Source organism: Rhinolophus sinicus, chromosome 15 (assembly GCF_057876585.1).
Source record: "Rhinolophus sinicus isolate RSI-liver-muscle chromosome 15, RSI-T2T, whole genome shotgun sequence".
NCBI classification, from domain to species: Eukaryota; Metazoa; Chordata; class Mammalia; order Chiroptera; family Rhinolophidae; genus Rhinolophus; species Rhinolophus sinicus.
The window spans coordinates 64,002,950-64,075,038 of NC_142515.1; the positions used below are offsets into that span (position 1 = coordinate 64,002,950).

General features: G+C 45.6%; 1 protein-coding gene across 7 annotated transcripts; it reads left to right on the forward strand.

Moving 5' to 3' along the window:
• The first annotated feature begins 15,944 nt into the window (after positions 1-15,944).
• C15H10orf71 (chromosome 15 C10orf71 homolog) lies at positions 15,945-45,874 on the forward strand. Of its 7 annotated transcripts, none has more exons than XM_019730121.3 (5): positions 15,945-16,082; positions 18,189-18,305; positions 26,346-26,538; positions 32,545-32,647; positions 40,796-45,874. In XM_019730121.3, exon 5 carries the CDS (start codon positions 40,940-40,942, stop codon positions 45,206-45,208), a length of 4,269 nt encoding a protein of 1,422 aa, XP_019585680.2. In that variant the 5' UTR covers positions 15,945-16,082; positions 18,189-18,305; positions 26,346-26,538; positions 32,545-32,647; positions 40,796-40,939; the 3' UTR covers positions 45,209-45,874. The 7 variants fall into 7 exon arrangements, 6 of the variants coding, with proteins under 6 accessions (XP_019585680.2, XP_074193357.1, XP_019585679.2 ...); XM_019730120.3 differs by lacking the exon at positions 15,945-16,082 and adding an exon at positions 17,958-18,060; XM_074337256.2 differs by lacking the exon at positions 26,346-26,538.
• Positions 45,875-72,089: the final 26,215 nt, after the last annotated feature.

A 72,089-nucleotide genomic window follows, 5' to 3' on the forward strand; every position in this document is an offset into this window, starting at 1 on the left:
TCCTCTTTTTCTCTCCTCCGTGCCCCAAGGAATTTTCTGTTTTTTAATATTATGGAACATTTCAAATGTATACAAAAGTTCAGAAGATAGTATCATAAATACTCAACTTCAAAAATCTTGTGTCATACACTCCGACTCTTTTCCCCATATACTGCATTACTTAAAAGTTGAGTCCCTGATATAATTTCATTCATAAATAGTAGTGTAAGTCTTGCTAAATAACAAAGCTTATTTTTTCAACATACTGTTATCACACCTAAAACATAAGCAGTAATTCCTGAATATCATCAAATACCCAGGCGGCATGCAAATTTCCTAAGTGTCTTATAAATGTTTGCCATAGATGGTTTGTTGGAATTAGGATGCAAAGAGAGTCTGTAAGCGGCCTTTAATTGATGTGCCTCTTTAGTGTCTTTAAATTAATAGATTCCACCTGCTTCAATTTCAACAGCTTATTTGTTAAAGAAATTGGTTGCTTGTCCTGTAGTTTTCCACCCCCCAGATTTTGCTGATTGCTTCCTTATGGTGTCATTATCAGTTCCCTCTGTCCCTGTTATTCCTATAATCTGGTAGTTAAATCCAGGCTTAGAAGCTTGTTCTGATTTAGGTTTGGTTTTTCGGCAAGAATACTTCATGGGCGATGGGCATTTTCACAGGAGGCCCATTGACGATCATTGTCTTGAACCATTATTTTGCCAGGGGGTTGAAAAATGATAATATTCTAGTTTTACCCTTCCTTCTTTATTAGATAAACTCTCCTTCATCCATCACTTGGTTCCTTGGACTGTTTGGTCCAGCTCATACAGGGAAGTCAGGTGAGACTTGCCCCTACTCCACTTTCAGAAGAAGAAGCTGCTCACTGCATCCTCCAAGGGGAACATGGAGGGCGGTTTCAGTTATTTTTTTATTTTTTAGCATCATTATGGACTCATGAGCTCAAATGTATTCAATGTGTTTCAATCCATCGTAGATTTCGCTCTTACTGATGTACATAGGGCTCCATTTTTCTCTGGTGGGAACCTCTTCAAGTTGGTTTCTCAGTTCTTTGGTTTCATTCCAGGAATTTTTCTTAGTCTGACTGCCTTTTGGTGTGACAAGGGGTTCCAAACTCTCTTACACATTTTCTGCTCCAGATCAAGAAATGCTTGTTCTTTTTAATGAGAAATTGTATTTAGAGGCAAAAATCAAGATACAAAGGTGATTCATTGCTTTTATGTTGGTTGTTTCGAGACCTTTTCAGTAAGAAATACTTTTCTTTATTTTAAAGGAAATATAGAAAAAGTATATCTTAGATTTGTTTTTATATTTGATCTTTTCATATTTGATTTTATAGAATCTCTTCACTGTATATTGATATTGAAATATACAAGTACCAGGTTTTACTTACCATTTTGGTTTTATATTTTCATCTCTTCTCTAACACTAAACAAAGTTTTGCTTTCTAATAAGATTAATATACTAATTTGCTTTATCTATATCTATTTCTGAGAACAGTTTAAGGTTTTACTTTACAGTTAATTTTGTGCTAGGGAATATTCTTCTTATGGATATTAAGTCAAATTAATGAATTTTAAAATCATTTGAAATAATCCCCTCTGTGAAATTATGGTACCTACACATTAAGTTCATTTGTTTCATTTTGCTCTTAAGTTTTAGGGACTGCCTTTAAAATATTTTTTTATTTAATTTAGTTTTATAATTCTTTTGGGTACTTACATGGCTCCACATCAACTCTACCAACCCAGGTAGACTCAGAGAAATCAAGCTCCTACTTTCATCCCCACACCTGTGCCCTCCTAGCCCCACAGGTCATTGTTTCTGTTATTTGGTTTATTCTCCTATTGCTGTCCTTTAACATAAGCAAATACATATGAACACACACACACACATTGGCATCTTCTCCTTCTTGAGTTAATGGTAGCATATGATACCCACGTTTCTCCCCCGTGTCCTGGTATTGCCTCCCTGCAAGAACTGAGAGCTGCCCCTCATCTGACAGCTGTGTAGTACTCCACCACGAGGAGGAACTCAGCTTCCTGGTCCTCCGCTTACCACCTCCTCACTGCAGATTTTGCAATCACTGCACACCTGCTGTTGCCCTCCTCCTCAACCCTGATACAGCCAAGGCAACCAGAGTTATGACAAAATAGCTTCATTGGCCTCTTGTACCTATCTATGTGGAGGTACTGTGCTAAGTGCTTGCATCATGTCATTTAACATTGGTTACAGGCATATGAATGAAGGGAATACCAAACTGAAGTTTGGAGAAAACAAGTCGTATGACGAAGGTCACACAGCTGGTGTGGTACGTCTGGGAAGGGAACCCTTACATCTCTGAGGCCAAAATCTAAAATCTTAGCCACTCAGCTAAACAGACTCTCCTGGCTGCGCTTTCTCAAATTCTGTGCAGATCTGCCTAGCCTCACACAGATAAGAAGGGACCAGACAGCTGGGTCTAACTGGCACCCATGACCCATGCCCAAAGTCTTCTGAGAGGCAAGACCTCAGAGAGGCAGCAGGCTAGGATGCGAACATACCTCCTGCCTGAGCTAAGCGCCAGTGCCCCTGAATTCAAACCCCAGCCTCGTCTTCTCCTAGTTCCTTGATCTTGGGCCATTTATTAAACTCATTCCTCAGCTCTCTTACTTGTAAATCTACCTCAGAGACACAGTGAGTACTCAGTAATATTTGTTGATTCAACTTGAGTAGGAAGCACTCTTGAGCAGCATCTCCCAGTAAATACTCTGTAGCAACAGTGGGAGGGTGGAATTCGCCCAGCTTGTCCAGTCACAGATTTTTCCTCTCCAAGTGAGGTCCTTGGACCACCAGTGGAAGCATCACCTGGGAACATGTTGGAAATGCACATTCTGAGGGAAGGCCCCAGCCATCTGTGTTTTCACCCATCCTCCAGGGACTTTAGAACCACTGCTCTGAGATGAGCCCAACACTCTGAGTCCATAATGGGAAGGAGTAATGCAAGGCAGTAAGGAAGCCCTCTCACCTCCAGTACTGCCCCATTCATTCACTAATATATATTAGATGCAGGGGAGAACAAGGCAGACAAAGTAAAAGCCCCTTGGAGCTTGCGTTCCGGGAGGGTATACATATACAGAGCATAAACCTATGACTAAAGAAGTGAGATGGTTCCTCTTAGTGATCAGTGCCATGAAGGATATAAACAGGGTAGCAACTTAGAGGGTGACTGGATTGTGGGGTGAGGGTCTTTAGATGTGATGGTCAGAAAAAGTCTGAGGAAGTATCACTTGAGCTAACATTTGAATGGGGAAAAGGAAGGAGCCGAGTAAAGATCAGGGCAGAGTGCTCTGAGCAAACAGCCAGCATGTGCAAAGGCCCTGAGGCAGGAAAGAGCTGATATATGAAAAGGAGCAAGCAGGCCAGTGCAGCTGGAGTCAGTGTAAGACAAGTGATTGTTACCCTGGCCCATCTCTAAGTTCAAAACAACCCTGCTAGCCCTGTGCCAGAGGTGGCTGTAGAAGAGTTAAAGAATGGCCTTCCTCTCCAGCTGCTGCTAGGTTTGCAGAGCAGCAAGAGGGCTCACTTGGGCTTTGCACTTCAGCCTTGCATCAAGATCCTCTTCCACCACAATAAGGCTGCTCTGTGTGGTCCACCCACCACCTCTTTGCACTGTAAGTAAAAGCAATTCTTCCAGGAAGACCCTGTTTCTGTGGACATCTTAGTGATTGTGGTATAAGGAAGACCTATTCTGGGAATTCAGGGAGACCTGACTTTGAGAGAAACTTTGCTGCCAATTACATGATTTGGGGCAAGAGATATCACCCCTTTGACCTTGTTCTACATCTGGAAATGGAGATAGGAATGTCTCCCTCCCAGGGTGGTTGTGAGGATCAAAAATCTACACGGTGTATAAGACAGCTGGTAACTGTCACCTTATTTTTATTTCATTAGCAGAAAGTTTAATTTCTTAGGTCCAATATTTTACAGATAATGGTAGAATCACGTAGGAACATCAACACTACTGATCTAGGAATAAAAAGTTCCTGCTTAATATTTGAACTCAGAGTAGTTATCAGTGGAGAAGCTGAGACATTTTCACCATGAGGACATCAGCCCTGATCCCAGGAACCGACTGGCCTCATGGACACAGTGGGTAATGAGGTAGGGTCCTTGTCTGGGAGAACAGCCAGCCCAGTGCTGTCCAATAGAAACACAGCTAGAGCCATGTATCATTTTAAATCTGCCAGTAGCCACATTAAAAATGTAAAAAGAAACATGTTAAAACAACCTTAATAATATATTTTATTAAATCCAAAATATCCAAAGTATTATCATGTTAACACAGATTCAATAAAATATTCTATACAGAATATTACTAAGGAGATATTTTACATTCTTTTTTGTTCGTTTGTACTGTCTTCAAAATCCAGTGTGCATTTTACACTTACCCCACATTTCAAATCAGACTAGCCAGGTATCAAGTGCTCATTATCCATGCGTGGTTGGTGGTGACTGAAGTGGACAGAGTGGCTTAGGTGTGGGCACATTCTGCCCCATGAGCCCATTCACATTGCCCCTGTTTTTGCACAGCCTCCTGAGCTAAGAATGGTTTTTACATATTTAAATAGTTGTGGGGAAATCAAAACGAGACTATTTTGTGATATGTGAAAATTATACAAAATTTAAATGTGTCCATAAATAAAGTTTTATTGGAACACAGCCATGCCAATTTGCTTACAGATCCTCTCTGGCCACTTTCCATGGCCAAGCTGAGAAGTTATGACATAGACTATCTTGACTACAAGGCTGAAAACATTTATTCTCTAGTCTTTTACAGAAAAAGTTTGTTGACCCATGCTCTAGAGAATAGCTCCTTCTGACTCTGGACTTCCAGATTTCTCCCCAGAGAGATGACTTATGTAGACTCCAGATGTGCTGGTGGCCAACCTCCCATATGGCCACAATGATTTTGTTAATGTTTGGCAGGATTTTAATAAATTGGATTTACTTCATTTCACTGTACAGGTTCTATTTCTTTCATTTAAATTTTTCATTGTAGAAGCAGAAGGATCCAACATTGTGGAGTACATAAAGGCTGTGCTTGCCGCTTCCTAAGACCACATTAAAATTACAACTAGATTATAGAATAATGAACCTGGAGAACCATCTGAAGTCTACTGAATACAACTTTTATAAGTAAGGATATAAATAAGAAGCGACGTCAAGACTGGTAGGAGGGGTAGAGATGCAGAACAGGCCAGCCTCACACCTGTGTATGGAGGTTGAGAATCACAAGGGATATCTCAGCCACTGAAGACTGCTCCACATGAGTGAGAGACCTCAACCCCACACTGGGGTCCCCAGCCCACAGTACCGATGCCAGGAAGAGAAGCCCCCACTACATCTGATTGTGAAAATCAGTGGGTATTCCTACCATCCTGGTGGGAAACCCAGACATCCTCAGAAAGGGCCCTTGCACAGACTCACATGATCACAGGCACTCACCCTGGGCTCCAGTGGTGGGACAGTGACTCAGGAGGTGTTAGAGACATATGGAGAGAGACTGAGTTGTGTGGCTTCAAAGCAAGGACTGGAGGGACAGTCGCCATTTTTCCAGTGTAGAGTCCTCCTCCCATGCACCCAGCAGGCTGCTACCATCTTTCCTGTGTTGAGCCCTCCCCCACATGGCCAAATCTGAATCTGCATTGGCCTGGTGAGTTCCACTTGCTCCACCCTGGTGACTCCTTGGAACCCTGCCCCACCCCATTCACATAACACCAGAGGCACTTTCTCAGCAAGCAGCCAGCCCACCCAAGCAGTATTCTTTATTGGACAACTCTCAGGCATCCATGGGCCCTAGGCAGGTGGTGGCTGACCTCAGTGTGTTCTGAGACTTTTGCTGAGTAGCTCCAGGCTCAGCACTGGCACCAAACCAGAATCTACATTAACCTAGTGAACACCACTCATCCCACCCTGATGATTCCCTGAGACCATCCCTCACCCAACTGATGTACTACACAAGGCTTAATCAACAGGTAAACATTACAGGAATCGGCAAGCAGCAGCAGCAGAACTTGGGGTGTCCTAGGCTTTTTGTAGAGCTACACCAGGCCAACTACTGGTGGCAGTCATCCTCAATTCACAACAAGGTCTCTCCCACAGGCAGTGGCCAACTACAGATTGCTTTGTAGCTCCTACCAGGTAGTACACAGCCAGTCACAGGCAGTGGCTGACCTAGGCCTACATCAGAGCCCCTCCCAAGAGGCCTCAGAACCAATATACCCGGAGGTCGGCTTCAGACCACAGTAGAGCACTACCCATTAGCCCCACAAGTGCCACAACCAAAGGGTGGTCTCAACAGGCACCAGAGCCCACTGGGGAGAATCCAACACCATGGGGTAAGCCCCCCTCCCAGCAGCTCATAGGCTATGGATGTGGCCAGACCCCAAAGCCAATCAGCCTAAGGGTAAATCCCACCCACTGATGTACCAATAGCAATCAAGTTTCAATTATAATAGGAGGGCACACACAACCCACAGAAGAGACACTCCTGGAGCACCCAGTGCAAGTGACCAGGGAGACTGTGCCACTGGGCACCACAGGGCGTTTACTACATAAGGCCACCTGGCAAGACTGAGAGACATAGCAGATCTACCTTATACATAGAAATAAACACAAGAGGCAGCCAAAATGAGGAAACAAAGAAATACATCACAAATGAAAGAACAGGAGGAAACACCAGCAAAAGAACTAAAAGAAATGGAGGTAAGCAACCTACCAGTTACAGAGTTAAAAATAAGGATCATAAGGGTTCTCAATGAACTTAAGAATAGATGAATTCAATGAAAATTTCAACAAAGAGATAGTAAGCATATGAAAGGATGTAGAAATCATAAAAAAACAGCCAGTCAGAAATGAAGGATACAATAAATGAAATGAAGAATGCACTAAAAGGAGTTACCAGCAGACTGTATGAAACAGAGGATCGAATCAGTGATTTGGAAGACAAGATAGCAGAAAAAAACAAATCAGAATAGCAAAGAGAACAAAGACAAAAACATAAATAAATAAGGGTCATTTGAGAAACCTCTGGGACAACATCAAGTGTAACAACATTTGCATCATAGGGGTACCAGAAGATGAGAGAGAGCAAGAGATTGAAAACCTATTTGAAGAAATAATGACGGAAAACTTTCCTATCCTGTGAAGGAAATAGAGATATAAGTCCAGGAAGCCCAGAGTCCCAAACAAAATGAACCCAAATTAAAATGCCAAAGGTTAAAGAGAAAGACAGATTCCTAAAAGCAGCAAGAGAAAGGCAACGACTTACTTACAAGGGAGATCTCATAAGATTGTCAACTGATTTACCAACAGAAACTTTGCTGGCAAGAAGGGATTGGCACAAAATATTCAAAGTTATGAAAAGCCAGGACCTACAACAAAGACTACTCTACCTAGCAGGCTATCATTCAAAACTGAAGGAGAGATAAACAGCTTCACAGACAGGAAAAAGCTAAAGGAGTTTATCACCACCAAATCAGTATTATAAGAAATGTTACAGAGACTTCATTAATTAGAAGAAAAAAGGGGGGGGTGGTGAAAGAACATGAAACTGAATAATAAAATGGCAATAACTATGTACCTATCAATAATGACTTTAAATGGAAATGGATTAAATGCTCCAATCAAAAGACATAGGGTAGATGAATGGATAAGAAAACAAGACTCACACATATGCTCTCTACAAGAAACCCACCTCAGATCAAAAGACACACGTAGTCTAAATGTAAAGGGATGGAAAAGAAATTTCATGCAAATGGAAATGGAAAAAGAAAACTGGAGTAGCAATTCTTATATTAGACAAAATAGATTTCAAAATAAAAGCTACAATAAAAGACAAAGAGGGACATTAAATAATGATAAAGGGATCAATCCAACAAGAGGATATAATCCTTGTAAACATTTATGCACCCAACACAGTGGCACTAAAATATATAGAGCAAATATTGACTGGCATAAAGGGAGAGATCAACAGTAATACAATGATAGTAGGGAACTTTAACACCCCACTGACACAAATGGACAGATTTACCAGACATAAAATGAACAGGAAACAACGACTTTAAATGACACACTAGACCAGATGTATTTAATTGATATTTTTAGAGTATTTCACCCTGAAGCAACAGAATATACATTTTTTTCAATTGTACATGAACATTTTCCAAGATAGACCATATGTTAAGCTACAAAACAAATCTCAGTAAATTTAAGAAGATTGAAGTCATACCAAGCATCTTCTCTGATCACAATGGTATGAAACTAGAAATCAATCACAAGAAAAAAACTGAAAAACACACCCACACATGGAAACTAAATAACTATATAATGAATGCATCAACAATGAGATCAAAGAAGAAATCAAAGATATCTTCACACAAATGAAAATGAAAACACAGTGACCCAAAATTACGGGACACAGCAAAAGCAGTCCTAAGAAGGGAATTCATAGCAATATAGGCCTACATCAAGAAACAAGAAAAATTTCAAACAATCTAACCTTACACTTAAAGGAACTAAAAAACAAACAAACAAAAAACCAAGCAAACAAACCCAAAAGTGAGTAGAAGGAAGGAAATAATAAAGATCAGAGCAGCACTACACAAAATAGAGTCTAAAAAAAAATAAAATAAATACATAAGATCAATGAAACAGAGCTAGTTCTTTGAAAAGATAAACAAAATTGACAAACCTTTAACCAGACTCAACAAGAAAAAAAAAGAGATGACCCAAATAAATAATATCAGAAATGAAAGAGGAGAGTGACACAAATACAAGGAATTATAATAAAATATTATGAAAAATTATATGCCAACAAATCTAAAATTCTGGAAGAAATAGATAAAATCCTAGAAGCATACTATCTCCCAAGATTAAATCAAGACAAAACAGAAAATCTGAACAGACAGATTACTACCAATGAAATCAAATCAGCAATCAAAACCAGCCAACAAACAAAAGTCCTGGACCAGATGGCTTCATAGATGAATTTTACCAAATATTCAAAGAAGGATTACACCTATCCTTCTCAGACTATTCAAAAAGAGAGAGAGCTCTCAAACTCATTTTACAAGGCTAACATTATCATGATTACAAAACCAGACAAAGACATTATAAAAAATGAAAATTATAGGTCAATATCCCTGATAGATGAAAAATCCTCAACAGAATATTAGCAAACTAAATCCAGCAATACATTGAAAAGATCATACACCATGGTTAAGTGGGATTTATTCCTGGGGTGCAAATTTGGTTCAATATCTGCAAATCAATTAACATGATACACTACAAAAAAAAAGAAAGAAAGAAAGATTAAAGTCATATGAGCATATCAATAGATACAGAAAAAGCATTTGACAAAATCCAGCACCCTATTATGATAAAAATTCCCAGCAAAGTGGGCACAGAGGGAACATACCTCAGCATAATAAAGGCCGTATATGACAAACAAACAGCTAACATCATACTCAACAGAGAAAAGCTAAAAGTGTTTTTCTTTGAGATCAGGAACAAGACAAGCATGCGACTTTCACCACTTTTACTCGACGTAGTATTGGAAGTCCTAGCCACAGCAATCAGACAAATAAAAGAAATAAAAGGCATCCAAATTGGAAAGAAAGAACTAAAACAGTCATTATTATTTGCAGATGACACGATACCATATATAGAGAACCCCAAAGATTTCACCAAAAGACTATTAGAACTGATAAATGAGTTCAGTAAAGTAACAGTATACAAAACTAATATTCAGGAATTGGTTGCATATTATACACCAATAACAAATTATCAGAAAGAGAAATTAAGAAAACAATCCTACTTACAATTGTGCATATATATATATATATATATATATATATATATATATATGAATAAATTTAACCAAGGAGGTAAAAGACCTGTACTCAGAAAACTGTAAGACACTGAAGAAAGAAATTGAAGGAGATACAAATAATATACCACGTTCATGGACAGGAAGAATTAACATTGTTAAAATGTCCATACAACCCAAAGCAATCTATAGCTTTAGTGCAATCCCCATCAAATTACCAATGGCATTTTTCCCAGAATAGAACAAATAATCTTAAAATTTGTAATGAACCACAAAAGACCTCAAATAGTCACAGCAATCTTGAGAAAAAAAACACAAAACTGGAGGTATCCTGCTACTTGACATCAAACTATACTACAGTCTATAGTAATCAAAGCAGCATTGTACTGGCAAAAAAAAAAAAAAAAAAAAAAAAAAAAAAAAAAAAAAAGACACATAGATCAATGGAACAGAATAGCGAGCCCAAAAATAAAGCCACACCTATATGGTCATTTAATCTATGAGGCAAGGGCATACAGTGGAGTAAAGACAGTCTATTCAATAAATGGTGTTGGGAAAACTGAACAGATACATGGAAAAAATGCAACTGGACCACCTTCTTATACCATATACAAGAATAAACTCAAAATGGATTAAAGATTTAAATGTAAAACTCAAAACCATAAAACTCCTAGAAGAAAACATAGGCAGTAAACTCTCAGACAGTACCCTTAGTGATATTTTTTCTGATCTATCTCCTCGGGAAAGGAAAACAAAAGAAAAAATAAACAAATGGGACTACATCAAATTAAAAATTGTTTGTACAGCAAAGGAAACCACCAACAAAATGAAAACACAGCCAGGTATAGAGATCCAAGGTAGTGGAGTAGATAAATACTGTGCCTGCTTCCTTCCATGAACAAATAAATTACAACTAAATTGTAGAACAATCAACCTGGAGAACCATCTGAAGTCTGGCTGAACAGAAGTTTTATAACTAAGGATATAAAGAAGAAGCCAAATCGAAACTGTAGGAGGGATGGAGATAGAAAACAGGCTGACCCCAAGCCTCCATGTGGTGGTTGAGAATCAGGAGGGATATCTCTGCAACAAAGGTTCCCCTCTCCCCCCAAGAAGCAAGAGACCCTAGCTCCACACCAGCCTCCCCAGCCCAGAGTACTGGGAAGAGGAGCCCCCACAACATCTGGCTGTGAAAAACAGTGGAAATTCCAACCATCTGGGTGGGTTCCTCCTCCCATGCAGCCAGGAGGTGAGCACCATCTTTCCTGTGTTGACCCCTCCCCCACAGGCCAAATCTGAATCTGACTGGCCTGGTGAGCTCCACTCCCTCCATCCAGCTGATTCCCTGACACCCCACCCCACCCAACTTGCCCAACACCAGAGGCACTTTCTCCAAGAGCAGCCAGCCCCATCCAAGAAAAATTGCACTTTCTTGGAAAACTATCAGAGTCTGCAGGACTCAGGTAGGTGGCAGCTGGCCTCAGTGTGCTCTGAGACTTTTGCTGAGTAGCTCCAAGCTCAGTACTGATACCAAACCAGAATCTACATTAACCTGTTGACCACAATTCTTTCCACACTAGTGACTCTCTGAGACCCTGCCCTCTTCAACTCATGTACCGCACAAGGCTTTATCAGGGGCTCAAGCTTAACAGAGCAGGCAGGTGGCAACAAGCCTCAGGGTGCCCTGACTTTTTGCAGAGCTACACCAGGCCTAGTATGGTTGCAGCTGTCCTCAGTTCCTAGTGTGGCCTCAACCACATGCCTCCAGGGTTAATACAGACAGCAAAAACTGCAGATCACTGTATAGCACCTACCAGGTAGTCCCAGGCTGGTCACAGGCCAGAGGGACCTGAGCCTGCACCAGAGCCCCTCGCAAAAGGCCCCAGAACCAACATGCTTAGAGGTTGGCTTCAGACCACAGCAGAAAACCACCCAATTAGGCCCACAAGTGACACACCCAAAGGGCCCAGAGCCCACTGGGGAAAATCCCACTCAGTGGGGTAAGTCCCTCCACAGCAGCCTGTAAGTTGTGGACATGGCCAAACCCAACAGCCAATCAGGCTGAGGGTCAATCCCACCCTCTGACATGCCAATAGCAATCAAAACTCAACTATAACAGGTGGGCACACAACGCACACAAGGGACACTCCTGGAACACCCAGAGCAGGTGATTAGGGAGACTGTGCCAGGGCCCTATAGGGCAGCTACTACGTAAGGCTGCCTGGCCAAGAGTGGGAGACATAGCAGACCTACCTAATACATAGAAACAAAAAGAGAGACAGTGAAAATGAGATACAAAGAAATACATCTCAAATAAAAGACCAGGAGGAAACTCCAGAAAAAGAACTAAACAAAATGAAAGCAAGCAGCCTACCAGATACAGAGTTCAAAACACTGGTTGTAAGGATGCTCAAGGAACTTAGTGAGAACTTCCACAAGGCGATAGCAAGCATTAAAAAAAGACATAGAAACCAGTACAGCAGGCCTCGGGTTTCCCTGGCTTTTTGTGGAGCTTCCCAAACAAGATGAACTCAAACAGGCCCACATCAAGACACATTATAATTAGAATGGCAAAAGTTAAAGACAAAAAGAGAATCCTAAAATCATCAAAAGAAAGGCAACTAGTAGGTTATAAGGGAGCTCCCATAAGATTGTCAGCTGATTTCTCAACAGAAACTTTGCAGGCCAGAAGGGATTGGCATAAAATATTCAACGTGATAAAAAGCAAAGACCTACAACCAAACTGACTCTCCCCAGCAAAGCTATCACTTAGAATTGAAGGACAGATAAGGAGCTTCCCAGACAAGAAAGAGCTAAAGAAGTTCATCACCACCAAACCAGTATTACAAGGACTCTTAGAGGGACTTCTTTAAGATGGGGGACAAAAAGATCAAAATTATGAATAATAAAATGAAAGTAACTACATATTTATCAACAATTACTTTCAATGTAAATGGATTAACTGCTCCAATCAAGTGACATAGGAGGGCTGAATGAATAAGAAAACAAAACCCTTACATATGTTACCTACAAGAGACTCACTTCAGTTTGAAAGACTAACAGACTGAAAGTAAAGGGATGGAAAAAGATATTTCATGAAAATGGAAACAAACAAACAAAAAAAGCTGGGGTAACGATATTTATATGAGACAAAATAGACTTTAGAACAAAGGCTATATATAATAAGAGACAAAGAAGGACCCAGTAATCCCACTTCAGGGTATTTATCTGAAGAAACCCAAACGTTACTTTGAGGGGACATGCTCATCTCTATGATTATTGCAGCATTGTTTACAATGGCCAAGATGTGGAGGCAGCCTGGGTGTCTGTCGATGGAAAAACTGATAAAAAGAATGTGGTACATATATACAATGGAATATTGCTCAACCAGGAAAGGGATTGGGTTCTTGCCATCTGCAGTGGCACAAATAGACCTGGGGGGTATTGTGCTGAGTGGAGTGTCAGACAGAGAAAGACAAATGCAATGTGATTTCACTTATATGTGGAATCTAAAGAAGAAAATTAACAAACAAAACAGAAAGAAACTCATAGATACGGAGAACATATTGATAGTTGTCAGATGGAAGGGAGTTTGGGGGTGAGCATAAAAGGAGAAGGAATTAAAAAGAACAGATTGGTTGTTACACAGTAATCATGGGGGTGTAGGGTACAGCATAAGTAATATAGTCAATAATATTGTAATAATTATGTATAGTATCAGATGGGTACTAGATCTGTTGGTTGATAGATGAGAGGGGTGTTGAAGGACAGGGAGAAAAAGGTGAAGGAATTAAGAAGTACAACTGGTATTTACAAAATAGTCATGGAAATGTCAAGTAAAGCACAGGGAATATAGTCGATAATATGGTAATAACTATGTATGGTGCCAGGTGGGTTCTAGACTAGTCAGGGAATCATATCTTAAATTCTATAAATGTCTAATCACTATATTGTATACCTGAAATTAATATAAAATAATATTGAATGTCAACTGTAACTGAAAAAATAAGTTAATTAAAAAAGAGTAATTAGTATGTTGGCTGTTAATTGTGGAAATGTTTTAACTTTAAATAAAGAGAATAAATAAATAAATAAATAAATAGATCTTTCATTGTAAAGTTCTAATCAAAGAATCCTGAAGAAAAACCTTCAGGAGAGCCCCCTGGCACCAGGTGGGTGAGTTGGGAAGACAGCAGCCAGGGAAAGGGCCTCAGTGACCTAGGCTGGTAGGTTGTTTTTTAGCATGAGCTGCAAACAGAGAGGCCCGCTACCCCCACAAATGCAGCACCTCTGAGCTAGGCACTTGATATGCGTTATCATGCAACCAAGGGACCAACCCAGAGTTGCTAGTAAGAAAATCCATCTGAAAGAGTGTTCTGAGCAGATGAGCAGCCCAGTGGGGCCTGAGCTCCAGAAGCACCATCCTGTAGTGACGACCCATCCTACCATCAGCCCTGAGGACACACTTTTACTGTGTGATGACCCATCCTGCCATCAGCCCTGAGGACACACTTTTACTGTTCCAAATCTAACATACAGAATCCACTCAGTTCCCATAACAAATCAGTAGCTAAGGAGGCACCCTTGTCTGACTCCACTCTCTCACCAGAGAGAGGCAAAGAGAACAGGTGGGTGAAAGGAGGCCGTGTTGCTGGACTTGGGCTGGAAGAGCGGTTAGCTGGGGGTGCAACAGAGACGTGCCAGCTGGACAGGCAGGCAGACTGAACCCTTGTCCACATCCTCAGTGCCACTGCTAGCTGTGTGGCATCCAGAAGTCACACAACTGAGCCTGTGTGACTTCTACAAGCCTCAGTTTACTCATCTGTAAGAGGGGGCATGCATAGCCATCACACAGGGACATTGTGAGGATGGAGTGACAGAGCACAGATGGAGCCTGGCACACAATAGGAGCTTGGGAAATACCGGTTCCCTACCTCATCTTTTCCTGGCTCCCTGACAGGTAGGCAGTGATCTGTAGGGATGGAACAAAATGGTGCCAGGCCCAAGATAAAGAGTGTACAGTGTGTAGGTTAATTCACATAAAGGCTGAGAACAGTGCAGGGTGCAGCGTAGAGTTCCATGTGTTAGCTAGCTTTATTATTATGTTATTACTATTATCGTTGTTATTATTATTATTAAGCTAGGGAAATGCACCAACGTCCTGAATAAGTTTATGGAAAAGACTCCTAAAGAAGGCTGAGCACTAGTGAAGAAAAGTCTCCTGAAGCCTCCTGACAAGTAAGCCTCCTGTGCAAGTAACCACATCACAAGGTGGAAGAATCAGAGAGATGCCTCATGGTTTTTGCGGACATGTGAGCATTAAACACCCAGAACCAGAAACTGGCCTGATGGACCCATTCCACATTGCCTTCATTACCAGCTTTTGAACTTTTCTATCTAACACAGATGCAGAACAGAGTAAATTTGCTGCAAAATTAAGTTAGCAAGCATCATGCACGTCCAGGCAAGAGCTGGGCTATTTTCACCCACACAGACAGGTGGGCAGCTCCCACAACGTTCCAGAGGTTCTGCTGGGAGTCGGGGCCAGAGAAGTCACTGCAAGGCTGGGACGCTGTAGCCTGCCTTCTGAGGACAGCTTTATTTACGCTCTTGCAGAATGTACAAGCGGGTCTTGTTTTTCTGGACGATTAGAGAGGCGGCTCACATAGCGTCCGTGATTCTACATTTAGAATTGTGTCTTCATTCACATTCTTTCCACGCAGCTCATGGCTCCTGGACTGGAAGAGAGTGGTCACTTTGCCTGGGCCGGTCCCCTGGAAAGATGTCAACTCCGGCTCATGCAGATCCTAAGCTCCTGGTCTAGAGCTTGGGCTGTGCTTGGTGCTGGGGTAATAGGCACTAGTGTGCCCACCATGACCAAACCAGAGGTGGGGCCCAGGGCACGAGGGAGGAGGAAGCACATTCTGCAGATTCTGCAGCAGCCAGCTGTGGTCAGGCTAGCTAGATGGGGCCCCAGGCTGCACTCTGAGGTCTCCTGCTCCCAGGACAGACCTCTTGCCTTGTCGACTATGTTTATTGTTTTCTCTCCGATCTCTCCTGTTGACAACCTGCTGGCCACTGCCCCGCCCTCTGAAGTTTACCCGGGTCATCCTCATGGTTCTTTTCTCCATCAGCTCCTGCAGCACAGCAAAGCTCACCACTTCTAGGATCCGAAACCAGACATGAGGTCATGTTCTCCACCTGTGAAGAATGAAAAGTAAGCTGGGAAGAAATGTACTGAGGGGTGGGAGGAAAGCAAGTCAGGAAAATCCAGGGCCTGCTGAATCAGTTCAGCTGACGTTATTTGAGCCCCAAAGCAAACTGCTCCACAAAGATGAGATTTAGTGATGCAATCTTTCCTAAAATCTGGAACAAAAGGACTGAGTCAAACACAGATAAGATATGTACTGGCTATAAATTTGTTTCCACGTGTAAAACGGAAAAAAATTAACTAGAACATCAAATCCACGATTTCAGAGGTATTGTTGTTTATCATAAAGCTCTATTTTTAAGATCTCTTTAAGGAAATATAGTAAGTAAGCAATGGTACAGAGAGTTGAAGATGTGGCAAAAATCATGAAAACCATAGCAAAGACTGAGATTTGAGAAGCTTTGCAATATACAAGCATATCCGTGTACATGAACTCTGCTCTTCAACCCCACGGAGCATAGGCAATCTGTCCATCTTAGAGATGAGTACACTGAGGCACAGAGAGCTTAAATGATTTGGCTGGTGTCAAATAGCTGAAAAGTACAATGGGCCAAGGCTCCAAATCCTATGCTTTGTTTTGTTTTTTTCATGCTGGTTCATATCTCAAGTTGATTCTTTTCATCTGCTAGGTTGGCTAACATTAGTTTTGACAAGCAGAGGAGGAGGATGGGGTCGGTAAAATCAAAGTGTTCACTTTGGGCCCCCCTCAAACCATCTCTGAGTGCTGATCAGTGAGCAGGTGTCCCCACAACCAGGTCCTAAGTTCTCAGGGCAAACGGCAAGGTACGAGGCCCCAGGAGAAGGAGGGCTGGATGCTCCTGCTTGTTGGAATCTGACCCCTCCAGCTGTGGGGTGCCGAGGACCTAGCTCCTCTTTCTGACTCAGTTCTAACTGATGTGCCACCAGCGGGTTCAAGGCTGGAAGTGGTGCCAGGCCCCGCTTTGGGACTGGGACAGAGGTTGCTGGTCATGAGGAGCCATGAGGGGGCAGGAGGGGTAGTCTGCAAACAGATACAGAGATACAGTGCGATGCAGATTTCCCTGGGTGTTGAGGACCACACAGAGCAAGGCAACCAGCGGGGAGTGGGCACCTCAGCTTTTCCAGGCTATGGGGCAAGGAGTGTGAGAAAAGCTCTTGGAAAGAAAGAAAACAAGTTCTGGCTTTAAATCCTGGCAGTGAGTGGACTCTCACGGGACCAACTTGGGAGGGTGAGGTCACCCAGGAGCTGGCACCACATGAGAAAAGGCATAGGGGTTGGAGAATGTCTGGGAGTCTGTAGGCAGTTTGGGGAGCAGGTGACCCCAGGGCCAGACAGAAAAGGACCATTGGGCCAGCCCCTCCCAGAGACGGAGAGGGGGCTTTCACCTGGCAGAACGGGACCTGTCTACTGGCACTTGGACCTTGCATGGCTAGGCTCCCAGGGGCACTTACCTTGCCTCTTCCCTGATTATTTCACATCTTTCTGCAACCCTCTCCCCGAAACCCCAGCCTGGCCTTCCCCCAGCCTGCAGCTGGGCATGTTATTTTGCTCCCAAAGCACAGCAGAGTATAGCTCCTTACTCGAGGAATGCAGCCTGCGGTCCTCAGAGCCGATGATGAAAGGGGCTATTTCTGCCCCAGGGACATCAGTAGGCCTCCGGGCACTGGCTCCCAGCACACACTGTCATGTTTTTACTGTTTCCCTAAACAAATGTTTGCCTTTGCACCTTGGGATATTGTGATTTGAATGTAGGTGCTGGAATAGCTTTAGAAATGGTTCTGGGTTGAAGTTGGAATCATGCTTAGGGTCCAGCTAACCAGCCAGCAATTTCGCACTCCCCAAGTTATCTATTACCGCTTGGCCGTTCTGGATGTAAAAATAGCTGCTGAGGCTGTTTGTTTAATCTGACTGTTACTTGACACCACGCGGGTGTTGCAGTACGCACTGTTTGCCTCTTCCCCACCAAGAACACCATTTGATTTCCCCGGCTGGGTCTCTATTTAGGTACGCTTCCCAAACTTCCAGTGTCTGGCCAGCTTCTGGTCACTGATTTCCCTCAGGTGGGCAGGGTTCCTCAGGTGGAGAAGAAGAGGTTTGGGTCTCAAATCCATTCCCTTCTCATCTTTGGGCAGCCTAGCGAACAAGGGAAGAAGTCTGGCTGCTGGAGAGCTGGGCTGCTACAAGTCAGGCTTTTCATCCATTCCCGTGGAGGCCTGAAGATCAAGCAGCAGAAACTCGGAGAGAGAAAGGTAGGGTGCCGGCTTTGGTTTCTCAGCATAGGCAAGGAAGCACAAGCTCCCCTCGCGGCAGGGACTTTCGCTCTGGGCCAGCGGGGTTGGGGAAGGAGCTCTGGGCCAGGGCACTGTGCGGGGCGGGTGAGTGGCGAGAGGCTGTTTCTCAGCCTGCTGGGTGTGCCATGGGTGCAGGACTGCTGTGTGGACCATGGGGGGTCCATGTACAGAATACGTGGTGTAGACATGTGTGACTTTGTCCTTATGTGCATTTGTCAGGGCACCCTACTCCCACACAGCTGAGTGGTCACAGGCCTGTGGATGTGCCCAGGTTGCTGTGTTGCCAAATGTGGGCGACCCCAGGGTCACACGCTCTATGGCAGGAGACTGGCTGTGTTGTGTCCCCCAGCACTGGGACAGGCAGGATCCGACCAGCTGTAACGAAGAGGGTAATTGGTCATCGAGACATTCTGACCATGGACACTGAGAGCATGAGTGTATTCAACGCAGAGGCCCCCCCACCAGGCTGTGTGTTCCCCCCATACCTTTGGGATCTCCAACCAGACTCCCGCAGGGCAGGCTTCACCAAATCTAAAATCATATCTTTATTTTTTCTCATGGAGAAGAATTGATAATTGAGAAGAACAATATTGAATAAATGTGGAAAGCTAGATAACCTTAAACAATTAGTATTTAGGGACTTTAACCCCCCCCCCCATGGGTGTTAATAATGGAGGAGACCATGCGTGTGAGGGATAGGGAGTCTGTGGGAAACTTCTGTGTCTTTCACTCAGTCGCTCGATTTTGCTGTGAACCTAAAACTGCTCTAGAAAATAAAGGTGATTTTCTTAAAAACTAAATTATGGGCCACTTCTTTCAACACATCTAGCCCCATTCTAATAAAGTCTACTTGAAGTAATATTTTTAAAACCCACAAGTATAGGGATCCTGCAGTGCAGATTAAATAAATTTTTGTGTTAAATGAGGTCCAATTTTTTTAAAAAATTAAAGTTTATTGGGGTGACAATTGTTGGTAAAGTTACATAAATTTCATGTCCAATTTTCCAGCATTTGAGTTCCCTTTACAGCAGTGGTTGGTAAACCATGGCTGTGGACTGAGTGCCTAGTTTTGTAAATAAAGTTTTACTAGCACACAGCCACACTCGTTCATTTACATATTGTCTATGGCTACAGCAGCCAAGGTCATAGGGCTGGCAAAAACAAAAACATTTATTATTCAACCCTTTACAGAAAAAGTACTGTACGTCAATGCTCCCTGAGATGAGTCAATTTTGTACACACACAGACACACACACCCACACACACACACACAGAGTCACACACACACCACAGTAAGAGTTCTGGCAGTTAAAACAGCCTGTGAGCTGGACCCTTCAGGGCCAGTGGCTGGCTCTGGAACCCCCTGCCTTTTCCATGGGCCGGTTTTTGTAGTCTGGCTGGTACAGGAAGTGTTCAGTTCACCACTGGGAGAGTTAGCTTTGCTGTGGAGTGTGGCCTGAGCTGAGCAGGGCAGATTGTGCTTATCAGGATGGTTTATAAATAGACATCTCCGGGTGACCTGAGTCCAGCGTGCGTCTGCCCCTGGGTCTGTGGGAGGAGAACAATTGTGCCTGCTCTCTGGTGACCAGCAGCTCGTTGGGATGGGAGCAACTGTGCCTGCTGGAAGGAAAGGGGACTGGTGGAATGCTGGGTCCTGGTAACAGAGGGGCTTGGATGCCCTGGAAACCAGGGAGACACAAGTGTGTGGAGGAGACAGGGAAGACCAGAGAGGGCTACAAGTCCTCAGAAGAAGTATGCACTCACCCCAACGTCTTTTCACGAGCAAGTGTCTTATTGTTTTGCACTTCTTTACTCCTGAGCCTAAGGAAGCCCTAGAGACACTTACAGAATGGGGAAGTCCCATGGTTGGAAATAGCCCTGTCCCCCCAACTTAGGCCAGAAATCTCAGTACAGAAATCTACCGGCCAGTGGAGCTGGGGCTGGGCCATCTTCTTCGTTGTCTCCTGAGATTTCATTCCATCTGCCCAGGGTTACTACAGAGACACAAAGGTCTTTAAGAGAAGGCAGCCCTCATGCAGACACACAGTGCTGACACTTCCCAACAGGCTACTGTGGGTCTTGGTTTTATGCCATTTGAGGGTTTAAACCACATTTCACCAAATCCAGCCAATCCACGGCCCTACAACTCAATCTTATATTTCATTTAGTTAGTTGGGAAAACCCCAAACATCTCTTAGTTTTGACTTGGTTCCCAGGAGTTACATGACTCAAGCTAGTGAGGGTGGATGGAAAGGGAATGACAAGGTCAAGGTACATGTATCAAGACCCAGAAATGGAGTATATGAAGCACTGCTGATGTGTCACCCCCACTGTATGTCATCAATATCATTCTAGAACATTCCTTGGAGGGGGCTGCTTGTGTAACGCATAACCTCCCAAGTCAAGATGGAAGCAAAGCAGATTCTCAGCTGACCTCAGCTGTCAAGTGCAAGACTGAAGACTGCTTGGTTCAAGTGCATTCCCTTTGGAGACTGTGTCAGTCAGCCTCATGGAGCTTGAAAGCAGAGAAGGAACCCAACAGCTTGGGCATTCAAAGAGCCAATCAACCAGTAATAGCTTTCTTCCCAGCGCCTGACAGACAGACCTCCTTTTCTTGGTAGGAAGGGGAAACGGACCCCTTTGGACCACATCACATGAAGGTTGGGAAGAGTTCTTCCATGTGACCTCCCTCAAGGCTGTGCCCAGAGAGAACATGAGCACAGCCCACGCGGCCAGGCCCAGAAGGGCTTCCAAATCCCCAGGAGGTGCCAGCATATGGCCTCAGCGTGAACTTGGGGCCTCCTAGGGACCTGTGCAGCCTGCACACTGCTCCCTGGCCCTAGGTGGTCTCTTCTGTCCCTGAGGGGCCTCTTCAAAGGAGAAGCTGAGCCTCTGAGGGACTGCAGGGCTGAGCTAAGGGATGGATTTCATCTCAGCCACCTCCCATCTTAAAGCCTTCGCCTGCAGCTTAGGGAAGGCCAGAAGGAGAGGAAACTCTGAGATTTGCTTGAGTGACCAGTGCTTCCCCCACTCCCTGCCAAGTCTGGAGGCTGGTTTCAGGCTTCCCGCCTCTGAGCCCTGCCTGTGACAGCCGGGTCACTTTGGAGCTGCCCCTTGGCTTGCCTGGTCCTAGGGCAGCCTAGCCACATGCAGCACCACCAGCTCATCACCTCACCTGGCCTTGTCTGCTCCTCTCGGAGACAGGTTAAACCCAAAGGCCACGGAGGTCAACAGATCAGAACTGAGTCATTTCTTGCCCTCAGTGTGCCCACCATTTTCATTAGGGCAATTGCTGGCTGCACTACTCCCATATGAAAGGTGCTTATGTACATTTCCTGGTCCTATTCCAGTGTGATAGGTTTTAGGATCCCCTTCACAGAGTAGGCACTGCAGCTTAGAGAGGTTGAGTAATTTGCCCCAGTATGCACAGCTACCAAGGGGCAGAGATGTAAACTTGGAGCCTGAGTCCAAAGTCCACATCTTTTCCTAACTGCTCACTAGACCTATAGCTCACATCAGCCTCCAAAGGAGTCTCTACAAAGGAGGCTGTTCCATTCACCACAAGTCAAAACCTCCCTTAGAAAGGCCACAAGTGCCCAGGCAAGTCGGTCCCCTCAGAGCTTCAGACAGTCCACCCTGCTCCCGGGAGGCTGCTGGAGCACTCAGCAGGGGCGTCAGGACATAGCAGAACTGGCCAGCTCCACCCTCCTCAGCAAGCCCCTGGGCCTCAACTTCCCCCTCTGCAAAATGGGGATACCAACAGTGTTGAATGCCAACCAGTGGGAATTCTATCTCAAAGGGTCCTTCATGAATTAAATGAGCAAACATGAAAAGCATCAAGCCTGTGACAGAAATACAAGAACTGCTTGCTTCCTTCAACCATCCTATTTGTCCATTATTTTCTCTCCTGCTAAACTCCAACCTGAGGCATTTTTTCCCAGAGGCCACTAAAGAGAAATTCCAATGCTTCAGGGTTTAGCTGATCATGCTCATTGCTCTGGGGGAGAGCAACTGGCACCACAGAGAACTTACTCCGTCTTCACAGTGGCCTCTGAACATTCACACATCATTATTGCCTCCCCTCTTATGCCAAAGAGACTCATGGATCTTGACACCTTTAGTGCTTGGAGTGGAGGACGCAGCCCTGGAGAGGAAGTGATATTGCCGACACACGGCAATGTGGCAGTATCTGGTGACCTCAGCACACACCAATGTCAGCCAGGACACCCTGCTCTGCCTCCCAGCCCCTCCTGAGGAATAGACAGGCAGTTAAAACTTTACCTAATTTGACCTAATTTACCTAACTTTAATCTTAAACCTCAAGGGCAAGGGAGGGCAAGAGTCTGAACTGTAACTGAGGTGCAAGATTTCCCCGGATGGCTTTGGATGACTGCCTAGGAGATGCAGACCCATCGTTCAAGAGCAATGCCATACAAGCACTCATGCTACTGTGGGGCAGCCACAATCCATTCTAAGAATGAGACCTGAGTGCTTTGCTAAGGCTAGGAAACCAGCAGAGAGGGCAAACACGGGTGGGACCAAGGACAGGGGAGCCCTCTGGGTGCTCTAGTCAGTCGCTGCCTCGTTTCTCTCCCCCATTTATGTTGGGGAAAGTGACCCTCAGGTCCCCGGCCCTGGATTAAACAGGTTGTGTGGTGGGGACAACAGTCACATTTATGGATGGTCACCAGGTGCCGACCACCTCACAGACACCAATCACGGAGTCCTCACCATGACCCCACGAGGCAGGTACGATTAGTAGTTCCACTTCACAGACAAGGAAACCAAAGCACAGAGAGGTTTCGTAATGAGCCAAGGGCCAGTCACAGCCAGTACAGCTAGGGACCATGCCCAAGGGGGTCTGACTTCTGTCCAGGTCCTTTTCATGATGTTATAGTGCCCAGTCTGGAGATTTGAAATGATGCATGTGGGCATTTACTGAGCACCTACTATGTGCTTTCCATACATGAGCTCATTTAAGGCACAAGGTAATCCTATTGTTGTAGATATAGGATGTCTTCCCTGCACTGTCTGCTTCAAAGATCCAAGGTCTCTAGTGGTGGAAGCTTCCATTCATCAAGTCCTTACTCTGTATATGTCTGTCTCTAATGGGCTCTTAACAGTTCTTTACCCCCACCCTTCACAGTCACCGGGGAAGTAGGTATTGTTGCAGATGAATGCGCAGAGGCTCAGAAAGGTGAGGTAACTTGTCGCCTGGCACAGGGCTAGGAACGGGGGTGCTGGTCTGACTCTAAGCTTCCTGCTCTTTCCACCACTCTCTGCTTGGTGCCCAGGCTGGACCCTGCTGGCTGTTGGTGTATGGACTGGCAGCCAAAGCTCTCCCACAGCTGCCTTCAAGCAAGCCCACCTCTCTTTCCATCTCCTGACCATGCAGCTCGTACTCACCGCTGTCTGGTATCCCTTCATAGGTGACCATCCCATGGACAGAGCCACATTTCTGATTCATCTCTGCACCCTGCACACACACGGCCTGCCCAGGGCCAGGCCTAGAGCAAGGCAAACACAGCCCAAACCACAGTGGGTGACAGCCCTGAGACCCAAATGGCCCAAGAGCCTATGACCTACGGGTAAAGCCTCCCAGAAGGGGCCCGGGTGGTGGTACTCCAGGTGGTCCCAGACAGCAGCATGCCCACCCCCACTCTTCCCCACCCTGTCCTCCTGAGATGGCCCCTCCTGGGTATGGCCCAGCATGCAGTGTAATAACCCCCCACCCCCACCCCACCCTGTGGCCTTCTGAGAAGTTAGGACACTGCCTTAGGGAAGGAGACAGGGACAGATTCCCTCCTTGTTCTCAGACACAGTGGAAGCTCCAAGAAGCTGATCTTTTCACATCAACTTGAGCCATTGTTTTAACTAGCCTTGCCTGTTGGAAGAGCATTTTTCAGTTTTAATTTTCAGAAGAATAACCTGGGTAGCTACGTCTGAATTATTTTTCTTGACTCTGTAAAGCATTCCATGAAGCAGGTGGGATGTTTGTCAGTGTTGTGACTGTATCCCCATGGCAGCGAAGTTCTCTCTCTTTCCTTCCCTGGCAAAGCCAGACTCACCGCGACCACACTTGTCAGAGAAAGGACAGTTGTCATCTACCAACCAGCCATCTCCCATCTACTTACCAGCCACCAGCAGGAAGTGAGATGGCCAGGGACAGCTGGTTTCTGATGTGTGGGGGAGGATTAGAAATTCCCAGTAGCTCTCCCCCATACCAGCTACTCTCACCTTCCTGGCCATCAGGGACAAGGAAGATGGCACCCTCCCGGATGCTCCCCCATGACAGCCAGGTCCAAAAGATGCCTTCTCTGGCTTTACTAAAGCAAATGCTCCCTCGTAGGAAGCAGTGGGCCACAGGAGATGGAAGAGAAGGTGCTAAAAGAAAGGCTGCCCACGTCTTTGCCCTGCAGGAGCACTATTGCAGAGGGTGATCTCCCGCCACCCCCCACCTACACACATACACCTGATGCCCCTTGGCCATATAGGAAGGGCAGAGGTATGTAGCACAGAGACCTGGGTCAGAATCCCAACTCTCCTGTTCCCTGGCTGTGTGACCTTGAGCAAGTTCCTCGACCTCTCTGGTCCTCAATTTCTCTGCATCAGATTTCCTTAGCACAAAACACACCAACTGGCCTGGAGTTTGCGGGTATAAGAGCATAGCAGGTCGTGGGAGCTGGGCAAACAGGATGTGCCTCTGGAAGTGCCCAGCAGACTCCCAATGCTCAGTGATGGCTCTTCCAGCGCTTCTCTGCCTTTGTCACCAGCCTTATGGCACCAGTTCACAGATGGGGAAATTGGGTTCACAGATGGTGAGGAGAACTCTGCAGCACCCCAGCCCTCTGGTGGTTCTAGGAGCCCTGCCTGGAACTCCTTTCCCTGCCCAAGCCTGAGGACACCCCAGGGCTGCTTTCAAGGGGTGTCCCTCCCTAGTGGCTGGAGAGAGGATGGTTGCTGAGAGACACCCCACTCCCAGCAAACCCATGTGCCTCTTCTTCTGGGAGCCTCTGAAGGGGCCTCCTCTCTGGACAAGGCTCTCCAAGGTGGAGTCTGGGCCATAGGTCACACTCATCCCTGAAACACCCACTTTACAATCCATAGGGGCTTCCATGAGAACCAGGCTGCTGGGTTTGCCTTCCTATCAGCCCCAGTTTACAAAAACAAGACTAAGGCTTGGACAAATTGAGTGACTTGTCCGAAGGCTGTCTGATGCCACAGCTATTAGCTAGAGAGCTGTGTGCCTGTCAGTAAGGGGCAGGGCAGGCTTTCAAGGCCTTTGCAGCCCGTTTGTGGACTCCCAGGTGTAATGGGGTGCAGGGAATAGAAGGACATCCTGTGGTCTTAAGATGAGCACCAAAGAGACCTGATGGGGGGGCAGCAGGGTGGCCAGGGGTGCGATGGTGGTGCTGAGCAGAGGTTCTCAACGTGCAGCAGGCCCCTGAAGGAGCCTCCGTAAATGCAGGTTGCAGGGACCCTCTCCCTCTCCAGCAGTCTCAGGTTCAAACCCCATACCACCAGGTATTAAACTTTGGTGGACCTCAGTTTCCTCCTCTGTAAGGAACAACAGCAATATCTACTTCACAGGTTGCAAGAATCATTACATAATAATAAATATGAATCAATAATATTGGAGTATATAAAATGCCTACCTTACACTAGATAAATGGGGATTTCTTTTATTCATTCATTCATTTGTTTAACAAATGAATGGCCCTGTGGTAGGCCCAGGCTCTGTGTGGGGACTGGGGACACAACACTGAAGCAGAAAGTCAGGGCTTGGCCTGTAGATCCACCACTCAGGTGTCCCCTCCCCTCCCCCACGTGAATCTGGTCTGACCCTGCCAGTCACTGTGTTTGGGCATCGGGTCTCCATTTCTCCATCCAGATTAAAACCCAGCATCACTATGGACAGGGCAGCAACTGAAACTAATCACGAATACCTGGGATTACTGGTCCAGAACGTTTTTTTTTTTTTTTTTTAAACCATTGCAGATCATAACTCATCATTGAGTCCTGAAATCACTTACTGAATTACAAATGGGGTTTTTTTAATTAAAGAATAGAATAGAATGGAATGGAATGGAATGGAATGGAATGGAATGGAATGGAATGGAATGGAATGGAATGGAATGGAATGGAATGGAATGGAATGGAATGGAAATATCAGACAGTACATATAAACAGGGTAAGTTTTGTTTCATGAATTTTCTTTGGTTTGGGGTGTGTGTGTGTGTGTGTGTGTGTGTGTCTCCATGATGTAAATATATTTCTTACTGTTTGTTGAGGGAAAACTAAACAAGTGTGCAGACTCTGCACTGGGGAGACATGTAGAGAAAGGGTGCGACGTATTTATTTCTCTTGCTGCCCTTTGGCCTGCAGTTAAATCGCAGGGCTGAGTGGCCAGCACTCACTATGCCTCCCTCTGGCACAGGCGTCCCCCGGGGTAGGGAAGGATCCAGGACTAGTTGAGTCAGGAGGCTCTGAGCAACGGGAGACTCTCAAGCATTGGCTGCCCTGGGACCAATTTCATGACAATTCTTTTCCTCAGCCCTCTCCAGTGTGGAGAGCAGCCCCACCCCTGGGGATGGGGGAAGAGCCAGGGCTATTTTTATTGTCCGTTTTACAGGTGTAAGTAGAGTTTCAGTGACTTGCCCACATGACACTATCTCCACCCAGGTCTCCAGCCCTTTCTACTGCCCAGAACTGCCCATTCGATTCCTGTCTCATGTCACTTCCTACCATTTCCAGAATGCAGGGCAAGATATTCTGGGAAATGTGGAAGGCATAAAAGAATGAATGAACAAACGACGTTCCAGAGGCTGGGCTAATGCTCTCCCCTTGATTCTATAGCAGCAGTTCTCACAACCAGGGGCGATTTTCTCCCGGGGGACCTTGGCAAGGTCATTAGCACTGAGGTTGAGAAACCCTGTTATTAATGGGAAGGTATGGATCATTAGCTCCATTTTATAGACAGAAACCTGAGGCTCACAGATGTGCGGTAACCTAGCCAAGCTCTGCTCGGTAGGTATAGAGCAGCACTGCGACTTGGCCTAGATTCCAGCTGGCCCCTCCGTGCTGGTAGCCCCTGTGTATCTGAAAGAGTTGGTGTCTCCCTTCCGGCGGCTGGCCCACAGTGGATGTGGCCCCTAGGGTTTGGGTTGGGTCTAAAAAGACCAAAGCCTCAAAGAGCTGAGCAGCAAAACCCTTCTGCCAGGCTGTTCCCTTCTTGTTCCCCAGCTTTTTGCCTCTGAGACAATTCCCCTCCGACCTTCCTGGGCAGTAGCATGCGAATGGCACTCACCCAGCTCTGGGGTCCCAAGGGAGGTGAGGACAGGCCTGTTTGGGGGTCAGCTCTTTTGTGTCCCTACTTTGACCTTTGATGTCAGCGTAGTTGTTCCCATAAAGGTAAATCAGGCACCTCTGAGACCACGAGGAGGATTAGGGGCCCTTGCCCAGGGGCATCTTGGCACCCACTGAGGCTCCTAGTGCAGCAGGGCTGAGAAATGGGCAGCACCAAGCCTGAGCGCCTCCTGGTGGAGGGGGAGCGTCCAGAGACAGTGCGGGCTGAGTCCAGTCCATTGGTCACCAGGGGCACCAGGAAGTGACCCCACAATGCTTGGCCAGCAGAAGTGTCAGAGGCAGCATGCAGATGTGCTGCTGAGAGCCTCTGTGCAGTGAAGCCATTGCCCGGGTAGCCTGATCTGAGCAACTGCTCTGCACCCACGGCGTGAGGGCCCTCTGTGCACGCTCCTCCCAACTCTGCCTAGACGCCGGGTCAGCAGCAGGAAATCAACCAGTGCTACAAAGCAGGGCTTTTGCCCCAGAGAGGCGGTCATTGAACTGCTCAGCCCCCAGCCCCACGTGCCTCTATGCCTTGCTTTTCCCTTTCCTCCTACAACTGAGGTGCCCCCAGATGTGTGATGCCAGGTGCCATGACCCTCTTGTCCTGTGGAGCACTAAATTGGACCGGACCTGGCCTTTCTTGTGCTGGCTTCCTGGCCTCTAACTGCGGACACGGCCCAGGTCTGAGCAGTGCTCAGAGTCTCCTGAGGAAACATCCCGTCCAGACACTGCAGACCAGACTAGCAACTCAGGCCAGACATGGTAGTGGGAAGCTGGGCTGGGCCCCAAGGAGAAAGATTCTCTGCTCCTGAACTCTCTCCCAAAGACAGCAAAACACCCGCAGCAGCTATAACTACTGCTCACAGCCAACACCGTGAGCCCGGCAAGCCCAGGCAAGCTAGTTTGTTCAGCCACATTCCCTGGGATGAGCTGGACTCCTACATGTCCAAGGGCTTGGAGGTCCCCTGTACAAGTAGCCTCCAACCCAGGTAGCCTCAGTGTCCTCAGCTGTAAGGGGGGAGTGGGGCCTGCCCTGCTGAGTTTTATCAAAGAATGAGTACAGGCACGTGCAGCAGAGGGCCTGACACCTGCCACCCCACAGACACCCGACACACATCTGCTCCCTTCTCCTGAAGGATCCCAACAGAGGAAGTCGATTTGCCATCTCATTATTCACCTCGTAAAATGTCGGACATAGACAAGTACATCCCTTCTGAAGCAGCAAGCAGGAGGGCTGTTTGCAATTGCACAAAGAGGTCAAGAGCTTGGCCCAAGACTGACCATCAGGGCGTGGACTCAGGGCAAGTACCAATGTGGGGCGGGTGGTGGAGGCTGCATGTAGGACCTCTGCACATTCACCGGCCGGAACGCTCACCATCTGTCACTATTCACTACACCAAACCACTTCTCAAGGCATGCCTGAGTCAATGTCTCAAAAAACCACCTAGACAGAGGAGCGGGAAAAATCAATTCCAACTTGTTAGGGCCTTCTGGGTGTGATAAAGCCAACCCCTGTCATCTTCACTGACTTCCTGCTTCCCCTTTACTGAGAAGTGAAAACACCATTCAATTAAGGTAATTAAATCCACCCAAAGAGCCTGGGTTCAAAAACCACACTACAGGCAAGTGGTCAAACCCAGCAGCAAAGCAAACCCCAGTGGCTTCCTGTGCAGGGACGGCAGGCCAAGAGGAGACTCAAACCACCTCCTTCACAGCTCAGGAGTGTCCCTCCCAGCTCTGTACCGGTCACCTGGGCTTCCTGCACACCCACCTCTCCAAACAAGTGGGAACCTGGGCTTACTGGCTGAGTCATCGATTCCATTCCTGTGTCTGTCATTAAAAACTGAGTTGAGAAGATTGTTGGGATGTGAATAGAAATGGACACCCTCAATTGTCCCTTGAACTCCAGTCCATGAGCCCAAGGCGCACCTTGTGCACCTGAGCCCATGGACAGAGTGTCAGGGTTTCATCCATGCAAGTTGGTCAACTGAATCCCAGTCCCAGCTCTCTTCTTTTCATGCTGTGTAACACTGAGCAATGTTCTGCACCTCTCTGTGCTTTCATTTCTCCACCCAGAACATGGTGACAATAAGGCCTCATCACCTCACCTCCTAGGAGGCAGGAGAATTAAACAAGATAATGGATGTGGAAGTGAGTCCTGAACTGCAGGGTGATGTGCAGACATGAGTCATTCCAGTGTGGACTCGCTGCATTGGCCTCCTCTGGCTGTGATCCACCTTGGGTCGTAAAAGTCGGTGGGTGAGGACCTCAGGTTGCCAGATAAAAAACAGGATGTCCCATGAAATTTGAATTTCAGATGAACAATGAATACCTATTTTTAGTGTAAGTATGTGATGATTAATTTTATAGATAACTGACTAATAAAATTATGTTCCAGATATTGCATGGGACGTATACTAAACAAGTGATTGTGAGACGGAACCTTCTCCTCACCTTTCTGAGGCTCCGTATGTCATCTCAGAAATGAAGTTGATAATAACCACCATGTGGATGAATCAGGGCCCTGGTTCTCTGGGCCTGTCATTTCCTCTGTGGTGAGGCTCAGATGAATGGCGTGTGTGGAGACTAGGATCAGGGCCTGCAGGGGGTGACACGAACAAGTCCCCTCCCCAGCCACTCTGTCCTCACAGCCTGAGGCAAACCCTCAGAGCTCAAGCTGTGTGACCTTTCTGGCCTGGGCTGGCTGCTGGTCAGGGGCCCCACGGAGACAAGGAAAACATGGGCAGCAGAGCTTTAGGCCCCCATTTGCACACTGAGCACTTGCAGCAAACCTCTGTCATCACATCCTTGGGGCCCAAGAAGTGCACTCAGCAAGGGCAGCTGAAAACATTGAGGAGTGACCACCACACACCAGGCATCCTGTCAGTCATAGACAAGCAGGCTGGAGACCTCACTCCCAGGAGTTCAAAGCTTTGTTGGAAAGGTGAATTCACAGCAGACAAAATGCAGTAAAGCAGTGCAAGCTATTTTTTTTCTTTTAATGCTACAAGGATTAGGAGAACTGAGGAGGAAGTGGTCATCAGTTGGTGACTGCAGAACAGAGAACTTTCAGGCAGAGGGACAACCCCTCCAAGGAGCCACACCAGTACCCATCTGGGCCTGCAGTTCCCTCTTCCAGGACACTGTAAGCCACAGGGACCGGGAGCATGGGGAGAGCTCTAGCTCCCCCATCAGGAGACCTTGAGGGTCAGGCAGCGGCATTTGTAAGGGACCAGGAGAAAGAGAACATTGTTTCTGCAAAGAGCAGCATATTTCAGTCCATTATAATTCAACAGCATCATGCAACACAATACCAAAAAAAGTATCATGTGAGAAAACATTTTGGAAGGGTTAGAATTTAGTGGTGACCATGCAAAGACATCTCGTTGCTCATCGTGAGAAAAAGATTATTCATGGGGATGCTTGCTCAGATTTGGTTTGTTTGACATATTCTGATCCACAAGATGACCCTGGCAGTGAGCAGAAGACAGATCGATCAGATTAGAAGAGGAATGGAGAGGAGGAGGAGGGAGAAGTCACAGGGGACTCTCACAGTCCTAAGATCCTGTGGAAGAACTGACTTGTGGCAAAGTCATGGCTTCCCTTCTAAACGTGTGAGTTTGTGCAGCTGTGAGACATATGTGTGGAGCTCTCCAGTGGGCACCGAGATCAGGGCTGGAGCCCAGACAGGCAGCCTGGCTGGCCATGGTGTCAGTGCGTGGCTGCTGGCTGTGAGCACATGTGGGAGGAAAATTATCCTTATTGAGACCATAGAGGGGGAAGAGAAGAGGCCCCAGGGCTGGGAGTGGAGGAAATCCAACCATCCAGAAGAAGATAAGAGACTGAACATGCAGGTGGGGCAAGGAGAACTGTGCATCCTACAAGTCAAGGGGGGATTGCGTCTCAGCAAGATAGATATCAACAGTCTTGATTGCAGCTTAGAAGCTAAGTCAGATGAAGGGCAAAGATCACCTGTTGGGGGATCTAGTAGGGGTGGGGGACCAAAGGGAGAGCAAAATGAGTTAAGGAAATAATGAGAGCTAAGGAGGAGATAGGAAGCATTTAAGAGAACAAACTATTTTGAAGGTCATAGACTGCTGTGGGGGCATGAAGGAGAGCCTGGGAATCAGGGACAGGCCAACTGGGTGGTGGTGACCCCGAGCACCTCTGTGAGTCTCCAACAGAATGTGCTCCACAAATTTGAGTCATTATGATTATTAATATTGTTAATAAACTATCGCGGACCAGATGACTATCCCGGAGCTGAGATGAGGAAGGTCTCGTGGAAGCCCTGATGGTCTGCATTTAAAATTTGCATCGTGGATTTAATTAGTTTACACTTCATTCTAAGCACTCTTAAAATTCTCCTGGGCAGCTTTTTGGTTCTTTGAGCTGTCAAAATAGATAATCAAGCTTCCTGCCAACAATAAATCGAACACTGTGCTCAGCTTGCCGAGCAGATTTAAGTTCGGCCACTCTGATTCTCCTTCCTATGAAACCTGAGTTATTAATTCACATGGGAAAAGGGCCTCTGGTCAGATTTGACTAGTAGAAAATAATTTGCAACTGGGCCAATCATATTAGAAATCCCAAAGGCTTAAAATAGTTTCCTGAAGATTTCTTGGACATAGACAAATTAATGAATATTGGAAGGGATATAAATTGGCCCTATATTGTTTTTCACCAAAAATGCCTATGCTTGGAATTTTCTTGAGTTCAACTGTGGATTACAAAAAAAAATGAAGGCCAAGTGTATTACTGACATTTAAAGATACCTTTTGCCCGGAAAATGTGCTTGGCCCTTTGGTCAGTTGGGTTCCACTGAAATTATTTTTCCTCTTCTTTCTAGATGGGCAGTGATGACAGCAAACATAAGCATGAAAAGAAGTATTAAAACTACATATCCTAAAACTCAGCAAGGCAGGCACTGGGAGCCCCCACTGCTGTAAAAGGTATGGAACCACCAACTCAGGAGCCAGCATCTGGTAACACCTTTGGTTGTTAGCTACTGTGCTGAAGAATTTCACTGGGTAGTAGGGGACTAGGGAGTGGGGGTGGGGGGATGAGGCCAACTTTATGACTGTCCCATCTGAACCCAAGTAAATCAAATCAGAATTGAAGAAATCATCTGCATGAAGCTAGCAAGAGGGAGTGGTCTCTATTTCCTGAGGCAGAGGGAATGTGGTTATTTTCTGAGTACTCTAAATATCAGTGAGCATACTACATTACTGTCAGGAATTATGACTCAAACCCAAGATCAGCTCGAGTTCCTTGGACACACACAACAGAAACAGACACTGGACAAATCAAGCAAAAATGGGTAAGTATTCAAAGGAAATTGGAGCCCTTGTAGACTGAAGGCGAAGGCCAAGTTCCAAGCGGAGAAAAGATGAACAGAGAGCTCTGTTGCTGCAAAGGATGCCCAAACACATTTCCATCCTTGTGTCATTCCAGTACAAATGTACAATGGACTTGACCTGGGTCTCACATCTGCACTTGGCCCAGCGTGGTCTCTGCAGACACTTTGACTTTCAGCCCTACCAAGACTAAACACCATGGAAAGAGAAATTTCCCCAAAATGTGTCACTTGTTTTTATTCAGAGGAAAGGGATAGAAGCTGAGTGTTCAAAAGAAATAACAAATATCTGCTAATAGTAAGGTGTATTTAATTGACTGGGGGAGGAGTGCAGTTACTTAACTCTAAGGTTCTAAATTTAGATCTCCAACTATCCTATTTTCATCTTAATATAGAAGTATTACTGAGTTCAACTACTGTCCAAGATCAAAACCCCAGCATTCAGGACACCAGAAGATACCCTGGTTATATTAGTTGGACCTCAAGGGATTGCAAATCGGAGTTACAGTGGCTGAAGACATTAAAGTCCCCCACCCACCCCAGTAACACAAATTCTGGAAGGAGGTGGTTCTGGCACAGTCTCATGGCTCAGCAGTGACATCAAGGACCCAGGACTGTTCTTCACTGTCCACCCTGCCATCTTCAACAAATTGGCCTTAGTCGTCCTTGCTCTTCCCTCATGGATGCAAAGTGAATGCTTCAGTGTCATGAGTTGAATTGAAATTCATATGAAATTCATATTTTGAAATCCTACCCTCCAAGAATTCAGAATGTGATCTTTGGAAATAGGGTCAGTGTAGATGTAATTAGTTAAGATGAGGTCATGATGATGTGCTCTAATCCAATAGGACTTGTTTCCTTATAAAAAGGGGAAATTTGGATTTTACAGTGAAGATGGTGGAGTAGGTAAATGCTGAGCTTGCCTCCTCTCTGTAATTTTGACCACATCAAAATTACAACTAAATTACAGAACAACCATCATTGAGAAATTCCTGAAGTCTAGCTGAGCTGAAGTCCTATAACTAAGGTTATAAAGAAGCCACCTTGAGATTGGTAGAAGGGACAGAGAACTGGAATGGGCTGGTCCCACACCTGCAAAAATAGGGAGGGATATCTTGGTTGCAGAGGTTCCCCCAGAGAAGCAAAGGGTCTCAGCCCCACACCATGTCCCCCAGCCCAGAGTTCCAGTACCAGGGAGAGAAGTCCCCACAACTTCTGTCTGTGAAAGCCAGCGGACATTATGGCTGGGTGAGACAGAGGACGGTGAGAGTCCCAGGTGTCCCTCTTAAAGGATCTACTCACAGATTTACTCCCTGATGACTCACTCACTCTGAGCTCCAGTTCTGGGGCAGTAGCTCAAAAGGCACCAGGGACATATGGGGAGGAACTGAGTTGTTGGGCTTCAGGAGGCTGGAGGGGCACCTTTCTCCCAGAAAGAAGTGCTGGCAGAACCCATTGTTTCTTTGTTGAGCCCTTCCCGCTCTTGACATGCAGATGCAGGTGGCCACCATATTGAGTCTCCATCAACCTGGCTAGTGCCATTTATCCACCCTGTCCTGGTGATTTCCTGAGACTCCATCCCACTCAACTTTTGGGCACACCCAAGCCACTTCCAGTGGTTTTTCCATACAAATGGCCTGTCTTAGTTTATGCTATGGATTTTGTTAAAATCTCTCAAAGGTTCACAAAACACAAACCAGCAACATCTGGCTTTGGCATGTCCTATACCTCTTGCTGAGAAACTCCAAGCCTGGCATGAGTGGTATCTAGCCTTGATTTGCAAGTTGGTATCTTGAGACACCTCCAATCCCAGTGTGGGTGGTGACCATCTGTGGATTGCTATGTGGCTTATGCTGTGTGGCCCCAGACAGGACACAGGCTGCTGCTGAACTTGGCCTGTGGCGGAGCCCCTCCCAGAAGGCCCCAGGACTGGCACTGAGCCAGAGCTCCATCCTGCTGCCTCCGCAGGTGACACATGGCCGGTCCTTACAACTAATCATCCTGAGGGTCAATCCCTTCCATTGATGCGCAAACAGTAAAACAGGAGGGCACACACAATCCACACAAGGGACATACCTGGAGCACCCGGCTCAGGTGACCAGAAAGATTGTACTACTGGGCTCCACAAGACACCTACTACATAAGGCCACTCTACTAAGACCAGGAGATATAGAAACCCTAATACATAGAAACAAATACAGTGGGGCAGCCAAAATGAAGAAAGAAAGAAATATGTCCCAAATGAAAGAACAAGAGAAAACTCCAGTAAAGGAACTAAATGGAGGCAAGCAACCTACCAGATACAAAATTCAAAATAATGGTTAAAAGGATGTTCAATGATTTCAGTAAGAACTTCAAAAAAGATAAAAAACATAAAACTGGAGATAGAAAACATAAAAAAGAACTAGTGAGAAATGAAGAATACAATAACAAATGAAGAACACATTAGAGGGAACCAACAGTAGATTAGATGAAGCAGAGGATTGAATCACTGATGCAGAAGATCAGGTAGCAGAAAAACACCCAATCAGAAAAACAAAACGAAAAAAGAATCCAAAAAAATAAGGATAGTTTAAGGGGCCTCTGGTACCATAAGGAGAAGAGAGAGAACAAGGTATTAAAAACTTATTTAAAGAAATAATGATGGAAAACTTCCTTAACCTGGCAAAGGAAATAGACATACAAACTCAGAAAGCACAGAAAGTCACAAACAAAATGAATCCGAAGAGGCCCACACCCAGACACATCATAATTAAAATGCCACGGATTAAAGACAAAGAGAGAGTCCTAAAAGCAGCAAGAGAAAAGCAGTTAGTTACCTATAAGGGAGCTCCCATAAGACTGTTGGGTGATTTCTCAACAGAAACTTTGCAGACGGGATTGGCACAAAATATTCAAAGTAATGAAAATCAATGACCTACAACCAAGTTCACGCTACACAGCAAAGCTATCAATTAGAATCAAAGGACAAATAAAGAGCTTCCCAGACAAGAAAAAGCAAAAGAGATCATCAACACCAAACCAGTGTTACAAGGAAAGTGAGAGGGACTTCTTTAAGACAAAAAAAGAAAAAGACAAAAAATAGGAATAATAAAATGGCAATAACTACATATCTATCAATAATTACTTTAAATGTAAATGGATTAAATGCTCCAATTAAAAGATAGGGTGGTTGAATTGGATAAGAAAACAAGACCCTTACATATGTTGCCTATAAGAGACTCTTCAGATTGAAAGACATACAGACTGAAAGTAAAGGGATGGAAAAAGATATTTCATGAAAATGCAAACAACAAAAAAATCTGGAGTAGCAATACTTGCATCAGACAAAATAGACTTTAAAATAAAGGCTATAACAAGAGACAAAAAAGGACCCAGTAATCCCACTTCTGGTTATTTATCCAAAGAAACCCAAAACCCTACTTCATATGTTTATTACAGCGTTGTTTACAATGGACAAGATATGGAGGCAGCCTGGGTGTCCCTTGATGGAAAAAAGGATAAAGAAGAGGTGCTCGGCCATGAAAGGGAATGGGTTCTTGCCATCTGGGGTGGCATGGGTGGACCTGGAGGGTATTGTGCTGAGTGGCTCTGTCAGATAGAGAAAGATAGATACAGTGTGATTTCACTTATATGTAGACTCTAAAGAACAAAAGAAACAAACACAACAGAAACAAACTCATAAATACAGAGAATTCTTTGATGGTTGCCAGATGGGAAGGGGTTGGGGGTTAGATGAAAAAGGGGAAAGCATTAAGGAGTACAAATTGGTAGTTACAAAATAGTCATGGGGATGTAAAGTAAAGCACAGGGAATATAGTCAATAATATGGTAATAACTATGTATAGTGTCAGGTGGGTACTAGATAGTCAGGCGGATTATGTCTTCAATTATATAAATGTCTCACCTCTATGTTGTACACCTGAAAGTAATATAAAATAATATTGAGTATCAACTGTAACTGAAAATTTTTTAAATGAGCGAAAAAGATGAAGGGGAATAAGAGGTCCAAATTTCCACGTATAAACAAATAAGTCGTGGGGATGTAATGTACAGCATAGGGAACATCGTCAATAACGTAATGATAATGTGGTACTGTATCACATGGTTGCGGGACTTATCATGGTGAGCACTTCTTTAGGCATATAAATGTTGAATAACTGTGGTGTACCCCTGAAACTAATATAACATTGTATGTTAGCTATATTTTAATAAAAATCTTTTTAAAAGGGGGGTGGGGAATTTGGACACCGAAACAAGTACAGAAGAAAGAAAGATCACGTGCAGAGACACAGGGAGAAGGTGGTACATCTGCGAGCCAAGGAGAGAGGCCTGGAGCAGACCCCCCTTCATCACCCTCAGAAGGAACCCACCCTGCCGACACCTGGATTTGGGACTTGTAGCCTCCAGGACTGTGAAACTATCAATTTGTTGCTTACATCACCCAGTGTGTCCTGCTTCCTTACAGTAGCCCTAGCAAACGAATACACTCAATTCAGACTTCGTGTCTGCATTCAAAGCAGGAAGAAAGTCACCAACAGAGTGCAGACCATAGAGATCGCTCTTCTGATCAGAAAGGCATGAATTCTCCCAGACATCCAAATGTTTTCATTCCTGTGACAAGAACTGTGTTACAGCCTGGCCACACTGGCTGTGTGGGAGTCTGAGAACGTGCCTATTATCTTCTGCAGCTTTTAGAGAAGAAGTGCATGAGGCGAAGGAGGGTGAGGAAGTTGTGAGGCTGCCAGCAAGGTCTGAGGCAGACACTCACTTTTCCTGCAGCCTTCTAAAGGACGCATCATGTGCTTTCTGGGGAGCAAGCAGCCCTGATGGTTGGGTGGCCTGCAGAGCATGTAATGAGGTTTTTCCAGAGTGGGTCCGTGGTTCCTTCTTATCTCATTCAGTGTGCTAGGTCTCAGGGCCCTTTTCTTTCTCCAGCAGTGTCCACTCTGTCGACCTGCCAACAAATCAGCACTGGAAACTCACCAGAGACAGAAAACAATAAACCCAAAGAAGGCTAGCCTCCAGGACCGACACACAGTGTGTAAGCACAGCAGCGTGGGCCTTTGCAGACGCCCCGTGTGCTTTCCCACATATGGAGCGAAGATGGGATCAGGACTCCCGATGGGAGCACCTTCACCCCCCAGCCCCTAAAGCCCTGACTGTGTCATTGTTCTGGCGGGCCTGCTACTGATGTGAATAGCCGCTGTGTGACAATGCTCCTGCTGTCAGCTGAGGTTTCACAGCAGCTCGCCAGATGATTGCGGTCCCAAATGGCCACCACTTGGGCCATCTCTAGGGCCTAAGCTTGCTATTTTATCTAACTTTTTATGTACTCATTTACTTATCCCCTGCCCAGGCCAGGCCTGTCCTATGTATTGGAGGTATGGTGGTGGTCAGGGTCCCAGCCTGAAGCAACGTCCTCACACAGGATCCAGAAGGGAATTTATGTGCCATCTCAAACCCTTTAGGATGGCTACTATAAAAAAAAAAAAAAAAAAAAAAAAAAAAAAAAAAACCAAAACAGAAAATGATAAGCACTGTCAAGGATGTGGAGAAATTGGAATTCTTGTGCACTATTGGTCACAATGTAAAATGGTACAGCTGCTGTGGGAAAGAGTATGGCAGTTCCTTCAAAAATTAAAAATAGAACTACCATATGAACCAGCAATTCCACCTCTGGGTAGGAGCCCAAAAGAATTGAAAACAGGATCTGGAACAAATATTTGGACACCCATGTTTATAGCAGCACTATTCCCAATAGCCAAGAGGTGGAAGCAACCTAAGTGTCCATTGATGGATTAATGGATACACAAAATGTGGTATTTATACACAATGGAATATTGTTCAGTCTTAAAAAGGAAGGCAATACTGACATGGGCTACAACATGGATGAACCTTGAGAACATTACGTTAAGTGAAACAAGCCAGTCACAAAAAGACAAATAATGTATGATTCCACTCAGACGAGATACCTACAGTTGTCAAATTCATAGAGACAGAAAGTAGAGTAGTGGTTGTAGGGGCTTGCTGGAAGAGAGAACAGGGAGTTATTGTTTATTGGGTACAGAGTTTAGTTTTGCAGGATGAAAAAGTTCTGGAGATGGATGGTGATAATGTTTGCACAACAATGTGAATGTACTTAACACTAGTGAACTTTACACTTAAAAATGGTTAAGATGGTAAATTTTATGTCATGTATATTTCACCTCGATTTAAAATAAAAGAGAGAGAATGTAATGAAAGGGCTATAGCAGAGATATAGGCAGAATTAGGGAGACCCCAGGATGTGGAATCACTCGAAGAGTGGAGCCATCCCCCTACAGCCCCAGGGACAAGGGCAAGCATGCCCCCACTCCCTCACCAGGCTCCTACTGGCACCTTCCATTGGCCACACCCAAGGGCAAGGCAGTGACTGAGCCTTCTTGGGGTGGCTCTGGGACAAGGACAATCAGCGAACAGACAGCTTACTGGATCCTAAGCTCCTAAGAAGTAAATTTAATTTTAGACTATGCTCAGTACAACAAAGAAAATAAACCAGCCACTGTGAGAGAATGAGGAGGGGACACCCCATGAAATGCCAGGGAAGATCTCTCTGCACAAATGACACATCTGAACTTTAGGCACTGTATTCGCCAGGGTTCTCCAGAGGAAAAGAACCAATAGGATGTATACATACACTGTCATGTGCCAACTAACCATGGGGATACGTCCTGAGAAATGCACGTTATGCAGTGTCCTCACTGTGGGAACATCGCAGAGTGCACTTACACAGACCTCGATGGCACTGCCCACTGCACACCTGGCTGTGTGGTGTAGCCTATTGCTCTGAGGCTACAAGCCTGCACAGCATGTTACTGTACAAACTACACGAGATTAAATCAGCACAAGAGAAATTGATGTGCTCAAGAGATGCATTAAACAGAAGATGTGTGAGGCTGCTGCCGGCCTAACATGGCATACTGTTTTACGGCAAGTTTTTTATATATAAATAGAAGGAGTACACTCTAAATAAAATAATGATAAAAATTATAGTATCGTAAATACTTAAACCAGTAACATAGTTGTTTAGTATCATTATCAAGTGTTATATACTGCACATAATTGTATGTGCTGTACTTCCATAAAGCTGGCAGAGCAAGTCTGGTTACCCAGCATCACCACAAACACGTGAGGAATGCGTTGTGCTATGACATTACAATGGTTACGATGTCACTAAGTGACAGGAGTTTTCCAGCTCCATTATAATCTTGTGGGACCAGCATCATGTATGCAGTCTGTCGTGGACCAAAATGTCGTTGGCCCATGACTGTACAGAGAGAGATTCATTTTAAGGAACTGGCTCATACAATTGTGGGGGCTGGCAAGCCCAACCTCTGCAGGCCAGGCCAGCAGGCGGACACCACAGAGGAGCTGATGTCACAGCTCCAGTCCAAAGTCTGCAGGTAGAAGTCTCTCTTCCTCGGGGCTTCTCAGTCTTTCGGTTGTGGCCCACCCATATTACGGAGGGCAACCTGCATTACTCAAAGTCTATTGATTTAAATATTAATTACATCTAAAAATATATTTTCAAAGCAACATCTAGACTGACATTTGACCAAAAACTGGGCACCAGGCCCAGCCAAGCTGACACCTAAAATTAACCATCACAGGAACCATTACCCATCTGGACCAGTGTGTAGTTCTTGTATGGAGCCACCAAGTCTGACATCCTGTTCATACCCTGCTCTTCTTCCTTTTGCAGAGAAAAAAATTCCCACTTTGCAATCACATCTGATCTACAGGAAGCTCTAATTTTGCGGGAAGAGGGCTACGTCTAACCCTCCCGGAAGCATCAGGCAGAGGTGCCCACTGGCTGCCTGGGGACAGGCTTCCTAGGCAGCAGACGATGCAGGGGAATAAGAAATGCACGGACGGGCTCAGCGACTCCTCGAGCATCGGCAGTGTGCTGGATGACGCCGACCGGGAGGTGAGCAGCCTCACGGACAGGGCATTCCGGAGTCTGTGTGTCTCAGAAGACACGTCCTTCAACGATGCCGACCTGTCCCTGTCCCCAGATATCACCCGCCAGGTGTTTGGGAGTTTTCACCAGGGAACGGTGAGCCACACCCACAGGAAAAGCGGCCTTTGGAGCCAGTTACCGTCACAAGGCACAGAACATGCAGGCTGGGCCGCCACTTTCCAACAGCTACCGAAGTACGTTCAAGGAGAGGAAAAGTATCCCAAAAGCAGCCCCCCACTGACACCAGCCCAGGGGAGACTGGAGGTGCCAATTTCTGGCCTGAGGAGCAGCAGCAAGCCTATTTCCAAAGTGTCCTCCCTCATTAAATCTTTCGACAGGCCCGAGAGCCAACATTGTGATAGCAGGCCTCCTGCCAGCAAGCCTCCGGCTCTCAAAACGCCCCCCAAATTTGCTCCTCTCCCAGACAGTGGTGTCAACTTCTGCTTCGATTCTGCCTTTTTGACTGTCAGGAGAGTGCCCGCCGAAGTCTCCAGCACCCATCAGAATAGCCTCCAGCCTGGCAGGAAGCATGGTGAGCAGGAGTCCCCCAAGAGTCCCGAAATGGTGTGTCAAGGCTCCAGCGGCTTCCTCCCAACATCTGCAAACATGGCCAACTCATTGGAGTGTAAGTTCTCCTCCCCACCCCACAACCCAGCTGTGAGTGAACCTGAGAGAAGCAAGGAGTGGGCTCGCAAAGGCACTTTCCTTCATAGTGAAAACAGTGCTTTTGAATCGTGGAGCACCCACCAACCACGGCTGCCCGACAGGAAGGACCCTGCTGAAGCTGTACTTGAAAGCAAATCTCCCAAACAGTATGAGGACGCACCCTTGTTAAGAGAGCCCAGGGCCCCTGTTGAATGCAAAGTCTCTCCCTGCCAAGTCCGGTCCAGCTGCGGTCAAGAAGAGAACAGGCTGGCAGTAGGTGCTCTCTCCACATCAGAACCCTGGAGATCTAGGGACCCAGGAGTCCAAGTATTCCCTGTGGAGGAAAAAGCTTCCAGCTCACAGCCTGACCCTCAGGTGAAGTCGATCCAGCCCCCGTGGAGGAAATCAAAGACTCGCAAAGGAGGGACAGAAAGTGTACCAGATGCTTCGGAAGAGAAGAAACAGACCGACAGGCAAGGCCCAGCCTTGTATACAAAGCACAATCCTCAGGGGCAGTTTCCAGAAAATGATGCTCTTGACAATGGCATGGATGACAATGAGCATTATAATTCTCCTTTTAACATCAGTAAGCTTCTGACCCCCGTCATACCCACCAAGCATGTCCTGGATTCATCTGACAGCCAGCCATCACCCCAGGCACAGCTGAATGGATACCAAGAGAAGGAGCCCAGTGAGTGTCCGTCTCAAGAAAGCTACAAATCCAAAGCGCCCAGCCTGCTGTTCAACCTGAAGGATGTGCGGAAATGTGTTAAGAGCACATACAGTCCCTCACCTCTCTTGAAAGGCCTCGATGAGAAAACCAGAGGCAAGCAAGAACCCGTAAGCAATGGCATCGTCCTTTCCAACGGGCTTGAGGAAAGTCCCCCAAATGAGCTTTCTAAGGAGAGACCAGCAGACACTCCTCTGACACAGGTCAGTACCCAGAAAGACCCTAATTCTGATCCCGGTGCAACCTCTACAGACAACTATATAACGCTCAGCTCACCTCCAGCTATCGCCACAGCCCCCTCCTGTGTCAACGGGGAGGTTGCCGACAGGAACAGCTATGAGAAGGATGTTGCCAACGGAGATTCAGATTTGGGCCCTGCCAGGTCCAGTTGGTGTCCAGACTCCAAGGAACGCTGCCCCAGGAAGCACCTGTCCCTGAAGCTTTGCAGCAGAGAGCCTGAGGTGGGGAGGGCTGTGGAGCAACCAAAGAACCCCAGCTTAGAGAATGGGATTTTGAGATCCATCTCTCAAGAGACAGAACCTGAGAGAGAGGCAGGACTTCAGAATCCAAACTTCAACCAGAAATTCTCCCCAGGGCCCCTTTCTCCTGAGGAGGAAGATGTGTTTTATAGCGACAGCCAGTCTGATTTTATGCCAGGCCTCAAGAGTAAGGCCAAATCCAGCACCAGCTCTTCAGATCAGTCCTTTGCCTCATTTGAAGACCAGCAGAAGACATGGTCCATCGAGAGCCAGCGGGAAGACAGGAAGGACGACATGCGTGCAGGTGACAGTCAGAAAGATGAGAAGGAGAACGCGATAGGGAAAGACGAGCTGCTGCACCATGCCTCCAGTAGCAGGCACACGTGCGTGGAGGAGCACAGCAAGAGGGGAGCGTTGCACAGAGAAGGGGAAAGTGTATCTGGAGGGAGACCCAGGAAGGCATCGAGGGAGGAAGCTAATGTCGGAGGCACTTGGATCAGCGGAAGTAAGGACGTGGCTCTTTCACAGGCCAAAGACCTTACTCCCTCACCATCTTCCACTTCGAACAAGCACATACTGTTTGCAATTAAAGACAACACGCTCAGGGCCACCCCCGTGATAAAACCCATCATGCTGCCCCTCCTGAGGACCTTGTCCTCGGAGAACCCACTGGGCAGTGGCCACAAAGAGGAAGAACTGCCAAGGCAACACTGGGGCAAGGATGCTGGTCTTTGTGCCCCCCAGAGTCAAGAAGTGCCCAGCATCCCAACACCCACGGGCATGCAAGGTACACACTTAGAGCATGTGGTCCACAAGGGCATGGAGGACCACGTGTGGGTGCCCAGTGTGGCCAGGACGGAGACAAATGGGAATGTCTCATCTCCTACCCTCATAGGAGAGGGCAACGGGCTGAAGCCACCCCCAGATGCCTCATGGAGGGCTGTGGCGAACGATGGCAAGAGCTATTCCACAGACCAGGGGAAGCTGGAGTCTCCAAGGCGCATCCCCCTGATCGCTTTCCCTGAAAGCGACTTAGAAGACCAGCCACCCCCACAGCAGCGTAAAACCTCTTGGGAAGCGGAGACACAAGATTTCAGAAGTCACTTTTTGTCTACACCTAGAGCAGGGCCCCCAGGGAGAAGATTGGCCCCTGGTGAGATGGAAAATTTCCCCAACACCAGCTCTCTAGGGGAAAGTAATGCATGTCCCCCTGCCACCAGCAGCATTTGGGACGATGCTTCTCAGAACCCCAGTGAACTGGGCCTGATGCCAGGATCACCTTCCCGTGCCAGTCCCTGGGCCAGCCCTGGCCCTGCCAGGGTCTCCCGGAGGGAGGACCTGACACATGCCTTCTCATGGGAGGCCAGCTCCGATCCCCAATTTGAGCCATCAGCAGACCTCAGGACACTCTCTCCAAGAGGCTCATTGGTGGACGTGGCCCCCAGCTCAGCAAGCTTCCCTGAAAAACCGGAGCCCCCTGCTCACCTGGAGAGGGCGGCCACCAAGCCACCTGCAGTCCCGCCCAAAACAGAGAAGGCCCTGCGGAGGGCGAAGAAGCTGGCAAGCAAGAGGAAAAAGCCTGACCAGACACAGGAAATGCATGGCGAACCCCGTGAGGAAAAGCCCTGCCTGGAGGACTCAGAGCACCGGCCCCTGTCCCCCCAAGAGGGGCCCCGGCCCAGGTTCCCCCTGGTCCGTTCCCTGCCCGCTCCTGTGCACCGCCACTCAGTGTCCACCTTCTCAGAGCCAGTCAGGAGGCAGCCTGGGGGACCCCAGTCCTTCGTGCCCCTGCCCCCTTACAGGGCCACCCAGAAGGTCCTCCAAGACCCTCAATCTGGAGAGTACTTTATCTTCGACCTGCCACTCCAGGTGAAAATCAAGACCTTCTATGACCCGGAGACAGGCAAATACGTCAAGGTCTCCATCCCATTTTCTGAGGGGGCTTCCCCTGAGCCCCCGCTGCCAGACATGCTTGCTGCGCCCTACATGCTATACCCCAGCATCCGGCCCCTGCCCACGACCACCTTGATGCCACTGCGCTGCTCCTCTCAGCTCTCTGCCCCCACCTTCCTAAGGCAGGGCCCTGGCACCACCGAGGCAATTGGCCCTGGGCCCCAGAGCTCCCGTGCTGCTGACCTGCAGCCAGCCCCTGGGCCTCATGGTGTCCCCAACCAACACTCTACAGACCAGCGCTCCGATGGGTGCCCCCGGAGCCCAGGGGAGGAGGGGGGAGGCACGCCCAGCCTGGGCATCATCTCCACCAGTGACCTGGAGGACTTCGCCACAGAAGGTGTTTCTTGAGAATTACAGCAGACTAACGCCCCGCCCCAATAAACCCAGAAGACCTTACTCCCCCTTCCCCCAGAACGATCAATCAGTCGCTTACACACACACCATACTTAGCCATTAGAGATTCCTAAAGTCTCAAAGGAAGTGCGGATCCTGAGAAAATTTCACCTGAAGGGCTCCCCAGGGCTCCCCTTCCTGGAAGGTCACTAACTGCATGACTGGGTCCCTTCTGAGCCCCTTCCCAGACCCCAGATCCACTCCAGTCCTTTTCTCTTCCCCTCCTTTCCTCTCCGTCCTTCTGTTCTGGCCCTGCCACTAGGGTGGGTCCACCCTGATTTCTCAGGGCTGTTCTGCTCCAGCGCCAGCCCCACTCCTTCTCTAGGACAGGCTCACACAGTAAGCAAGCCCCTGAGGCCCCCAGAAAGGCTGCGCTGAGTCCTACAGGCAAGCAGACCACCCAGCACACACCCCTCTAGGTCCCACAGCACCAGGTCAAGCCACCCCATCACTCAGACACAGCAGCCATTTCCAGGTCACCTCAGACGGAAATGGCTGAGGACCCACCCAAGGCAATCTTACAGAAATGTTTATTCCAATAGAATGGTTTTCTTTACTGAGAAAACTTTGCTCTGAGAGCTATTTTCTGATAAAGAAAATGCTGCCTTTTAAGAAGTGAAAGAAGTTTGCAGATGTGGTTCTGTCACTGGACTCTGTCTCTTCTGTGGGCAGTGGTGGGTCAAGGGCCACGTGCCCTCCAGGCCTTGTACCTTGGCCTGCAGGCCACTCAGGGTCTTCAAGTCTGAGCAGAACAGCAGTCACAGCGTCTCCTCCTCCCTGTGTCCCTCCTCGATCCTTCCACACCTGTCCATGCCTCCTGGGGCCAGGGCCCCCACTAGTCCTGGGGCAAAGATGAGGAGGACCCAAACCTCCCATCAAGGACGACCTGGAACCTGAGTCAGGCCCTGACTGTCCCATGTAGAGATCAGCAGCTGTGCTCATGCTCAAAAGGAAATCGTATTTTCCCCAAGTCCCTGGCCTTTGGGATTTGGAGGAAAGTATCTGAATCAACTCAAGGGAGCAGAATCAGGAACCTCCTCTGCACCTCTGGGAGTAGTGTGGCTCTGTGAGTGGATGCCCACGTGGGCAACCGTGCTAGGGGGGGGCCAGGCCCGTCCACATGGGCTTCCTGTGGGGCCTCCGCTTTAGCCTCTTCATTCTCGCGATGTGGGGGAAACGGGGGCAAAACCACCTCCCCCCTTGTTTAGAAGGGCAGCTGTAGAGGGGATCACACAAAATGCATTGTCCTTGGGGTGTTTTTTTGGGGGGTGGGGTGGGTGGGGTTCTTAGGCTGGGAAGACGGGGAGGCACCCAGCTCAGCAAGTCCCAGACTCACACAAACACAGGAGCTTTGAGCATATTCCGAGTTTTGGTTTGGATTCAGGATTTCACACCAGTTTCTTTTCCCAACAAGTGCAGCCACACCTGAAGTTCATTGTGAAAACACCGCACAAATCCCCCAACCCGATGCCATTAGGTTTGTCTGCAGCTGGTGAGTCAGCTGGACGATGAGCCAGGAGTGCAGGTCATCGTCCATGAAGTCTGGCTCCCCCAAGTCACTCATCCCCAAGTTCAAGTGAAGTGAATAAAGTCGTGACCTTGGCTCTGCCACCAAATCGCCAACCATCCTCTCCACCTGTTTTCATCTTACTCAAGTGGGAAAAGTAATATCTCATTTGAAATTCTCAAGGCCCAGGAAGTGCCTAACAAAAGAAATATCCCTCAGTTAAAAATAACCATAGTTACAGTAACCATATCCCCACAAGGAAAGAGATACTTTACATAAGGGGAGCTTATGTTTGGGAAAGCAGTCATCTTCTGTCTTAGAAGCAATATGAGGAGGACCATTGATAGAACTGAAAACATAAAGGTAGACATTTGAAGACCAAGGTCAGCTTCCCAGCCCTCTTCACCCCTGTGGATGCAAAGGAACAGGGCATCCAGCAGAATGCAACACCTGCTCATGTCAGAGTAGGGACACCAAGTCCGACAGACAGAAGACCTCTGCGACTTACAGCAAAGTGCTATGTCCCTATGTGCCTTAGAAGCAGATAATTTTGCCTCTGGGGGAAAAGTCAGTGAAGACCAACTCATTTCCAAATGATGCTCTCCTCTTTCTCTATGTTTGTGTAAGGGATTATTTATGCCTCCTTTCTACCTCCCTCTCTCTTTTTCCTCCCTCCCTCCCTCCCTGCCTCCCTCCCTCCTCCCTATTACAAACATTTTCAGAGTCCCTGCTCTGAAAGGCACTTCACTAGGCTCTGAAAATGCACCATGATAATAAGATCTGGCTTCTGCACCTAGGGAATTAAAATCTAAAAGAGCATTATAGTCCCATGTGGTAAGTCATTTAATAGGGTGGTCTGAGGAGCAGCTAACTCAGCCTGGAAGGAAAGAGGCTTCCTGAAGGAGATGGAATAAAAGCTGAGTCAGGAAACACAAAGTAATGCATCAGCCTATAAAGACACCAGAATTTCCCCAGCTTTAATCTGTCTATCAAACAACAATGATATTTGTTAAATACTAATAGGTTGTCTTACCATCTCAAAGTATACTGGTTTAGCTAATTGTCCTTGAGCATTTCTAATCAGCACAAGAATGGAAGCAGTGCAGCCTCCCAGGATAGACCTTTGTTCCTATGTCCTTTTGCTTCTGAATTAATATTTCACTCATCTGAGTTGCCCAGGAAAACCACTATTTGTACCATTGTGTTATGGCCCCTCTAAATATCTCCTGTAGAGGGAACATAAACACATAAACACAGAGTCCCTCCAGGGGACAAGCAAAGGTCCTGGGGCTGTTCAGCAGGAAATGACCAAGAACTGACATTGACAACACATGGCCTGTGCTACCCCCTGAGTGGGTGAGTGGGGAGCTTTGACCCTGGCCTCTGTCCCCACAACAACACTATGGGAGGTGCCCTCATCAGCCTCATTTTACTGTAAAGGAAGCAGAGGCATGAAGGTGTGGAGTGGCATCCCCTGGTCACACAGTCACCAAGTGAGGGGCCAAGCTAAGAACTCAGGCTCCTCTCACTTCCAGGTAGACACACGTCACCCCCCGCTCGGGCTTCTGTAATTGTGCTCCATGGACCAGCAGACTCCACAGCAGCAGGGATCTTGTTGGAAACACAGAATCTCAACTGCATTTCCACAGATTCTCCAGTGGTTCATTTGTACATTAAACTTTGAAAATGCTAGGAGCCTCTCTTTGGCCTGAAAGGAAGAGATTTAGGGGAGATGCAGCCATGTCCTCACGTGTCTACAGCATCACCATGGGTGAGGGAAGAGAGACTTACATGTCTGGATGGGAGAGTCACACTCACTATAAGAGGCCTCTCTAAGGACTGCCACTGTCTCCACATGGGGAGAGGCCTAGGAGAACTAAGCTCCCCTTCACCAGGGAGGTACAGTAGAAGTTGATGACCCATTTCCTAAGACCGGGATGGATTCTGATGTCATCTTTTGAGACCCTAGACTACATGTGGGGCTCTAGTATGCCAATGTCATGGATCCAAAATCTAAACAGGGCATGGCCACACGAGTGAACAACCTGAGTGAAACATTTGCCTATAAATGAGGAGTTCTAGGTAAAACCTAAATTCTACGCATGCAGAAAGCATTTTGGCCCAGATCACACCATGACATTGGACACAATTGTCTTGTGTGGACCTTCCACATTATTCAGATATAAAGTCCAAGGTGAGCAGATAGAGCTCCGGGCCATGTCACCGGAGCCTGTCACCACCTGCTTATGGGTCCTCAATGTCATCCGGCAGAGCCACCTGAGCCACAGGCTCTTCCTTGCATGGGGACTCTGGGTGGATCGCTCCGGTGGTGGTTCTCTCCCTCACCTGACAGCTCCCGACAGGATGCCCAAGCCTGTCTGGGCTTTACAATCACCTGGGCACTTGTTAATAAGACAGTCCAGGCCTCTCGTAGAATTGTCTTCATCAAATTCTCCACGTGTGGGGAAATGGTAGCTGTAGATAGAAAAGTTCTCCAGAGACTCTGATCACCCAGATTCATAAACACCATCCAGAGAGAGCAGAGTTCCCACACCTGGGCCCAACCCACATGACCAGGTACTGCCCAGACCCAGAGTTCTACCCAGTGGAGACACCTCAGTGGAGGAAGGGCACCTCTGAGTTTGCCTGTGGGCAGAGAGAACACAGAGGTGCTACCTTCTCTGGTGGAAAGCTGTGAACAAACAAAAGCACAGCCAGGCTTTAGGACTGCGCAGTGAGGCCGCCAGCCTCACCAGGCCTGCCTGACGCTCCAAACGGAGGCCGTGGACTGATCTTCCTCACGAGGAAGGGGGAGGGGCATCATGGGGATGCAGGCTCCCTTCTGACGTAGTGAGCCTGGTGCTCCGACCACACAGGTAGGTATTAGAGGATATGGGAGCTATGCCCACCATCATCCCCAAGAAGAGCCAATCTTTCCATGTTCACCATGCGTCCAAATGTAGTTTAGTTCTTAATGAAGTCGTTTTACTGTTCCAGCATCGTTCTCAAGTCCCAGCTTATTCTGGGCCCTGCCACACTGACACCATTTCTCCACATCTTTCCATCGGTGCTCCTGTTGAATCCCAGTCTCAACTCCCACATCTAATCCCAGTGCTCCCTGAGCTCATAGGTGCTGCCTGCTCTCTTTTGAGCCCTTTCATCCCCTCATAGGAATGTCTCTAGGGTGACATTGCTAGTGATCCTCTCCTGTCTTTTACGGTCAGTTCTCTATTTTCCTCTGAATTTAGAAAATTTTAGGCTGATGTGCTCTTCTTTCACTTTTATCAACATTAGATTACATGGTCGCTGTTACTCATATCCCTGTACTTTCACCACCCCATTCTTCAGTACTGACCAAAATTGAAAGTGTCAGCCAGCCAAGTCAAGAATTAATCAAATTGAGGCAGGGCATGTAGCCTAGGACATTCACACCCCCTCCAGGGCACAAGGTGAGGTGCCCCACTGGTGACACAAGTAACAAGTGACTGTATCCAGTACCTGCACCCAAAGAAAAACAAGAACCAGTTTCATCCAGCTAAGCTGATCCCCTTGACCTGGACCTAAGCTTTAGCTAATTATAATGTTATTGGAATCTCATTTGCACTGTGGTTACTACGACTCCCATCATGCATCTGATTCCATCACAGTTCAGGAGGAGCCAAATGAAGGGTCCCGCCCAGGGGAGGACATGAATGAACCGCATCAATGGGACAGACATCACCAATTCCCTCCCCAGGAGGAATAACTATCCCTGATCGTGAATTCCTCCATGCAAATCATCCTCTGACTTTGCTGCACTTTCTTCTCAAGAGTGTACTTTCATTTTCAATAAATCACTTCACTTTCCTGCATCTGTCTCGCTCTTGCATTCTTTCTTGGAGACAAGAACCCATTCAGCGCTGCTCCGGGTTGAGTCCTCTCTTGGAAATCCTGGTGAGTCTCCAATGACAAAATGGTCTACTAGCAAAGACTCCCAGCCAACGTTGCCATAAGTGGAGTCCCCATCTCTGATCTTCCTTGCACTGGTAGCCTGTCGTGTGTTGGTATATGCGAGAGTTCCCCATCTGGCCAGGTGATCCACTGCATGAGGCAATGTGATTTCATTGGGCCTCCCCATCTGTCCTGACCCACACGTTTACCGCATCTCCACTGCCAACTTTGCTGATCTTCCAAAAGACGAGCCTTCTGATGGAAACTCTTTAACCAATGTTCAACATCACTAGTCATAAGGGAAATACAAACAATTAAGACCACAATGAGGTGTCACCTTACAGCTACTAGGATGGCTACTATTTAAACAATAGAAAACAAGTGTTGGCAAGGATGTGGAGAATTTGGAATCTTTGTGCATTGTTGGTGGGAATGTAAAATGGTGCAGCTGCTGTAAAAAAAAAAAAAAAAAAAGTATGGTGGTTGCTCAAACAGTTAAACATAGAATTACCATACGATCCAGAAATTCAACTCCTAGGGAAATACACAAAAGAATTGAAAACAGTGTCGCCAAGCCTCACGGGATGCCCGAGAGAGGACTCAACCCAGAGCAGTGGTGACCGGGTTCCTGTCTCCCTGCAAAAAATTATTCAAGAGCGAGATGCAGGAAAGCAAAAGTGATTTATTGAAAATGAAAGTTCACAGCTGAGAGAAAAGTGAGGGTGAACTCAGAGGATGACTTGCATGGAGGAAGTCAAGATCAGAGGTTTTTATCCCTCCTGGGGAGGGAATTGGTGACGTCCCATTGACGTTGCTCATTCATCTCCTACCCTGGGTGGGACCCTCTGTTTCCCGCTTTTTCTTCCTTATTTGGCTCCTCCAGAACTGTCATGGAGTCAGATGCATGACGAGAGTCATAGTAACCACAATGCAAATTAGATTATAATGACATTATATTTAGCTAAAGGTCAAGTCTCGGTCACAGGAATCAGCTTAGCTGGATGAAACTGGTTCTTGTTTTTCTCTGGGTGCAGGTACTGGATACAGTCGCTTGTTACTTGTGTAACCAGTGGGGCACCTCACCTTGTATCCTGGAAGGGGTGTCAATGTCCTAGGCTACATGCCCTGCCTCAGCAGGAACTCAGATATTTGTACACCCATGTTCATAGTAGCACTATGCACAATTGTCAAAAGGTGTAAGCAATTGTCAGTCAACAGAAGAGTAGTTAAACAAAATGTGTAGACATACAATGTAATATTACTCAGCCTTAAAAAGGAAGGAAATTCTGACACATGCTACAACATGGATCGTCCTTGAGAACACTACACTAAGTTCAATAAGCCAGTCACAAAAGGACAAATACTGTATGATTCCACTTTTATGAGGTACTTGAATAGTCAAATTTATAGAGAAAGAAAGTAGAATGGTGGTTAACAGGGGCTGGGGGGGCAGGAGGAGGTAAGGAATTGATTTATAATGGGTATAGTTCCAGTTGGGGAAGATGAAAAAGGTTTAGAGATGTATGGTGGTGAATGTACTTAATTTACCCTTAAAAATGATGAACATGGTGAATTTTATGATACTACGTATATTTTGCCACAATTTTAAAAACAGAAACAACAACAACAGAAAAAAAAAAAGAAAAAAAAACACAGCGCTTTGACCAGCACCAACATCCCATTCTCCTGGAGGCACCAGCGCAGCGCTGGCATTTAAAGGAAACATTGCCCCTGTCATTGAGAGGAGCATAGACTGGGCTCCACCATCTCCTAGAGATAAAGGTGCAGGGACCAGCATAGGGAAGGACTCAGGATGGTGGGCTGCATGCAAGGTGGGTGGACCTGCTCAGATCCACACTTGCAATGGCAGAGCAGCTATGCCTGACAGCAGAGGAAAATGAAGGAAGAGGACACTGCAGGGCTCTGTCCCCCAGACCAGGCCTTCCTCTTCCTGGCTTCCATGCTTAGCAGCTGCACTGCCCACCCCCTAGGGGCCCAAGCTGCAGTCCTTGGCACCATCCCCACTGCTCCAAAACCCTTGCCCCCAATTCAATCAGACCCCAAACCTGCCAATTCTACTTCCAGGAATCTACCAATGCATAATTCATCTGAATCCCACCCCCATGCCTCCCCCTGACTGCGGCCCCCTCACAGCCTCTACTTCCAATACGACACCCTTCCAAACCACAACTCCCCACAGGGAACCCAAGGCCCACAATAATGCCCCCCCCCCCTCCCGATCCAAAATGTTCCAGGGTTTCCTGCTCACCTCTACGAAGAGTCAGGCCCCAGAAGAGGACGTGCAAGGCTGCCACTCGCTGGGTCCTCAGTCCTCAGTGGCCTCATCACCGGTCTGTTCCTACAGCTTCCTTGGACTCCAGGTCTCCTGAGCTTCTTTGATTTGACCAAATGGGCCACTTCCAGCCCTTTGCACATTCTTCGATCCCTCCACAGGAAGTGGGGAATGTGTCCCCTCACCCACTGGCCTGTGCCCAACAGAATGGAGTCGGTGTACAAGTCCAAGGCCAGGCCAGAAAACGCCACGCACCTCCCACCAGTCTTCTGGAAAGCACCCTCTTCAAGCCCCCAGCCTCCACAGAGCAGCCCGCATACCCTGGGCACTCTGCTGCAAAGCAGCCAGCACTGGCCAATGCGCAGATGTCCTGGGGAGGCCCTGAGACAATATGGAAAGACAGGGAGAGACCCCAGCCTTCCTGTTCCAGCTCCTGCCAATGGCTGCCTGAGCCAGAACCACCTCACCAAGCCGTTCCAGATTCCTGACCCGCAAAACCATGAGAGATAATAAAGTAATTGTTCTAAGCCACTAAGTTTCAGAGTAATTTATTATACAGCAGCAGGTGACCAGAGCCCTTTCTTTCTCCCGTTCTCCATTCCCTCTCCACTCTCACCCTCTCCCTGGACCTTTACCCTCTCTTGTCTAACTACTGTGTACCCTAAGGTGACCCACTTTAGACACCACAACTTCTAGGAGGCCATTCCCAATGCTCTAACTCCTGACCCTGACCCTCACTATCCAAGTCTACCAGCACATCTGCGCCTCCCGTCACCCATCACACATACTGCAATTGCCTGTTTAACTGTGTGTCCACTCAACGGTCAGTTTGGGAGGGAGGAATCTTGCCTGTCCACATTATTGCTGCATCCCAGTGGCTAACACAGTGCCAAGTCCAAAACAGGCAATAGGTAAACATCACTGAATTCAGCAAAATTCTTATTTTAAATTCAAGTGTTGAAGCCAGTAAAAATCTTTTGGGAGAGTAAACGGTGCCCATTTGGTTCTTATTTCCTTACTTTCCCAGCTAGTTGTTGACACCCAGTCCAAGCCAAAGCAGGCACTGCTCTGTGGCCCCACAAATAGGGTCTCAGGCCCTATGGCCCAAGAACAGATGTCCCACAATGGAACCCATAAGGCAGCATTCACATTTAACTAATGTTCTTTGCTGAGACATACCATACCTGCCAGCAAAAGGAGGCCAAAAGCCTTGCCCAACGCTCACAGTAACATCCAAAACCCAAATTAGAACCAAATTACTATTTGGTTTTGTGATGATGAAATGATGAGGACATTAGACAAATGGAGTTAAATGAAAGTGGTGAGTGTACCTGAATTCTGTGTTTATTGCCAATGGGAGCGGTTGGCCTCAGAGCACAGTCTTCTAAAGTGTTTCAGGACGTGTGGCTGCCAAGTGGGAAGGCCAGGTTAGTACACATGGGGTTTTAACTCTTAAGTCACCTAGGGAAAAAATCATGGTGCTCTCCTTCAGGACAAGGAAGGTAAGTTAAGCTGGTCATCTCTCTTCTCATTTCCCGTTAGTTCATAAAATCTATTTTAGTTCCATAGATGGAGAAATAGTATTATTACAGAAAAATAAACGGGTCTGAAAGATACAGAGCATCACTATCTAAGGTGCCCATACATCCAGGTTTAACTCTGTAAGTAGGGTTTGAATATTACCAAGCATGGAAGAGCTTTAGAAAATTCTAGAAGAGACACTATTTGACATCTTTACATCTCAATTAATTTTTCTGAGTTTTTGAAATAGGGTAAATCCAAAGGGCCTTGGGAAGACAAATCAGCCACTAAGAGATTTTTTGTGTCCCCAAAAGTTCCAACAGCTTCCTTTGAGCATGTTCTTGAGGCATCAAAAACATGAAACTAGTTGACCCCAGCTAAGCACTTTTGTTAAAGGAACGTTGACCACACTGCATTCCCAGGGCATGTTATCTTTGCTGAACTGGCCGGTCCATCCAGCCCTGAAAGAGGCTTTTCCCTTTTACACTCTGCATGGCAGTGAGGGAGGGGGCCAAGTAGAATATTCCAGAAACCAGGAGGAAGGAAGAAAGAAGCTATCACCTCCAAAAATGTCCACAACGTATTTGAATCTAATCTGAATCCTCCAGGCTATTGGCAGAAAGTGCTAAGAGAAAGGGTTTTTCTAAGTAAATCTGAACCCCTTGTTGATTGCCCCAGAGATTTACTAGATCCAAAATAACTCTCAATACAACTCTCTTCTCTCTGCCACTCTAGCAAACCAGAAGAGATGCGTCCCTCCATGTTGACTCCAGTAGGCCCATCCAATTTTGCCATTTTTATTTAAAGCAAGAATCTTTAGAATTTTTAATGGGAACTTGATATCGACAAGAATCTGCTTAAGAATAATTTTATCATATTCCATGAATAAGCTTTGAACTGAATTGACCAAACACTTAAACTAACCACTATAACTAAATTATACATTGTGAAAGCATGCCTCTTCTGCCTCCCTTCTTGGCAACAGGGATTCTTCTGCCTTCAACAACAGTTTTTAGACATTGAATGACAGGCAGCATAGGACTAGGTTCCTGAAGAGAAGGGGAACAAATGGGGTAAGCCTTATGATTTACCAGCTTATTGTCTGGACGCAATTTCCAGGCTGCAGTACAGAAAGGGGGAATCGAAACAGAAGCGCGTAGCCTGGCTTTGTGGATACAGAAATGAGAGTTTGGAGAGGCCAAGAAAACCAGAATTTTCAGGGCGGAGTACTGGAGAGGAGGGGGCCGTACAGAGTGAGAGCTCTGGGAATCTGCAGAGGGCATCTCCTCAAGTCTTTTTGCTGAGTAGTGATACACATATGTTTAAGAAGAAACCACCAATGCCAGGGAAAAAAATAACCAAAAATGCATAGACAGAACAATTCCCAGAGCTTACAGAAAGTTGGGAATAGTTAATGTCCCACTAATAAGAATAGAAATACTTCCTAGGATACAAGGTATTATGCAGAATCTTCAGAAGGCACCACCTTAGTAGTGGGACTAAATAAATCTTAGAATAAAGACTCACTAGATCTACCCTTAAAAAGCTTGAAAACAAGCCTAAATCTTCAGTGTCCAATATGGTAACCAACACCCAAGTGTAGCTGTTTAAAGCTAAGCACTAGCAGTATAGAAAATGCTCAAGAGCCGCTCATAAGTAGTGGCTACCATTTCAAACAGTACAGATTAAAGAACATTTCAGCATCATAGTACATTCTAAAGGATCCAACTGATTCCAAGTAACTTAGCTGCTCACCAGATATAACCCATCTCCATTTAAAGAATACAACAAAATCACGCAACCAACAATATGAAAATCACAATGTTCAATATCCAATCAAATGTTACCAGGCATCCAAAAACAGCAGGAAAATATAATTCAAAACCAAGAGGGGAAAGTCATTCAACAGAAACAGATCCTAAAATGAAAGAAATAATGAATGAGCAGATAAGGACATTAAAACAGCTGTTTTAAGTATATACCATATATTCCAGAATGTAGAGGAAAACATGAGCATAATAAGGACAGAGATTTAAGATTAAAAAAAAACACACAATGGAACTTCCAAAGATGAAAAATACAATAATTTAAATTTAAAAATACGAGATCTGACAATTAGGTTCATGAACTCATCCAAGAAAAAGTGCTACATACCTCATTGTTGAATAACACTACAGTCACCTTCGCAGTACTCCTCTTGGGAAGTTAAGCACTGACACCAGCACCTAGTTCACGCTTCAAAGCAACTTTGGAGCTCTTTTTCTGGAATGGCCATCAGAGCTGTCATCATATTATCCTTGATGTCCTGAATGTCATCAAAATGTCTTCCTTTCAATATTTCCTTTATCTTCAGGTAAAGAAAGAAGTCATTGGGGGCCAGATCAAGTGATTAGGGAGGATGTTCCAATACAGTTATTTGTTTACTGGCTAAAATCTCCCTCACAGACAGTGCTGTGTGAGCTGGTGCATTGTCGTGATGCAAGATCCATGAATTGTTGGAGAAAAGTTCAGGTCGTTTTCGTCTAACTTTTTCATGCAGCCTTTTCAGCACTTCCAAATAGTAAACTTGATTAACTGTTTTTCCAGTTGGTACAAATTCATATTCAATAATCCCTCTGACTTAAAAAAAAAGAAAGGTTAGCAACATCGTTTTGACTCTTGATTTGAACTGATGGAACTTTTTTGGTTGTGGAGAATTGGCTGACTTCCATTGTGCACTTTGATACTTTGTTTCACGGTCATATTGGTACACCCATGTTTCATCACCAGTGATAACATGGCCCAAAACATCATCTTGTCTCTCCGAAAGGTCTTGGCAAACTTCGATTCTCCTTTGCTTTTGTTCATTGGTGAGCTCCTTCGGGACCATTTTTGCACACATCTTTCTCATGCCAAGATTTTCAGTTAAGATTTTCCTAACTGGTTCTCTATCAATGTTTACTTGGTCTGCTATGCTTCTTACAGTTAGCCAATGATTTTGATGCACAATTTCATGAATTTTTGCAATGTTTTCATCAGTTCTGCTTATTACTGGCCACCCTGACCTCTCTTCATCAGTGACACGTTCTCTCCTGTCAGAAAAACATTTAATCCATTTCTACACTGCCATTTTCTTCATGGCATTATCCCCATAAACTTGGACTAACTTGTCCCTGATTTCACTTCCACTCTTGCCAAGTTTAACAAGAAATTTAATGTTTGTTTGTTGCTCTAATTCAAGCTCAGACAATCTTACGATGGCACACGAAAACACTCAAGAACAATAATGAACGTCCCTCAACAAGACACTGCCACACATCGACACGAACACAGTTGTGAGACACTGATATATCAAGGTTATGAAACCTTACCAAGCTGTTTGTACAGCGCTCACAATGTAAGCACACAGTGGCATGTTTGCGAACTTAATTGTCATACCTCATATACCAGACAAAATAGAATTTAAAATAAAGGCTATCACAAGAGATAAAGCAGGATCCAGTAATCTGACTCTGGTTATTTATCCAAAGAAACCAAATGGTACTTCTAGGGGACATGTTTATCCATACGTTCATTGCAGCATTATTTATAATAGCCATGATATGGAGGCAACCTGGGTAACCCTGGATGGATGAATGGATAAAGAAGAGGTGGTACATATATGCAATGGAATATTACTCAGCCATTAAAAAGAATGATATCCTGCCACCTGTGACAGCATGGATAGACCTAGAGAGTATTATGCTGAGTGTAGTAAGTCAGACAACAAAAGAAAAATGTCATGTGATTTCACTTTTAAGTGGAATCTAAAGAACAAAATAAACAAACAAAACAGAAATAAATTCATAGATGCAGAGAACACTTTGATGGTTGCTAGATGGGAGAGAGATGGAGAAGTGGGTGAAAAAGAGGAAGGGACTAAGAAGCACAAATTGGTTGTTACACAGTAATCAGGGGGCTGTAGGGTACAGCATAAGGAATATAGGCAATAATATTGTAATAACAAGGTATGGTGTCAGATGGGTACTAGATCAGAGTTATAGATGGGAGGAGGGTCAGGGGCAGGGTGAAAAAGGTGAAAGAACTAAGTAATACAAATTGGAAGTTACAAAATAGTCAACAGATGTGAAGTAAAGCATAGGGAATATAATCAATAATATGGTAAAAACTATGTACAGTGTCAGGTGGGTACTAGACTAGTCAGGAGGATCATGTCTTAAATTATATAAATGTCTAACCATTATACTGTACACCTCATGTAATGTACAGCATAAGGAATATAGTCGATAATATTGTGATAGCATCATGTGGTGTCTGATGGTTACTGGACTTATCGTGGTGATCCCTTCTTTAGGTCTATAAATGTTGAATAACTATGGTGTACACCTGAAACTAATATAATATTGTATGTTAGCTATATTTTAATAAAAATCTTTTTAAAAAGAGCAATTTTGATGGCAGATTTATCACCAGAAACTATGAAGGCAACATCTTTAAACTATTGAAATACTAAAGAAATAAACTGTTAAACTAGAATTCTTTGCCCAGAAAAAAATCTTTTAAAAATTGAGGTTTTATAAAGACTTTCAGACAAAAAGTTGAGAGAACTCATCTCCAGATCTGTACCTCAAGAAATAAGTCTTTAGGCAAAAGGAAAATGATTCCAGATGAAAACCTGGGAATCTGGGTTCACACTAAGGAATTATAAGCTCTAACAATGATAAATACGTGAGCAAATTTAAAATACTTTTTTGTTATATTTAATATATTTAAAAAATAATGGCTTAAAACAAAAGTAATGGCAATGTGGTGTGGGGTTTATAGCATAAACAGAAGTAAAATATATGTCAACAATAGCACAAAGAATAAAAGAAAGTAAAGGGGAGAATGCTGTGGTATGGTTCTTATAAAAGAAGTAAGTTAATCTTATTATAAGATTAAATTGTAAACCTTAGAGCAACAACTAAAAAATAAAACGTGAGTTATAGTTAATAAGCCAATATGTAATAAAATGATATTATGGAAAATAATTCATTCAAAAGAAAGGAGGGAAAGAAAAAAGCGGAGGAGAGCAAAAAGGAGATAAGACAAATATCAAGATAGTGGATTTAAACCCAAAATAATAATTATATTAAATAGAAATGACCTAAACATGCCAATTAAGAGACAGAGATGGATTTAAAAAGAAAAAGACAAAGGCAAGACCCAACTATAACCTGTCGATAGACATTCACTTTAGATATAAAAATAAAAGTAATAGCATGGAAAAAGATATATCATGCTAATGGTAATCAAAATAAAGCTAGCATGCTTACATTAACATCAAACAAAGCAGAAGTAAATATTACCAAGAATAAAAAGAAGGTGATTATATATAATGATTAAGGGATCCAGTTAAAAATAAAGCTTCAAAATACATAAAGCAAAAACTTATAAAATGACAAGGACAAATAGAAAAAAAACATTAATTATAATTAAGGATTTCAACATCTTCTCTTAGTAATTCATACAAGTAGACAGAAAATTGGCAATGATAAAAAGACTTGAAAAACAATATCAACCAAATTGACCTAATTGACACTTACAGCACTTCAACCAGCAACATCAAAATAAACATTTTTTCCAAGTACACATGAAACCTTTACCAAGACAGAGCATATTCTGGGCCATAAAGCAAATCTTGATAAATTTAAAAAGGATTCAAATCATACAAAGTATGTTTCCTGACCAAAATTAAATTAAATTAGAAATTAATAACAGAAATATATCTTGAAAGTGTCCAAATATTTGGAAACTAATTAACATACTTTTAAACAATCCATGGATCAGAGAAGAAATCCAAAGTGAAATTGGAAAGTATTTATTTGAACGTACTGAAAATGAAAATACAACATACTAAAATTGTGGGATGCAGCTAAAGTAATAGTTAGAGGGAGATTTATAGCATTAAATGCTGATATTAAGGAAAAAGAAAGTCTCAAATCAAGGACCTCCACTTCTACCTTAAGAAACTACAAAAAAAGGAAGAACAAATTAAATCTTAAACAAGCAGAAGGAAGGAAATAATAAACATCAATGAAAATTGAGAAAATCAGTGAAATTATAAGCTGATTGTTAGAGAAGCTCAAAAAGTTAATAAACCGATGGCCAGACTGATGAGAATAAAAGAAAAAAGATACAAATTGCCAATATCAGGAATGAGAGAACATAACTACAGATGCTACAGAAATTAAAAGAATACACAGAGAATATTATGAACAATTTTATGACAAGAAATTTGACAACTTAGATGAAATAGGCAAATTCATAGAAAGACACAAATTATCAAAGCTCACTTAAGAAATAGATAACCTTTAAAAACCCTATATCTATTAAAGGTATTAAATTAGTTTAAAACCTTTCCCAACAAGAAGTTCCCCAGGCCCAGATAGCTTCACTGGTGAATTCTACCAAACATTTAAGGGAGAAATAATACAAAACTCCTCTATATAAACTCCTCTAAACGTATGCAAAGTAAAAAAAAACTTTGCAAGTCATTCTTTTTTGTATTCTCATGTAAAACCAAAGACAATAGAAGAAAAGAGAAACGTAGACTGATATCTTTCATGAGTATAAATGCAAAAGTTCTTACCAAAACTTTAGCAAATTATTTACATAAACATATGTAACATAATATATCATGTTATAAAATATTATACAATAATAATGTTATATATTATTATCATATAATTATATAATTTATTCAATATATAAATATGAACACCATATAATCTAACTATAAATACAGAGGATGCCAAAAAAAGTATATACATTTTAAGAAAGGAAAAGACTACTAAAATTGTAGTAGTATATACCGATAATAAAAGATGAATACAAGTTATATGTATACATTTTTTTGGAACCCCCAGTGTAATAATTATAGACAATGTATTATGACCAAGGGGGATTTATTTCAGAAATGTAATGTTGGTTTAACAGTTGAAAATCAGTTTTTTAAAGGAAGCTCAACCCATACTTTATACCACACGCAAAACTTAACTCAAATTGATCATAACCTAAATTTATAACCAAAAATCATATTAATAAAACTTCTACAAGAAAATACAGAAAAGAATCTATGTGACCTTGAGTTAAGCAAAGATTTCTTAGATTCCACACTAAATGCACATCCAAAAAAAAGCATTCATAAATTTAATTTCATCAAAATTTAAAACTTCTACCCTATGACATGATTAAGAGAATGAAAACTAGAAGCTACAGAATAAGAGAAAATATTTGCAAAGCACGTATCTACCAAATGACTTGCATCCACAATTTCCCAAGAAATGAGAAAACAAACAATCTAATGAAAAATGGGCAAAGGATTTAAACAGGTACTTCACCAAAGAAGTCATATGGATGGCAAATAAGCACATGAAAGGATGTTCAACTTGATTAGTCGTTGAGAAAATGCAAATTAAGACAACAATTAGGTACCCATACACATCTATTAGAATGACTAAATTACAAAAAACAAACTAAGCACTATCGAGGATACAGAACAAAACATTCATGAAGTCATTGCTGATGAGTGCAAAATGGTTTGGCAGTTTCTTATAACATTAAACACACACCATATGAATGAACAACCCCACCTCTAGGTGTTTACCCAAGAGAAATGAAAACTTATGTTCACACAAAACCTGTTCCTGAATGCTTCTAGCAGCTTTATTCACCTCCAAGCAACATAATGTCCTTCTACTGATGAGTAGATAAACAAACTTGGTACATCTGCACAAAGGAGTACCACTCAACAACAAAAAAATACGAATGCCATTCATGAATCTCAAATGCACTTTTGCCAAGAGAAAAAAGCCAATTGCAACAGATGACCTTCAAAATGGAAAACTGCATGATTCCATTTATATGACTTTCTATAAAAGGCAAAAATATAGGGACAAAGAACATATCAATGGTTGCCGTAAGTTGGAGTTTAAATAGAATTTGACTATACAGGGCACAAGAGAATTTGGGGGAGTAATGGAAATGTGCAGAGTCAAATATTCTCTCTCATTCCGTACCTTCTAGTTTTCATTCTCTTAATCATGTCACAAAGTAGAAGTTTTAAATTTTTGATGAAGTCCAATTTATCACTGCTTTCTTTTGGGTGTATATTTAGTGTGGAATCAATCTATATCTTGATTTCTGTAGTGGCTACACAACTATACATTGTAGAAGTGTACAATAAAAAGGATGATTTTTAGTGTGAGTTAATTGTTATATACCATCATAAAAGCTAAAATTTCAAAACTACCAATGCCAAGCATTGTCAAAGGAAACTTGAATGCACTGCTAGTAGGAGTGGAAATTTGTACAGCCACTTTGACATTATCTACTAGAGTTGGTCACATGCACAACTAAAACCCAGTTATTCCATTCCTAGATATATATCTAACAGAACAGAACTATTCGCCAGAAGGCAAGTAAAAAAATATTCCTAACAACATCCTTTGCAAAACCTCAAATTGATAAGAATACAAATGACATTTACTATTGGAATGGAAAAACATTGTGAAATATTCCTTCACTGGAAACCTACAAAGCAGTGAAAGCCTACAAACTATAGCTACAACCAATGCAATGGAGGAACCTCACCAGCCATCCTGAATGAAAAAAGCCAGACTTAAAAGAAAATGTATAATTCCACTTCTGTAATATTCAGAATCAGCTTATAAAGTTACAAGCTAGGAGAGTGGAAGGAGGGGTCATCCTGAGGGGGAGATTGAAGAAGGAATCTGCATGGTGATAATGTAATTTTATTTTCCCTGATTACACAGATGAGTCCATTTGGGGTAATTCATTGAACTTTACCTTCTGAGTCAAGTATTTTGCTGTGTTATACATTATTAAAGAGTTTTCTCAACTATAATGAAATAATAGTTTATATTCATTGCTTTAGTGAAATATCTAGATATCTAGGTAGTTAGGTAGATAGATAGATAGATAGATAGATAGATAGATAGATAGATAGATAGATAGATAGATAGATAGATAGATAGATAGATAGATAGATAGGCAGGCAGGCAGGCAGGCAGGCAGGCAGGCAGGCAGGCAGGCAGGCAGGCAGGCAGGCAGGCAGGCAGGCAGGCAGGCAGGCAGGCAGACAGACAGACAGACAGACAGACAGACAGACAGACAGACAGACAGATAGATAGATAGATAGATAGATAGATAGATAGATAGATAGATAATAGATAGATAGGTGTTAGATAGATAGGTGTTAGATGGATAGATATGGACATAGAGGTATATAACTGAACACATCTCACATTTTGTTTAGAGAACATTGGGGGTAGAGATGAGATTTTGACACTCTTTGTATTCAATTGACACAACTAATTTGGGAAGCAGATGATGTTTTCTAGTAAATTTGAGATGTTAGCAGCTATACAACAAATCTGATTATTAGGCATATATCTAATTAAGCCACTTTATTCATTGAATGGCCTCAAACTACTTGTGCCCATTAGAAGTGGCTGATATGTGCCAGTCTGTTCACTACAGACACTTTCCTCAGCATATCCACATCCCACATGTTCTGTACTGGTTGGGTCTCACATGAATGCTTTACTACAAAAAAATTAAATTAATAAATACCCATAGAAATAATTTCAGGCTTAAAACTTTATGTTCTCTTAGTAAAAAAACTGTTTTCAAAAGTTGGTTGTAATTGCAAATATTAAAGTAAAATGAAATTATAAATCAATAGAAGAATAGAGATATGGAATATTCCTCAATTGAATATCATATAGCAAGAAGCATGAATAAACAAACTACACATAGAAGCACTGATGACTTACTGGTTCACAGGAATAAAATCAAGTTGCAAAAGAATAAGAAAATTAAAAGAAAGAAAACTGGAGTAGCCATCACATATTAACATCAATCAAAGTAGATTTTAGAACAAAGAATAAATAGGAACATTTCGTAATGATAAAGAGGCCAATTAATCCAGAAGACATAACAATTCTCAATGTGTAAGCACCGAATAACAGAGCTCTAAAGTGCTCGGACGTTCATTCGCTCCTGAAGCAAATTAAAGTCACAGCGAAACAGCATTACCTACCTGTCAGATTGGCTAAATTATCAATTCTAACAATCCCAAGTGTTGACAAGGATATAGAACAATGGAAATTCTCATATACTGCTTGTGAAAATATGAATTAGTACAAACATGCTATTAGTACTTGTTGATGTGTAACAAAATGCCACAAGACTGAGTAGTTTAAAACCACAAACCTTTATTTCCTCACAATATCATGGGCCAAGTATGCAGGAGTGGCTTAGCCACATGTCTCTTATGAAACTGATTCAAGATGTCCACTGGGGATATATTCACCTGATTGTCTTCAGTAGAGAGGTCTGAGAGAAGGTAGAGACCACTCCCCCACCCTCTGCCCCAGGAGGGAAGCCCTGAAAACCTGTCACCACAGCATACCATGGTGGTAATACACTAGGCACCCCCTACACAGGGGCACCTCACAGACATTACTGAAAAGAGGCCCCACCTGTGAGGAGCTAAGGCCCACACCTGGAATCAGGCTGCCTGGATTCTCATCTGCATCGGACCACTTACTCAGTGATTGAGAGGCCACTCTGACCCTCAGTATCCTCATCTGTAAAATGGAGACCATTCTAATCCCAGCCTCATATGATAATGAGAATTAGGTGAGTTGATACACGTAAAGCACTTAGCCCATTGCCTAGCACCCACTTAAGTGCTCATCAATCTGGTTCCCTTGACCATAGCCCCTCAGTGCTCAGCAGAGGCCCATCGGTCTGGGGGTGGCCTGGCGGCAAATAACCCCACAGGGCTCTGCAGGCTGGGCCAGGGGTACCAACAGCTACCATTCCTGGATGTCGAGGAGGTCATTTTTCACTGGCTTCCTCCCACCAAGCAGGCTGGAAAAAGCTGCAAAAGGAAAACCTCCAGGAGGCAATGATGCATGGTGCTGCGGGACTCCCAGTTCTGCAGTCCTAGACTCACGCGCACAGGGAAGGCCAAGTTCAATAATGGACGACTACTAGACTGGGGGACTAGAGGGGAATTGGATTGAGATGACAAAGCGAATGCAGCTTAACTGGAAAAAGTTACTCCCTCCTTCTGTGTGCCAACTTTAAGACCAGAATCTGAGAAGCAAGCATGGCAGGTGGCTACGGCCTCCAGGAGCAGCCTTGCTCCGGGGGCAGAACTGGAGACACTGCCCTATCTGTCTGTGGCCTGGCCAGAGCCCTGCTCCTGGAACGATGTCCAGGGCCCAAGCTCAGGCTCTGGGCAGAGAACCGCCTCGAGATCTCTGTGAGACGCACTCACTGATAGATGGAGGATAATACTCCACCCAAAGTTCCCGGAGCAGGCTTTGGAGTTCCCAGTGTCTGGTGTGAGAAAAACCAGGTGCCAGAGGGATTCAGGCTCCCACCAGGCCCCACAGCCCGCCCATGAAGCCCCCCAGTCCTCTCGGTCACTCTCTGACTTTGTCTTTAGTCATTCCTGGATCATACCCAGCCACAGTGGCCTCCTGTTGTTCCTCTGAAGCTGTGGCCTCAGGACCTTTGCACTGGCTGCTACAGCTATTTCCTTTGCTAAGAATGTTCTTCCCCAGGTATCCACTTGGTTCCTTCATTCTCCTCCTTCAAGGCTTCCCTCTTATCACACCTTCTGGACCAGGCCAACTCTGACTACTCTGATTTTCACCAAAACCAGCCCACTGCCACCCCACACCAAGCCTCCTTCCCTTATTCCTCTTTGTGACTCTTTCCCCAGTGCTTATCACCTGCTAACACACGAAGTAATTTAGAATTAAATCATTTCTGTTATTTATTGTCTCTTTCACCTCTGTGATAATATAATCCACAGAGCAGGGATCTTTATCATTTTGTTTTCTGCTTCACCCACAGCACTTAGAACATAGTAGATGCTCAGTGAATATGTGTTGAAGAGAGAAGGAAGGGGAGGAAGGAAAGGAGGGAGGCAAAAAAGAGAAAGGAAGAAGGAAGGAAGGAAGGAAGGAAGGAAGGAAGGAAGGAAGGAAGGAAGGAAGGGAAGGAGGGAAGGAAGGAGGGAGGGAGGGAGGGAGGGAGGAAAAGAAGAAGAAGGAGAAGGAGAAGGGAAGAAAGATACCAGAGGGCATCTTGATAGGCCAGCAGAAGCACCACACACTCAGGCCCCGGGCAAGGTGGAAAGGTCATGGTCAGAACCAGGTGGAAGGGAGAAGGCTGTGGGCCTCACTGTGGGAAACTGTCAGAACTACAGAGGAGTAAGAGCTTTTTTCCCTGCTTGTGCTGTGCACTGGTCAGGTGAGAGGTCCGGCACACTCTGTGGGGTCTGAGGATGAAGCTGCATGCCCTGCTGGACCAACACTCCCTGGCCGGGGGAGGCCACAGGGTCAGTCCACATGCCTATGGTCAGAACAGGTCTTCTTATGTGGAGGGGTTTTCCTGGTGTCAATCATGGGGAAAGAGGCAGGTCCTCCGACAGGAAGTGGATCCTGAAAGGAAGGCCTGGAACAGGTAGACAAGGCCTGGCTGGCTCTCAGACCTCCTGAAGACTTGGACTGTCCCAGTGGGAATTACCAAGCTGCACCTATGGTGGAGGTCATTGGGTAGGACAAAGGGATGAGGGAAAGTCATGGCAGCCTCCAAGCTGAAGAAGGTGTGGTATCCTGTGCTCTAATGGCCCTACGTCCCTTCAGGTCTCTTTGCAGTCCATTGCCCTATATGATGAGTGTCAGATTGTATTTTCTCAAAAATGTTGCAAAAGTATTTCCTATCCCCCAGGCTCCCCTGAAAGCTTGCCGTTCTCCCATTAAGAGAGGGAGTCTGTGGCCCCTCCCCTTGCCCTGATCGGGCCACTGTGACAGCCCCCCTCACAGATGGTGGAAGTGACTATGTGACCTCAGAGACCAGGTCACAGAAGGTCATGCAGCTTCCACCCAGCTCTCTCTGGATGTTTTGGAGCCCGGGGCCACCGAGTAAGATGCCAGAGGCCACCGTGTTGTGAGGAAGCCCGACTAGCTCACATGACAGGCCCCATGGAAAGGCCCTGAGTCCACATGGTGATAGGATAGGGATGCCCAGCCACCACCACGCCACCTCAGGCCTTGACCTGTCAGCTCCAGCCACTGACTGTCCCAGGGCAACTGCCTGAGAGAACAAGAGCCACCGCCACCAGCCAAGCTGTTCCTGAATTCCTGCCCCAATGAACCCATGGAGTCGAGTATTAGCATCTTAAGCCACTAAATTTGGGCCATGGACGCCAAAACAAGGGATTATTCCAGCTGGTCTCTGCTGTGCTCCGTTGTACTATAGAGGACAGGGAAAGATAGTGTCCATGCTTAGAATAAAGGGAAGCACCCTTCGTGGGCAGCGTGGAAGAGGCAGGTTACCAGTAAGAGAGCAGCAAGGGAAACCTCGGGGGCTTTGGCCAGCCAGACTTCCTGACCTCAAAGGGCTGGGCTCACTTTTTAGGAATCTGGTGAGCCCCTTACACTATTATTATCTCTGTTGTGCTGAAGAAAACCCTGCGATCAGTGCATACACAGAATGGACCTGGAAACTGAATCCCAGGTTTGTCCAACAGCAAAGCCCAAGCTGCTTCACCAACACTGTAGATCACAGAACAGCCCAGCCACGCCTGCACCAGTGCAGGAGGGGTGGGGGATGGGGGAGCCTAAAAGTGCAAGGGGAAGCCAGTCCGGGAGCCAACCTGAAGAACTACTGCGCAGCCCCTCCACTCCCCCCACAAGCAGACTTACCTCCATCCACCCACGGAACATGCTCCTTCCCACAAACCCCTCACTGCCAACCTGCTCACCCCTGCAACTCTCCACACACTTGCTCCGTAAGAACAGGAAGGGCTCCCCTTCTGGCCCCTTTAGGTCTTAGGAATCAGACAGGAAACAGGTACATCAGGAAAGAGTCACCATGCCTGGGCCGGTTATACTGGGGATGAGAACCCCACATGTTAGACCTTGGCCTTGGGTCGTATGGGTTCCAGGCAATGCCCAGAGGCGTAGTTGTCATCAAGGGATGCTGCAACAGAAGCTGAGGCCCACCCAAAGTTAGAAAGCTCCATCCCTGGGACACAGGCTGCTCAGGCAGCAATAGTGGGCCAGGCAGAGGAGAATATTAGATTGCATGTTGGCAGCAAACGGCCCACACCCCCAGGTCTGCCACAGGGGCATCTTCCAGCTTCAAAAGTCTCCTAAGAGTGTGATGCAGATGGTGCTAGGGGAGGGGCAGGAAGGGAAGCTCAGGGGTGTTAGGATTCTAAGTTGCCCTAAACTGGGGCAGAGGGAGAGAAAAGCGAGAAACTGTTCACGCTCTCTGCCTCTGGATGACAATGAGACAGAACCAAGCTTGCAGGGGCCCAGCCAGGAGGGGAGAAAGCTGAGGTGGTGTAGACACCAGGGGACCTGAGCTGCTGGGCAAGGGAGCCAGCGGGAGGACAGTCTCCTGCCCCCACAAGCCTGCTCATTCCAAATTCACCCCACTAGTAAGAGGAGATGAATCTTCCCCATAAAGAGGGACTGCAACGGATGCCATCACTAATCCCTGGCAATAAAACCACTAAGTAAAGAACAGAATGATAAATCTGCGGGGGGGGGGCGGCCAGCAGAACAATTAGACTTGGGAGACGAACATTCATTCACAGACATCAGCACCAGGCAGGGATTATTAATAAAATAGACATTGAGCTCTGTCGATAATAAAAGGACCTCAGCCTCCTCCACCCCAATAGTCTTCCACTGTCACTCAACCTTGTCATTGAGCTCCAGCTGATAATAGCTCAGAGGTTGGGGAGGCGTCCTCTCCCTCTCTCCCACTCCTGGAGGGGCAGGCAGGTCTCCCACACTTCCTCCTGCCATCTGACACCCAGATCCACCTCCTCCTTTCCATGTTTTAATGAGTTTCCCCTACTACTGTTGCATAACAAATTATCCCAAAACTTAGCAGCTAAAACAATAATCATTTATTGTCTCGCAGTTCCGTGAGTCAGGAATCAGGCGAGGCAATGCTGGTGCCTGGCTGGAGGTATCTCATGAGACTGTCCTGTCCTCAGGTCTCCATCTCCCTGGCCCCACACAGGTTCACCCCAGAGCGGCTATCACTCTGCCTCATTCCTAGGAGGCGAGAGCTCAGAAGGAACACGGCCCTTTGGCCCAAGACCAGCACTGGGGAGCCAGCTCTGAACAGACATCTAGAGAAAGAGACACAAACATTAATGGAAGTGAGTGACTGAACATGCCATTCATTTCCATGAGTAATTGATGAGCACTGAAACCATGAGGGAAGGGCAAAGTGGAGCCAGAGCTCCGGAAACTAACAGAGCCAGGGTGGTAGGCAGCATCAGTGCCCCAAAGATGGGATAGAGGCGCCCTAAAGACCCTTGTAACTCTGCTCAGAGCTCTCCTGCTTACTGCCACATTTGTCCCCATTTTACCACCTACCTGCGAACCTCCAAGCAAATCAGGGGAGGGCTGACTAGGGTCAAGTTTTCTTCACCATGAGAGGACAGTGGGAGGACCAGCCAGGGCAGGCCAGGAGACTGAATCAGACCCATGTCCCAAAGGCACCAGAGGCATGGCGTGCTGCCTGGTTTCCAGTCAGCCTCCAGCACCCCTCTCCACGTTCTCCAGCCCACTCTGCTGCATCCATGGACTCCCCTGCCCTCTTGCTTCCGTTGGGGCAATGGAGAACTAGCAGGGAGTCAGGAGCAGAAGGAAAGTGGCAGGAATATTTATTCCCCTGGCTGTCTCACTGGGAGACTGCGAGCTGGCAGCGGCTGGGTTCCGCTCCTGAGGAGCAAGGCTGCTGTCCAGGAGCCTTCTCCAAGTGTCAGTGCCTTCCCACTGGGCCCAGGGGTGGGAATGGCTCTCCTCGCTCGCCAACCCCTGGTGCTTTACCACCTCTTGTTGGCCTCCCTTCACCCCACCTCCGGGCTTGAAAATAGCCCACTTAAGCTCTCCTCCATCACCCATGGGAGGTACCTGCTGGGCCCTGACTGATAGAGATGGGCTGGAATAAGCCCAGAGTTGGGAGCTGGTGGAGCCAGGGCAGGAGTAACAGTGGACAGAAGAGGAGGAAGCCCCAGTGACCACAGGCTGAGCCGCCAGGCATATCAGATGGCTGTGCAGAGGTACCCAGCTGCCTGCACAGGCTGCTGTCAGTGTGCAGTGCAGCCCACACTCCAGGAAGCTCTGCCCAGTTCCATGCTTGGGACACCCGGTCTGCTCACAGGCAGGGGACTGATCCCTGTAGCAACCTTGGAGGGATGGGATGTGGGGTGTCTGACTGCTCGTGCCAGCAGAGAGGGAATCAAGCCATGTGCCATGGCATGGGCAGGGCTGCGGGCCTGCCTCTGCTTGGAAGCCATGGGGAAGGTGCACCATGCAATCTGCCAACCAACACGCAGACAGCAGACACTCTTCACCCTCTAACAAAGTGAGAGGGCTCATAACAGTTTAGTGCTCACCACGGAACAGGCCTCCACTATGAGACAGTTACAACAGGAAAGGAAGCATAGTAGCAGCAAGCACAGAGCCAGGCTATCAATGTCACATGACCCCTAGTGAAAATTCTGGCTCCACCAATCACTGGCTGATGACCCTGGATAAGTCCCTTAAACCTGGATAAGTCCCTTAAAAATGCAGACATGTGGCTTGAGAATTAGCTTCAGAAGAACATTCCAGAAGCAGATACACACACATTAATATGGAACTCTTCCCAAAATATGTATTTAAGAAGAAAAAAGCAAGACTAAATAGTGTGTATGATATGCAGCTATTTATGTAGGAAAAGGGACACGTACATATGCGTATCTCTGGGCAGATATGCAGAACCCAGTTGCCGTGAGCATCCCCAGAGAGAGAAACAGAACAGGGAAGGTCAGCAATGGGGAGAAGATGTAATTGACCACCTTCCTTTCTTTCTTCCTATATGCTTATAGGTTGCAGTGTAATGATCCAAATACAGAGGAAATTCACGCGTTCTTTTGGTATACATATAGCTTGCCACAGAGTCCTTGGCCAAGATAAGCTGGCTGGCATTCCATCCCCTCTTGACAAATTATTCCAGAAAGATAATACGACATCATCCACTCAATTCCTTCCAGAATCTCCATCAGCAAGACTTTCACATTAGAGACAATTTTCTCCAACGAGCACATGAAAAGATGACCAATATCACTAATCATTAGAGAAACACACATTACATTCCTCAGGATAACCTTTGCTGAGACAGAAGAACAAGTGTTGGTGAGGATGTGGAGAAATTGGAAACCTCGTGCACTATTGGTGGGAAGATAGTGTGGCCACTGTAGAAAACGATGTCTTCTCAAATAAGCACAGCTAGAACTACCACCATGTGGTCCAGCAATCCCACTTCTAGGTATATACTCCAAAAAATTGACAGCAGGGTCTTGAAGAGATATATGAACACCCATGTTCATAGCAGCATGATTCACAATAGCCAACAGTGAAAGTGACCCAAGTGTCCATCAGTGGATGAATGGACACACAAAATGTGGTCTTTCCTACAATGAGGTATTATCCAGTTTCAAAAAGGAA

Coding starts and splice junctions, on each gene's coding strand:
- C15H10orf71 (XM_019730121.3), top strand. CDS start 40,940: ATGCAGGGGAATAAGAAATGCACGGACGGGCTCAGCGACTCCTCGAGC.